This window comes from Symsagittifera roscoffensis, chromosome 3 (genome assembly GCF_963678635.1).
Source record: "Symsagittifera roscoffensis chromosome 3, txSymRosc1.1, whole genome shotgun sequence".
NCBI lineage: Eukaryota > Metazoa > Xenacoelomorpha > Acoela > Convolutidae > Symsagittifera > Symsagittifera roscoffensis.
In genome coordinates, this window is record NC_087064.1 from 62,002,345 (window position 1) to 62,074,433 (window position 72,089).

The 72,089-nt window shown below is 37.7% G+C and overlaps 2 protein-coding genes across 3 annotated transcripts; one reads left to right on the forward strand and one right to left on the reverse strand.

Annotated features, from left to right (window-relative positions):
* Window positions 1–24,888: 24,888 nt before the first annotated feature.
* LOC134842952 (uncharacterized) lies at window positions 24,889–44,281 on the reverse strand. Of its 2 annotated transcripts, XM_063859488.1 has the most exons (15): window positions 43,404–44,281; window positions 42,592–42,843; window positions 41,811–42,077; window positions 40,381–40,617; window positions 39,992–40,224; window positions 39,564–39,774; window positions 36,604–36,758; window positions 36,001–36,320; window positions 35,620–35,761; window positions 35,267–35,428; window positions 32,670–32,888; window positions 32,235–32,516; window positions 30,410–30,602; window positions 29,611–30,235; window positions 24,889–25,758 (listed from the first exon to the last, which is right to left on the reverse strand). In XM_063859488.1, the coding sequence occupies exons 2-15, from the start codon at window positions 42,782–42,784 to the stop codon at window positions 24,990–24,992; spliced, it is 4,008 nt and encodes a 1,335-aa protein (XP_063715558.1). In that variant the 5' UTR covers window positions 42,785–42,843; window positions 43,404–44,281; the 3' UTR covers window positions 24,889–24,989. The 2 variants fall into 2 exon arrangements, with proteins under 2 accessions (XP_063715558.1, XP_063715556.1); XM_063859486.1 differs by lacking the exon at window positions 43,404–44,281 and having other exon boundaries at window positions 42,592–42,944.
* A 288-nt stretch (window positions 44,282–44,569) lies between these two features.
* LOC134841627 (uncharacterized) lies at window positions 44,570–53,172 on the forward strand. The gene is made up of 2 exons (XM_063857656.1): window positions 44,570–44,797; window positions 51,632–53,172. The coding sequence occupies exons 1-2, from the start codon at window positions 44,680–44,682 to the stop codon at window positions 52,588–52,590; spliced, it is 1,077 nt and encodes a 358-aa protein (XP_063713726.1). The 5' UTR covers window positions 44,570–44,679; the 3' UTR covers window positions 52,591–53,172.
* The last annotated feature ends 18,917 nt before the right edge of the window (window positions 53,173–72,089 follow it).

Genomic DNA, 72,089 nt, shown 5'->3' on the forward strand with positions numbered 1-72,089 from the left:
TGGCTCGGATATCGCATCACTCGCACAAGTTGTTGAGAAAAATCAGAGGGACAGTACCGAAAGAATTGAGAGATGACTTGAGTGAAATCTGGGGAGAAGAACTTTTGAAGTTGGAGAGAGAGAACACAAGCGATCACGAGAGGCAAAACGTGATCGGAAAACCTGTGGGAAGTGCTCCAAACCTGGAAGATAACGACACGATGCATGAGAAAATGATGGAGCTTGAGCCTATCTTGGAAGCCTCGGGGGAGCGTAACCTCAGGAGCATTGAAATCACCCATGGAGAATGCCCATGCCACTGTTTAGCGCAAACGGTGTGGTATCCAGATCACAAGAACCTTTGCCTGGTGTGGGATATGGAAGAAATCCGGTCGATCGGACTACCGGATCACCGACAGAAGGTGACGATCTTGGTAGTGAGTACGATCTTGGCTCTGAGATGGATAGAAGAGAATATAACGAAGTATCGGGAAGCGGGGACGCCAACGGCAGAGTCAATACACGCGATAGACTACAGTAGGAGACTCGAGTTGTTTGAGACTGCGTGCAAGGTATTCGCCATACCAACGGAAGTCAGACATGTCTGGAGCCGTTTGAGGTACTTCCCATGGTTTCGGGCGACGCTGACGTCCTGGTTGTACATGACAACGAAAGATCACATGAGAAAACATCAAAAGGAGTATCGACAGTTCCAGGCCGAGATTGGGCCAGAAGCTTTCAAGAGACCCCTGTTAACCCATCGTAATGCAATCACGACAGGATGGAAGAGAGTGGGTAAGATGTCTAGAGACAATACCAAGGCGAGGGAATCGATACTAGAGGAGGACCTGGCGAAGAACGTGAGCTTGAGCCTGCACAACTCCTTTTGTTTGAACCGGGAATCTAGGGTGAAGGCACTACCCAACCAAGCAAAGAGGTTGCAAGAGCAAAGAGAATGGATGCGATCCTACGAGCAGCTGAAGGCTTGGGAGGAGATTGTGATTAGCTCCGATGATGAAGAGGAACTGTTGAGACAGTTTGCCGTATCTAGTACTTCAGGGTGCAGTACCTCCAAGGCGAAGAGTGCGAGATGAGCAGGTGGCTCGAATGGATCTTGAGTCTTGAGAGGGAAAGGGGGGCTTGAGCGTGGATCCGGGTAAAACTTGGATTCACGAAAAAGAAGTTTTAACAAAGCAAATATTGTTATTAATATACTATATTTATTATGTAAATCAAAATGCTGCATGACAATTTCCTGATTGAATAGGACAAAAGAAATTTTAAATGATTGGCTTGGAAAGCAAGAATTCAAGGGTGCAGGTGTGTGCAGATTTTGATTGCTGTTTAGCGATAGTGTGAAAATTTTACATGGCTGTGAATTTTGGGGTGTAGATAAGCTTAAGTCTGCTGCAAACTTCTGTAAATGACCACTGGCACTGTATCTTGAGTAACACTCGGTTTTCTGGGACTCACTGGCAGAAGACAGCACGCGATGAGGACATCGATCTCGAGTCCGGGGAGTATGTGCCAGTCGGTCATATTCGGAAGTTTGACCTTGAGAGAAGCAAAAAACACTTGATTTTGGAGTGAAATTTAATTTTTCAAAATTTCGAATGGAACCTGTCATGCACGATTTTCTCGCGGTAACTGAAAATCAGAAGAGAGAAGTCAGAACAATCGAGTGACAATCGCGGGAAAGTTGCTAAGTAAAACGGTGGGAAATTGCTATTCGCAATTTCTGTCACAATAGAACAAGAGTAGAGCTGTCCCATCCAAAACAGAGACGAGAGCATTCCCACGAACTGGATTGTTGTGACTGGAGTACTATTATTAACTGGACCAGAGTGAACCTTCGGTGGAAAGGTGGACAGCTAGAGTGTCCCAATGGTTCACGAGAACTTACAGTCTAGAGAAAAAACTTGTTATTATTATTAAAACTGACTAACATTAAACTCATCTTAGTTACTTTATTGATTCTTGAAGTGCTTACCGACTTATTTACTTCCTGGTTCTTGAGAGTGCTACAATGTGAGTACTAATTTAAATTTCTAGAGTGTGTTTTATGATCATTATGTTGAGGTAAGGCGAGTTTTAGGTTGATCCATCTGAAATGGATCAAAGTTCCACTGTCTAATAAAAAGTAACTTAACGGATTGTTCCAACCCGGTTTTTAACGGCGTTCATGTATTTTGGGTATCTAGAGACCTAAGTATGGGGACGTTTCTAATTCTAGAGTGGGGGGATATTTTAGTAGTAGCCTTTAAGCTGTAACGGGTCGTAGTCTCATGTCACAAACGAACCGAACTGGCTCCGACCGTTCTTGAGGTAGAAAAACACAAGAGATGGTGTCCCTGACCCTTGAGCCAGTGGTTATAGGGCCTATTTTTCTTAAGCCTCATGTGTGACTGCAGTAGACGAATGTTACACTGCTCCTCCGGTACACGCAAAAATTATTGTGCCAGTCGCTCATAATTGGAAGTTTGACCTTTGTGCCAGTCGGTCATATTTGGAAGTTTGACCTTGAGCAACTCAAAAGACATGATTTTGGGGTGAAATGGAATTTCTCAAAAATTCGAATTGAGCATGTCGTGTTCAAGTTTCTCGCGACAACTGAAAATATGAGAAAATAAGAACAGAAGATTCGAACTACAATCGCAGGAAAGTATTCAAAGATAGCTGCGGGCAATTGCTATTCGCAATTTCCGATACTTGATTCGAACGAGAGTAGAGCTGTCTTATTCGAAACAGAAAGCAGAGTGATCGCGAGTAAATAAGAGATATATTGGAAGTTGACCAGAGTGAACCTTCGGTGGAAAGTTGGACAACCGAAGTCTCCCAATGAATCAGAACCAAAACTTGTCTCTTGATTTAAAACTGACTTATTCAAAACTCCTTTAGTTAAACTTGGTTACCCTATTTATGCTAGAATTACCTATTAAATTAGTTACTGAAATCTAGAAATTGTGCTGGTATGTGAGTACCCAATTTATTTTCTTGAGTGTGTTTAATATTGTTATTTTAATTTAGGGAGAGTTTTCAGGTTGATCCATCTGCAATGGATCAAAGGTCCACTGTGTAATAAAAAGTAACTTTACGTCAGGTTCCGACCCTGTTTTTAACGGCGTTCGTGTAAATTAGGTATTTTGAGACCTGCGTATGGGGGCGTTCTTATTTTCTAGAGTGGGGGGATATTTGGTAGTGGACTTTAAGCTCTAACAAAGGTTTTAGTCTCATGTCGCAAGTGAACCGAATTGGCTCCAACCGCTTGATGTAGAAAAACACAAGATATAGTGTCCCTGACTCTTGAGCCAATGGATATGGGGCCTATTTTTCTTTAACCTCATAAGTGACTTATGTAGGCGACTGTTACATAGAAATTTTATGGCGCTCCTGGGTGGGCCATAATCAACACCAATGCCAAATGCAGAAGAACAAGAAAAGAAGACCATAGAGTTCTCACCAATCGATTTTGTAGAAGACACAACAAGCAACACGCCGGAAACGATAAAAGACGATTCTCAAACAAAAAGAACGTGGTTCACAGAGAAGATTGCAGCGATGGTCGGAATGAAACCAAGAGAGAAAGAAGAGGTGATACCAACGACCGAGAAAAGCAAATCATTTGGAACAGTTTCCGCAATAACAACAGAGGCCAAACAAGACAAAGAGCAGGTCACACATGGAGCAACGGCTAACCGAGAAAAGACAATTTTGCTTGAGCTGAGCGACTTGATAGCAAAGTTGGAGCAAATCGACAAGAAACTGATGACAGCGAGTTGGATTGCCAAGAGCTAAAAAGGCAAATACGATACCATAAGAATGAGAACCTAGACAACTAGCTCAACCTGGCTAGGGCGACGGAAGAAAAGCTACAGCAGATGTCAGACAAGGTAGACGCTGCCGACAAAGAGCGAGAGAAACATATCAGGAAGGATATGGAAGAAACGAAGCAACGGTACGACACCGTGAATGACAAGTTTTGGAATCTAGAGACCAGAATGGACACAATGAGCAAAGGCCAAGCTGAAAGTTCTTGTGCCATACAGTCCAAACTGGATGCTCTCTTGAGAAACTCCATAGCACAGGACAAACTGGTAGCAGGCAGACCACAAGGCACCAAAGTCGACTTTATAGAACCGCAACGGAATGAGCGGGAGTCTACACCGTTACCCCGGATTGCAACGAGCACAGGGGCAGAGGGGTCCAAGACCATAATGAAGGGTGGAACCTCAAACTCGACGAATGCACCAGGGGACTCCAGCACACACGCTAATGTAGCACCTCACCTGACGCCATGACATGGGCGAGCACCTGGGACATGATGAACAGGACACTTGAAGCGTTCGCGAAAAGGAACACAGACTCAAGTGACGGAGGAAGTGGTAAAAAGAAACCCAAAGGTTTCAAAGATGACTCGGATGGCTGCATTGACACATGGGTAGAAATCATGAGACTACATTTAGAACAAGACAACTTGAATGACGAAAGGTAGGTCTGCACAGCGATACTGAGCAACCTGGAGGGCACCGCGTTAAAATGCGTAGTAGCGAAGAAAGAGGAGGAGCGCGATACAGCGGACAAAATTTTCGAAATACTGTTGAACCGATTCGGATCAGGAATGAAGGGCCACCGAGCGATGATGAGATTTGAAAAAAAAGACAAAGAGACGACGAGTCAATCGATCGGTTTCTGGATGATCTTGAGAGCTTGAGAAGAAGGAGCGATCCCAAAGAATCGACGAACAGAAGAAATTTCAGCATCGCCTCGAAGTTTATCGACGGGGTGAAGAATGACGACTTGAGAACGATGTTGGCGACGTATTATAAACTATCAAAGGATAATGCACCAACCCCAGAGGAGATGAGACAAAAGTCTAGAGATTACATGTTAATGAAACCAAAGAAGTACTCATACTCAGAAGGCACGAACATGCAAGGGGGAGCCAGCCACAAAAGTCGTCATGGTACAAGCCTAGAGACGACATGGACAAACGTAGGTCTTGCGCAAATTGTGGATCAGTAGATCATCATGTGGCGGATTGCACGACGTCCAAGCAGGGCATGACGAGCTTATGATATGCACCGGAAGAAGAAGACATGAGTCAAACGGAGGAACATAAGTGTTTGCCCAAGATCTGTTACCTTCAAGTAGTGGCGAGCGAAGACCGTATTCCTTGGAATACGGAAACAAAAAGTCAGGTCAACCCAGGAACCATGGAGAAGGTTCAAAATCCCGAAGGGGAGAGGAACCAAACCCACCCAGGTATTATGTACCACAAAGAGACGACCCGAAAAGTTCTTGCCAGGACAATCAACGATGTTGCGGGTTTTCAATTACAGAGTCAAATGATCCTGCCAATTTGGCTCTGACGTTATTAGCTAGGGCAGGTGATGTGCACTCAAATCCCGGGCCGAGAGTCAAATGCCCAGTGTGCACCAAAGGTATTTATGACAAGAATCTGCTTTGGTGCAGAAGAGGGGGATACGTCCACTTGAAGTGTACTAACTTGACTAACAGCCGCCAGTGGGATAAAGATTTCGACTGCAACAAAGCAGTTGGTGCGCATTAGTAAAGAAAGGCGGGGACCCACGAAAAGAAAGAGAGAGGAAAAGAACAAGGAGAAAAAACATCAGACTCCAGAAAATGAGAAGAGAAAAACCAGAGATAAAAACAACAGACATTCTAACGTGGAACCTGCAAAAAAGGTCTATGCAAGTCAACAACAGAAGGAAGCTGCGGCATTTTGCATTCTACTGCCTCCGGAAAAGACATAACATAATACTAATGAGCGACATAAGGGCAGAAACACCAGGGGTGATCTGGTTTTGAGAGGGACGCAGCTCAGCCGCGATAATACATTCAACAAAATCCGCCATACTACTCGGAGGTGCCTGGAAACAAAGGTGGATGAATAAGGGCCAGAAAAAATGCTGGGGTGAACGGGTAACGTCAGTAACAGTCGCACACCTTCACCGAGTAGCAGGATACCTACCTCTATGGCAGTTTGGGGAAGAGACAATGGAGATATATAGAAGAGAGCTGGAGGAACAAGTGACCACATCAACTAACCAAGAATAGTTAATAATAGGAGGAGACCATACCTCACATATGGGTTTTGGAGGCCATCGGCTCTTCGCAGACGGTACTAGGGGTCCTTTCGGAATGGGGATTAGGGACTGTACAGGGGATGATTTCCTGCAATGGTGCGAGGATAACAATTTATGCTGGGCAGACTCCTTCGTATGAATGGAACACAGGGGCACGTGGTTCAACAGACTGAATGCCAAATGGTATGAATTGGATGGTTTTGTCCTGAAAAAACATCAGAGGAGCAGAATCTTGAAGGACATCAAGGTAATAAGAGAAGACTCCTTTTCTGACCATCGCACTAAACAGACCACAATAAACGTTCGAAACCCCTCCTCAAGGGAGAATCTGGTAAACCGGGAAAAAAAGGTAACACAGACAAACTAAGACTGGAGAGGCGGCAAAAACAATCCATGGAGCAGCTTTAGAAATCTGCGGCAGAACAGAAAAGAACGTTAACTTGCCATGGATGAAAGTCCGTGAACAAGAATGTGAAAATTTCCGAAAAAATATAAATCAAGCAGTCCGAAAAAACAAGATAAATTCTACAGCGAGGGCAAACGAGACAATCGACTGAGTACATGAATAATACAAGAGAAGAAGTACGGCGGCACCGGTCAGCTTTCAAAAAGCATCAGAGACAATGGGAGAACCAGTTTTGGGATACCATCATTGAAGAGGCCAAGGATGCCAGCGAGAGAAACGACTGGGGCAAAATGTACAAGACGCTCAAAAACTGGGCCTAAGAGACGATAAGAGAAGCGCCCCGAGTGAGCAGTTCTCAGCGGAAGAACTTAAAACACATTTTGAGAAAGTATCTAAAGAAAGATCAGAACACACGTCAGAAGAAATACACGGGAAGAAACATTTGATGACACGGGCAGCGTGGAGCTCTCCCAAGAAACGATAAAGAGAACGGGAGCTGACAACACTACGTTACCAACAAAGACCTGTGAAGTCCTGGACAGGAAAATAAGAGAGATGCCGATGCAAAAAGCGTCCCGAGTGTTTGATGTGCAGAAGAACAACCAGGTGAAGAACAAGTTTACAGGAGTTCCGGAAAAGGATCCTCGAGTCTGCTTTAATCGATCGACGTCGCGACCAGCAATAAACACGCAGCAACCGCCGCTCGGCACATCACATTTGATACTTGGTGACAGTTTGGTGAGAGTTCTCCAGAACCTGAGGACCTCCCGGATCACCACGGTATTGGCCTCTGGAGGTGCCACGATAGCCCATCTGCATCGAATGGTGGGGCTAATAAGCCCTGGAAGAATCCCTAACATATTAATCCTAGTAGGGACAAACAATGTGTCCAGAGGTTCAAATGAGGAAGAGGCACAGTGGGAAACGATGATGGTGTGAGTATTTACTAATCACTGGCCAAAGTTCAAGTGCGCGGTACTGACGGTCTGCACCGTACTGATGAGCACTAGAGCGCTGACATCGGGGGGAAGGAGGCATTACGAAAGGGTTATCAGGTGGAATAACATAGTGAGAAATCTGGCGAATCGTAAGGCTGGACGGATGATTCTCATTGATATCGAACACGAACTCAGAGCTATGGCTCAAGTCAGACTCACCATCGATAGAATCCACTTTGACAGTATAAAATAACAAGCCTGGATGACTCTCAGGTGTCTTATATCGATGGGTTGTGTGGCCTAATGTTCTCGTAGTGAGCGGCTCGCCGGTACTCAGTCTATAAAAACGTCCCTCCTGTTGCACCTCCGCAATCATGAAGGCCCCCTCCACTTTTTAGGAGCTTTTTCGTTCCTTTTGGTGGTATAACGTTCTGAAATACCCACGCGTAGTCTCCTACCGAGTAAGTTTTTGCACCAGCTTCTTTTTTATCGAATCTTTTCCTCTTCCCGCTTTGCCTGTGCCTGCTGAGTGTTCCGTCTACACAATTCGTTTAGTTCTCGTTGACGTCTATTCATATCCCGTACGCAGACTTGTCGTGATGTTGTCCTCACCTCATACTCTGGATAAAAGAAAGTCAAGGGCAAAGACTTCTCGTGTCTAGTTAACATCATGTGTGGACTATTCCGGTGGTGGAGTGTTGCGTGCTCTTGTAAGCTTCTATCACCTGCGGAAGATACCTGTCCCAATCTGTCATGTACCTAGAACAATATACCCTTAGCATCGACACTAACGTTCAATTTTGCCTTTTCACTAAGCCATTTTCTGGGGATGGTATGTCGTGGAGTGAACTTGAGCTACCTGGGAGCGTCTCATGAGCTCTTCAGTTAGTTCTCCTACGAAAGCTGTTCCATTGTCCGATTGAAACGTCATCGGACAACCATGTATGGCTTTTCACATAGTGATTAGATGAATGCACGTCTCTTCTGCTGAGGCAGTTATGCAGGGCACGGCCTCTGCATACTTCGTGAAGTGATCTTTTATGACCAAGACTTGATTGTAACCACTGTCTGTCATGCATATCTTTTGATGATCAATTTGCACCACCTCGTTAAATCAGATGACTCGATCGACTGCAGGGGAAATCGCAACTTTCTTGGATTCTTGGCCTTTTGGCATGACAGACATGCTATTACCCACTTCTGGCCTCCCTTTTTCATTCCAGGCCACTCAAAGCGTTTCAGAATCATCTGGATTCTCTGTTGGCCCATCTGATCATAAGACCCGAATAAAAGTTCTGTTTGATAGAGTTGCGGCAACACTATCGCATTTTATTTGTACAGGACTTGTCCACTTCTCTTCTCTTGCAGGCCACTATGACGTCCTTGTTCAGATATAACCTTCCCTCTTTCTGCATAAAGTATTGTGTCAGAATGCGATATCTGTCTTCCTCCAGATCGCCTTTGTCCGGAGCTCTATTTTCGATCCACCGTCTCAGGTTGCTCGTCATGCGGTCACTTCTCTGTGCTCATAGTAGGTCCGAGAGTCTGTATCTCGCCCTCAAGTACGTCTTCATGACCCTCATCTGACTAAACATTTCATCTGACTGATGCGTGTCATCTTCCATCTTAACGCACCAATTCTTCGCCAATGGTTGTGTTTTTTGTTCGAACGGTTGAAGATCAGTCCTGACTACCTCTTTTTGCGGCAACAAGCTTATGGAACGTGTCGATACTGCTTTTGTTTCCAGATCATCTGCTGCGTTGTCAAAGACTCTTTCACCTGGTATAAGGTAGCAATCACTGTCAGGGTCTTGATATACCTCCCTGTCCAGATCCCTTGCTCGAGTCTCCACCAGTAGTGTGCGGGTCGCTAGCTCTGACATATCCAATCCTGAGCTCGAGTTCCTGTCTGAGTAGGTGTTGATTCCTGAATTCCGGGAACTATTATCAATTGAAGAGTCTGCGATGGAGCACGTTCCCCCCTCCGGATCGGTTCCGTGTGTTCTGTTCATCCATCTGAACTCCCCGGACAAAATTTTCTCCTCCAGGTCCTGTTCCTTATCAGGAAATTTTTCTTCTAGATCAGACTCCCCGAACAATTTTTTTTGTCCCGGGTGTTGATCCTGAACTCGCCTGCTCTCCTCACTGTTCGTCTCCCCGGACAAATTTTCTTTCCCTGGGTTCTGTTCAACCTTCTCATCTTCCCTATCCTGGTCTTCAAAGGTAACGGTTTTCTTTTGCGTATCGTTCCCCTGCTCTTTTCGTTTGTATGTTGTGCTTGTCAAGACGTTTTGGGGTATCGCGGACACTAGTTGCTGAACTATAGTCCTATAATCCCTTTCATTTTCTTTGTGTTGTCGTCTTGACGGCATGATCTTCACCTTCTCCCAGACTGTCAGTGATGTCATGGCTGCTGCTCACTCTGGGTCATCTCTGTTCACTTCTCTCTCCAACAATCCACCCAGCATCCGCATCACTTGCGGTGTTACCTGAATTGTTTTATCCAATATTGAGAGGCTGTTTATGTTCATGCGAGAGAGTTCCTGCTGGACCATGTTTGAGCGCAGCAACATATTCAAAGGCACTGGCTCCTTCTTGGATAGAATCTTTATCTCGGCTGCTTTCTCTGCAGGTAACTCAGGATGTCCTGGAATTGGATGTCCAGACTTGTCCAAACATCTCGTCAAGGGAAGCGCTTTGTAAATTTCTTTGTTCAGAAACGAGAACGCCTCCTTGATTTTGCCTTGCGGCAACAAGCTTATGGAACGTGGCGATACTAGTAATACTATACCCGTCCGGTTTGTTTAACCTTCGAATTAAGGTGCTCAACTCGGAAATTCAGAGTTCGGTGAAGGGTCACTACAGTGCAGTCACTGTCGAGCCCCCCGCAGAGTAATATCTTACTTTTTGTACCAAAAGAGATACAAAACTTTTAACGATACCCAACAGTCAATTGTTGTTGTCCTTGAGCCCCTTCTTGTCGCTCCTTGAACTCCTTGCCGGATCAGTCTTCTTCACTTATTTCGAGACCCTTCCAGATTGAGCGCAAATTAGCATTAACGTGCTTAAATACTCAAATAACCCCACAGTACAAGCCTCACAAACGGGCCAAAAAATTGATCGTAACAATCCTGACTGATATAAATGCCTGTAACAACAATATATCTAACAATGACTTCAACTGATTTCTACTGATTTTATACTTTTTTTTTTTACTGTTTTTGGTTTTTTTGGTTAGTTTTTATGTTTTTTGTTTTTCTTAGGTACTACAATACTTTTTGTTTAGTTTCTTGTACATCTTTAACTGTTTTTGGTCACGCAACACTCATGAAATGACGGGACCGCAAATCCCCCCCCCCCACCCTTCCTGGTTCGTGAATTTTCCTTTTCTTTTGGTGGTCTTTCTAACATCGGGTCGACAAAAACGTTACCGCGTCTGGCTTCGGTCGAAACACTCAATTTAACTTAAATATATGCAAGAATAGTGAGCTCATGGCTGGGACTCAGTATCCCCAGACCACGAGGTCACTCCTAAAAACAGGGCTACTACTATTTATTATATTACTATTGTTTTCGTTCAGTAAATAAAAATCATCATCTCTATCGAAGATGGATCAACTCTTTCCCTCACTCCTAGCTTCTCATTCTCTGAAAATGAATCGGGATGTTTATTAAACTCGACCCAGGAAGCTAGAACTTTATATAAAACAGTTTGAGTTCTGGGCCCGAGACCCCTCTGGATTCTGGAATCCGGGGAAATAACGTCCTAATTTTTTCTAGGAAGGCTGGACACGTCGTCCCAATACCCTTCCTCGTCGTCCCAATACCCGTGTGAATTGCTCGGTAAGATTGTAGCGGCACAATCGTTACAACTCGGAGCGGTTTCTGACAATTTCCAGTTATAACTTCAATCTGTCGTTAATTTCTCGTAGTTGTTTTCACTGCAACTATTGTTGTTCTGTTTCGCCGTTTCAGTGTGTGCGAAATATGAAAAGGTTACGTGTCGTTCAAGTCCAAATCGAAACTTTAAAAATTAGCATGTCAGTTAAAACTAACCCTTCCCGATTCGTCTAATTGTTCAAATAACGTCGCTAATCCGTTAAAACCATCAATCTTCCAGGTTAGATGTTCTTTTTCTGGTCGATAAAAATTCGAATGCGAAACTGCATTTTCGTACAATCTGGTCAAAAGTTACATGGTTGACGGAACTGTCCTGCGTCCCAACACTTTTTAAACCTAGGAGAAAAAGTTTCAAATCGGGACATTGACGTGAGAAGTCGGAAAAAATGTTTTATCTTAATTCATATCCTCGAAAATGCAGTGAAAGAATTTGGAAGGGTGTTATAGTTTAGTATGATGCCATTTGTATTCTGCAGTGAGTCGATGTGGTGTGGATAGAAGTTCTGTTCGATGGCACTGTACCATTTTGATGAAGACTACGAGACTCAATGAGGAAATTGACTGGGCTGTCCGGGGATTATAAGACATTCGACCGAGAAGATTAACAGTTTTAATGAATTAGTGGTGCTAATTGGACGATTGAACGAATCAGGAATGAATAGTTTAGCCTGACATGCTAATTTTAAATTTTTGATTCGGGCATGAAAGACATGTGACGATTTTATTTTCCGCGACAACTGAAACGTCGAAAAAAGACAACACGGAATTTGTTGAGAAGAATGGTGAACGGGAATTGTGCGATACAGATCGAGATTCAAGTAGAAAACAACTATCAGAAGAGCATTCCGAGTTATAACGATTGTGCCGCTACAATCGTTAAAACATGAATCCCGAGAATCAGGAAGGGTATTGGAACGACATGTCCAACCTTCCGGGAAGAAATAAGACTTATATTTGCCCGGATTCCAGAATCTGGAGGGGTCTCGGGAGAAAACTGTAAATCTCAGTTTTTATGAGTTTTTGACTTCTGGTCATGTCCTGAAATGAATTAATAACTTTCAAACTCGTTTCCAGATTATGAGAAGCTAAGAGTTGAGGGAAAGCGTTGATCCATCTTCGATGGAGATGATGATTTTTATCTACTAAACAAAACAATAGTAATATAGTAAATAAAAATTAGTAGCCCTGTTTTTAGGAGTGACCTCGTGGTCTGGGGATACTGAGACCCAGCCATAAACTCACTAGTTTCGCATGTAATTGAGTTAATCTGAGCGTTCTGGCCGAAGCCGGAAACAGTAACCTTTTTGTCGGCCCGATATTAAAAGGACCACACAAAGAACTGGCTTTGGCAGTGACGACGAAAAGCATGTAGAGCTGTGTTTAGACGCTAGCCAGTCGTTTTACAACCTAGCTTTGTTTTACGTCGATATGTACTTCCGGGCGACTTTTACACGGATCCGTCCCGAATGTCCAAATGGAAGTTCTGTTTAGTAATAGTAGCAGTAGTAGTAGTAGTAGTAGTAGTAGTAGTAGTAGAAGGATGGCTTCTGTGTTTCCACATGGGGTCCTGGCCCCTTCATTGTATCGTCATATGTACGTCTTGCTGCGGCAATTGTTCGCCGCACAATTGCACCCAATTTTCCACGTGCACTTGTCAACTTCATTATATTCTCCAAATTTAAATTTCAACCAGAATTTCCTCAGTACTAGCTGTTTGAGACCACAATAAGCCATCACGTCTATCTTATTCGTTATATCAGTATTGACCAGTCGGCAAGTTTGATTGAAGAAATTTTGTTCAGCTTTCAGGCGTTTAGGCCGTTTCAGCTGAAACATTACACCACGAGAGGACTCGGTTAGTATGAGCACATTTAGATGCATATCGTCGTATCTTCCTAATCCGATTTTTGCAAGCAGCAAAATATTATTTATCTGTATATAGGAAGGAAGCGGTAAAATTTGCAATTGAGCAATTTTTTCTTGTAAGCCAATGTTCCAGGAAAAATCCATTTGACGACTCTTTTTTAAATAGTCTCAAGTTCATTTGTGACATAATTGCCCAAACCATAGCAGGGGATGGCGTATGTTAAAACCGGGACCACCATAGATTTGTAAAGGTTCAGTTTTGCAGTACGACTCAGATTGTTTGTATTCCGTTTTATCATAAAAAATACACGGTTCGCTTTGTTGTATGCCTTTTCTATGTGGATATTCCAGTTTAAATCACGTCGAGGTCTTTTTAAACGTCCATCTCTTTGATCTTGAGCCCGTTGAACTAAAAATCATTTGCGTTTTTTTCTAATTTTAGATACGTACATTTGTCTAAATTGAAGGTCATATTATTGTCGATGGTCCAACTAAACCCATTATTTAGGTCACTTTGGATTTGCTCTTGCGACTGACCAAAACTGATGAATTTAGCATTGTCTGCAAATAACATAGTTTTGAGATTTACACAGTAATCTGGTAGGTCGTTAACAAAAACCAGAAAAAAAAGGAGCCCTTATGCTACCCTGTGGCACTCCACTGGTTACTTTTTCTCTTGAAGACTCTTTGCCATTTATTCGAAGAATCTGGTACCTGTTGGTAAGGTAAGACTTGATCAGTTTTAAAAATTTACCCCTGACTACTGTTGAAAACAATTTTCGTAACAAAATTCCATGATCAACTCTGTCGAAAGCTTTGCTAAAGTTTGTAAAAATAACTTCAATTTCGTCTCCATTTTCGATTCCTTTATATGTTTCATTTAGAAGGTTCAGGAGATGTTGAATTGTTGACCGTTTCTTTCGAAATCCGAATTGAGATTTGTCAAAAATCTTATTGTAATGATCATATAGTCGAATGAAGACAATTCTTTCAAAAATTTTAGAGATCAGAGGTAAAAGAGAAACAGGTCTATAATTTTCTTTGTCTGCTTTACCCTTTTTAAAAACCGGACTGATTATTGCATTTTTCCACAAATCTGGAAAAATAGAAGTTTGTAGAATTTTAGAAAAGATTTGAAACAATGAATGGGAAATCGTTTTTCTACATTTCCAAAAAAGCACTGGTGGTAGTTCATTGGGCCCTTTACTTTTGTTGACCTTTAGTTTTTCGAATATGCTTTCAATTTCAGTTTCTTCGAATGTTAGCTTGCTTAGAAAACGATTCTCTGAACAATCTTGAAAAGGCTCATAAAATTCAGAAGATTGTACGTAAACAGATGCAAAAAACTTCGAAAATAGTTAGGCTTTGTCACTGTCATTTTCTGCTTTTTCATTTTTATAAAAAACAAGGCTGAGAATATTTGATTTTTTTTGAAGGCCCTGAAGTTTTTAAAAAGCTTCCCAGTTGATCTCTCGGCTGCTAGATTTTGTTCATTTTTCGGCTGCTTTTTGTATGACCTTCCATCAATAAGCACCTTACCGTGTCTTGTTCTCACGATAAGAGGCTTCGTTCTTGTTCTATTTTTCACTCTCATTTCCTCTTTGTAATTCGGTTGTTTTTCTGTTGTTGTTACGGTTGTTGTGTTGTTTAGTCTGCTTTCGGTCAAAATGGCCGTTTGGATTTCTCAAATGTTCTATTTTATATTAAAATTTTGAAATTTTTAAATTCTAGAACATTCTGAGCCTTCTTCTCATCAGAATTCCGGTACTTACGCCTTTAATGTTCTTTTTGACGTGCACCCGTAGGTTCGACTTTACCAATCCGGGGGAATGACACTTTCGTTATAATCAAGAAATGCGTCAATTGTTGAATATGAGGTTCTAAAACCATATTGGGTGTTACTCGTTCTTCATCAATAGATATTCATTTATCTGTTTGCATAAATTCTTCTTAAAATTTTTTGAGAGTGCACCTGTTAATGAGGTTAGTCTATAATTCTCAGCTATTTCTGGGTCCTTTTTTTGATATATGAAAAAAGATATACGAGGAAGCAGTAACGCATCTTGAATCGCTTCTAACTAGAATTTTGTCGTTAGGGTTTCTCAGTTTAATTGAAGGGATTTTGGTCCCGTCTCATTTTCTTAGTTTTTCAGGTACTTTCTACGCATGTTGCAGTCGCAGAATACTGCCCATTGTTTTGATACGCAATTAGCTTCTCAAAAAACTCCCAATTTAGTTGCACGATTGTTCTCTATAGTCCTGGTTTTTTCAGGAAATCAATTTTGTGTTTCATACGTTTCACCAGTCGAGAAGTCCCAAAAATAAATTTTCCGCTCACTTTCTCGGTTCGAGCTGTCCTTTAATCTTGATTGAAGATATCGTAGTATCGTCTTGGAAACTCAACCATGGAAGTTAGATGAATGTTGTCCTCTTTCCATGTATTAGTTCAGAAGTAATTCTTTCAGTTGAAGAAACCTTGCAAGGGGCAAATTATTTATCAGCCTTTGCTGTCAGGATAATAGAATTCCAAATCAGTTACCAATTTGCATAAATTGTTCTACTTTTGGCAGTTCTGTTTGTAATGTTCTTGAGATTGGTAAATCCATAGGATAATACAGGTAAAATTAGTGATTTGTATTGCCCAAGTTTTATTCACACTTTCACTATGTAATCAACGTTTCTTCGGATGCATTAAAAGCGTTTTGATTTTTCCTTATTCTGACTCATGTTCCGACCATGAAAATTCAGACAAAATACCTTTTTGTTTTTTTTAAGAAACAGTAAGGTTGGAAACTTCTTTTTTTCGTAGATTTTACTCTGGTAGCTACCTGGAACTTAGTTGTTCTGGAGCGGCCTAGGTGAAGTCTTTAAAAATGAGTAACCGTACACGGAAAAACACAAATAAATCACAGGTTGATGAGGCCTGGACGTGTGTAACCTGTAGAAAAAAACTACGGAGATCCCTTGGATCAAGTATTGGAGTGCGATAACTGTGCAAAACATTTTGTGCAAAATGTTTGAAAATGCCAACGGCAGTTTATGATTACATGTAGAAATCAGAAGGAATATGGTGCTGCGACAATTGTACCGAGGATGTAAAGAACCTAATGAAAAACGCAGTGACTCCAAAAACACATCAGGACATATCCAAAGTGAGGACCGATCTGGATAAAACTGTTGATTCCGTGAAATTTCTAATGGAGGACTTTTATTACTTCATGAATGGAACAGAAAACAAAGCACAGCCATTAATGGGATCGAATGCAAATCCCTGGAAGATAGAACCAAATGTCACTAAACCTCTGAAAGACATAATCCTTGAAGCTGGAGCTGAGCAAAAAAGAGAAGCGGAAGAAGATTTAAGAAGAAAACGAAATCTAATAATACACAAAGCACCGGAAATTAAATCAACCGAACCGAAACTGCGACAGAATGAAGACATGTCCTTAATCCGTGAGCTATGCGCAAGCATAGAAATTGAACCATCAATAGTTTAAAATTGCACTAGACTTGGCAAATTATCTGAGGACCACGAAAACGAAACGAGGCCAAGACTATTGAGAATCACACTGGAAACACAGGATGATGCTGAACACATGATGAAAAATCTGACAAAATTGAAGTATGCCAAGGATGAGCTAAAACACCTGAGAATCACTCCAGACAGGAGCATGAAAGAGAGGGAAACTGTCCGCTTCCTAGTGCAGCGAGCAAAAAGCTTAACAGCAGAGGAACCCGGCAACTTCATTCACATTGTCAGAGGGAACAAAATAATCAGAGTAAAGAAAAGGGAGATAACAATAAGGCAAAGAACAACGCCGGAAACAGAGAACATTTTGAGCACTAGTTCGGGAATGTAGATTTATTCCAAAGGGGAAATTAATTATATAATTACCGAATACACAACAAACACCGAATACGAAACGAATACAAAACATACAACAAATGTGGGATGAACCATTGAGGATTGAAAAGAGAGGGGGAATGCACTAACAGCAAAGGAACAAAGGAGCACCAGAATTGGGAAGGCAAAAACGTAATAAACTGCACAAGACTAGATGGCCCGACTGACAATCATAGTGGCGTTTCCTCTCATGAGGCACACTGAGAGGCTCTGGAGAAGGCGAACTGGGGCAACACGAGCGTCACGTGAACCAGAACGTCTGGCATCAGCGAGGATAGCAACTGACTTGAGGGTTTTGATAGCTAAAGCGGACCAACCCCCGAGCGTTTCGACTGCTAACGGGAAAAAACTGATTCCTTGTTCCTCACAGTTTTTCTCGTGTTTCGAAAATTTGCGGTCCTCAGCAACTTCCAGGGACGCCCCGGGGGTCTCCGCCGCACGAGAGAGAAGAGATAACTGCAGCGGGGATGTCACGGTGACGTCGAAAGCAGCTGGGCGACCAGCGCTCCAAGTAGGGACAAAAATATCGCCGGATTTGGACCGTTCTCCAGGGATGAGGTTCCGTTGCTCCTTGATGGGGGCTAAAGAGGCAGCCGTGGTAGCATTGAAAATAATGTCCCGTAGTCTGTCGTGACGGGAGATCAGGCCACCACTCCCCCCGCAAGCGACAGCGTGGTCCCCGAGGACGTCCAGAATGCCAGACGGAACGCGGGGCACCTACGAGCAGACGCGAACACGGGAAGACCAAGGCGGTATCTGACAGCAGCTTGGAACTCAGCAGGAAGCAGGTGCAGGCCAAGACCTTTAATGGGGACTGCGGTAAGCCAAGCGCCGGCGTAAGGCAGAGAGAGCGACTGAAGACGAGCTTGCTCGCGGGAATCGGGAAGAGACGAGAAGAAAGCGTTGTAGGTGGCCTTATCGAGTTTCTCTTGGAAAGCTTCTTGAGTAAAACCGGGAGTGTTAACGCTTCCAGACTGTTCACGGAAGTCGTTAGAGGCACGCAGGAACTCCGGCGTATCAGTGATGTCGCATTCGGTAAGAAACGAGACCAAATGAGCTGACTGACACGAAGACCCTAGGAAGGCAGGGATGTGTTGGTCGCGAGCTTGCCGGACGCCAAGTCCGCCATCTTTGATAGGCAGGGAGGACTGGGACCAGGCAAGATCAGGAACAGGTGAGCCAACTATGACAGAAAGAGCATCGCGGAGGAGTTCATCAAAAACTTGCAGGGAAGCTGCGACAGGCTGAGAGGGCGGCTGAGTGCGAAGAGAGTACGTCAGCTTGGGAGCAGCAAGGCAAGTGCGAGTGATGCCAAGTGAGAGCTGGGGGTCATCAAGAAGAGGTAACTTTTCAAGACATTTGGTGGCTTTCGAGATGCGTTTGTCCAGGACTTTAACTGAGAACTCAGTATCACCAATGGGGGCGCCAAGAAGCTCGAAGCCATTAGACGCTGCTCTCGGGATAGAAACGGGGATGGACGAGAACTCCACAGGGGCCCACAACTCACACTTACTGTGCTTGACTTTGAGGCCGAGATGCAAGCCGTTGGAAGTGATGAATTCGAGAGCCTTGAGCAAGGAGTCTTCGTCGCCGGCACAAATACCATCATCAAGGTACCAGCAGTTGAGGGTGAGACCGGGGACTTCCGACTTGAGAGATTCGACAAGAGAGTGCAGGGTGACCGCAAAAATGAGAGGCCCTAGCGGATCCCCCTGTTGAACTCCTTTCTCGCTGTTGAGAATGACATCCTCGAACAGCAGACGACTGTGGTGACCGTAGGTAAACTCAACAAAGGCGGAGAGACCGGGAAGACGGTTGCGAACTTGAAGGAGGATCTCGGTGCGGTCTAGCGTGTTGAAAGCGTTCTCAAAATCCACTGTTAAGACGCCTTGGTGACCATGTTCCGAGCACTTTTTGACTGTCATTTTAGTAGCGTGGACGATGGCTTCCGAGCCACCGCTGGTAGCGACTCCAAGCTGGTGAGGACACAGGAAATCACGAGCTTCAGCGTTGGCGGCTTTAGCAAGGCATTTAGCAGTGAGCCTTCATTTAGCCGGACACCCTAAACCCTGAAAAGTTCTTAGAGTTACAAACGCTAATACATCAAACAAACCTGTTACCGCACGTTATTGCCATTACAGAAGCTAAACCTAAGAATTCTGTAAACATATGGAACCCAATTTGGCACAAACTTGATTGCTACAACTTAAAACACAAAAACATGAATCCGAATGAAAAAGGCAGAGGCATGCTACTTTACATTCGCAAAGACATCGAATATAAAAAAATAGACGATGACTCTGGATTCGAGGAACTGCAAGTGTTTAACTTGATTTTAACGGAGGGAGAAGTTGTCATCGCCTCGACATATCAGAGCCCATCATCAACTCACGAAAACAACTCCAACTTCGACAATTTTTTAAGAAAAATAGGATCAATTCGATCTAGATACATTGTGCTGGGAGACATGAACTTCCGAGATATAGACTGGAAATATGTGAGCACGAATCACGACGAAAACAGCAAAGAACACCATTTCATTGAGGCGGTCAAAGATTCTTATCTCGACCAACATGTTGACAGACCAACACGATGAACCGTCACTCCTAGACCTCTTACTAACTGATAAAACCTTAAAACCATCTTCCATTGAATACATCTCTCCACTGGGGAAAGGTGACCACACACTGTTACAAGCAAAATTCAACCTTTGGACAACAAGGCGCTCCAAAGAGAGGCTAAATTACAATAAAGGAAGCTACGATGAACTCAGGTCTGACTTAAAAAATAATCTAATTTACGAAGATTTGCTAATCCTTGACCAAAATTGGAATAAATTCAGAAGTACTCTTGATTCTGCCACCAAGAAATTTATACCTAAAATGAAAATCCGGATAAAGCAACACAAATTGCCAATGAGCTCCGAAGTAAGAGATGTACTTCGAGATAAACATAAAACTTGGAAAGATTTCAAGAAAGAGAAGTCGCAAAGAAACTATGAAAACTACACATCGGCTCGAAACAAAGTCAGGAAATTGACACGACAATGTGTTCGAAAGCACGAAGAAGATGTATCCAAAAGCATCAAACACCAACCTAAAAAGTTCTAGAACTACGTGAATAAGAAAATTAAAACTACCGAAACAATACCGGCTCTCAAAATTGAACCAGACAAGTGGGCCATGAACGACAAAGATAAAGCTGGTACTCTTGCCAACTTTTTCAGTTCTGTATTCACGATCGAAACACCAGGCAGCTGGGAAGTAGTGGATTACCAAGAAAATCAAATATCTGATGACCTCTTTATCTCCAAAGAGACAATCCTAAATGAACTCAATGCGCTAGACACTACAAAATCAATGGGGTCAGATAACGTACACCCTCGGGTATTGCGAGAATCCCAATACAAAATAGCTGAAAGTGATGAGTGGTTTAATGCAAAGTTCTTGGGAGAAAGATGAAATACCAGAAGATTGGAAATGCGCAAATATAACAGCAATTCACAAGAAGGACGCAAAAATTGATCCTAATAATTACAGACCTATTAGCCTGACATCCATTTGTTGTAAAATTATGGAAAAAATTATCAGACGTCAACTGTTTGAATTTTTAGAAAACAACAATATCATATCAGACAAGCAATTCGGGTTTTTACCAGGGCGATCAACGACCCTACAGTTACTGAGAGCACTTGACGACTGGACAGAGGTAACGAGGTAGATATCATCTACATTGACTTCCAAAAAGCCTTTGATAGTGTACCCCACAAAAGACTACTAAACACAATTTCGAGATACGGGATCAGAGGAAAAACTCTCGAATGGATTACCTCATTCTTAACAGAAAGAAAACAAAGAGTGGTGGTCAACGAATGTTTTTTTTGAATGGGCACCCGTCATCAGTGGAGTCCCACAAGGGTCTGTACTGGGACCAATTCTGTTCTTGATATACATAAACTCGATGGGGGATGGAATCACATCCCAAATGCTCCTCTACGCAGATGATGCGAAAATCTACAGATCAGTCACAACTTTAGGTGAAGATGAAGAACTGCAAAATGATCTGAATGTAATTTCGAAATGGGCTGATGGTAGCCTTATGAAGTTCAACATGACAAAATGACATACGCTCACGTTAACGGGAAGGGTAAAACTAGCGGAACGAAATTACACCTTGGATGGGAATACATACCTTAATAATGTTCAAACCGAGAAAGACTTAGGGGTTATCGTTGACTCGAGACTACTATTCCGTGAGCACATTGCCAAGAAAACAAAGTTGGCCAACGGCTTGGTCGCGATAATACGGAAAAGCTTCATCTATCTTAACGCTGAGGTATTAACAACCCTATATAAAGCCCTAGTGAGAACGCACCTGGAATACGCAAATCAGTGTTGGAACCCATACCTGAAACAGGACAAGATCATGATTGAGAACGTTCAACGGCGGGCGACAAAAACTTAGTTACCCGGAAAGACTGAAAGCTCTGAAACTGCCAACGCTGGAGTATAGAAGAAAGCGCGGAAGAATGATAGAAGTCTTCAAAATTTCGAATGGAATGTACGATGCCGCAGCAACGGAAGGACTGTTTACGATCAATGAAAGAGACACCCGAGGAAACCCGTACAAAATTTTAACGAGGAAAACCAAAACAACGGCAAGACAAAACTTCTTCACTATCGCAGCCATTAACGACTGGAACTCATTGCCTGAAAGAATAATATCGAGCGAGAACGTCAACATATTCAAAGCAAGACTTGACAAACAATGGGCGTCCGAAATGTACGACGCATCATTTTTGGAATGACGAAATGGACAGCGACGAAAGAGCTGGTCGATAGAGGCCGAAGCCTATAGACCAGAATTGAACTTGTAAACTTGTGAATGTCATACCGGTTCCCTTTGAGTTCGAATTTTGCGCATTTGTCTAGCGCTAGATTCTAATGGTAGTTGAGCTCAAAACAAGAAAGTACACTTGAAGAAACAACAAAAAAACACGAGGGCATGAAAATTTGAGATAATTTTGTTTTTAATTTGTTTTTCTGAACTAGCTAAGCAGAGTTTTGCACTAACTGTGATAGAAAAGTTACAACAATTTTCAAATATAAGCATCAAATGTTTGTTAATGTTCTACTACTTATTTTTGGCTGCACTTATGGTGCCGCACTAGCAGCTACACGGTACATGGACCATGCATCGCATAGCTGAAAAACTTAGTGAAAAAAGGCATGAAAGCTACTGAGAAACAATAAACTATATAAAAACTAAGTTAATCTTCGCGCTGCCCAGGAGCGCTATCTTTTGTATACGGGGGTGCAGATCACTGCTTAAGACTCAATTCATAGACAATTCAATTAGTGCTATTGTAGAGGAGGGACGGTTGAAGCAAATTCCTTTAATGACAACGCATTAAATGCTGACTTGACTTAATTCCTGCAATATTGTTTAATATAATGCTGATATGGGCCCTATCCAGCTTGAGCACGACCGTACCTAAACGAAAGGGCCCTTCTTATAATTTACCCTTTTTTAAAAGTACATTAATAAACGCCGAAACTTTTCCGAGATAAAAAATTGAAACTTTTCCGAGATAATTGAAGCCACAGCAAAAGAAAAACAACAATGAAGTGAAACAAAACTACTTGATATACAGCCACGGCCTCTTCTTCTCTTAAACCGAAAGTAGACTTCTGTAGATCTTGGTCCACTTACATCGCGGACCTCGATCAACCCAACCAGATTGAACGTACAAATTACATTTGAAGAAACAAAAACACGAGGGCTCAAAAATTTGAACTTCTTAAATGTGTTTTTCCGCACAAGCGAAGCACAGCTTTGCACTCACTTTTTTTTCGGCTCGCTGATTTGTTGACCATCCTAATTTTTTGTGTTCCCATCCTAATTTGACGCTTGCAATTGTCTTTCTTGACATTTTATCATTAGAATGAACTTCATCTGAAGCAAATGCATGTAAGTTTTTGCAGATCTAGTTTTCTTCATTTTTGTTCTGTTTTTATTCTTTTAGTGGCTTTTGCCTCATTTTCTGTGGCTAACTTGCTAGATGTATCGTATGATAGGAGAAGCTCTACCTTGCCGCTGTGCTAATTTTGCTTTCTCTTAAACTTTCTCTAATACTGGAGAAATGTATTCCAGTTGAAAGCAATTACTTGTAGCAGATTTTCATAATCCGTATTTGGAGCGCGTTTAATACGTGGAAATCAATAACTCTGAAAATGATGGATATCTTATATTTTTATTAATATTGATTATTATTATGGATATTGTTTATGGATACATATATAAATGCCAGCTTCACTATCTCGCCACGTTTAAGCATTTTAAACGTATTAATTTTGCATGTTCAAAGAACGAATTTTTTCACGTTTAAGCTATATCGTATAATGCAATGCTTAAGATTTTTTTTTCATTTTCCAGTGATTAAAATGGGATGCTTTCAGGGTTCCCCTTGGAGTTGCGAATTTGGCCTCCATACCCTTGAATACCCTAAGAGATCTGAAATTGAATATTAATTTGCAAAATTTAAAATTCCCAATCCTGTAGACGGGTGTTGTCAGGGTACTCTTAGGAGTTGCAATTCTTGCGTCCAAATGCGACTGCCCAAGTGCTCTTAGTTTCCGAGATGTAACCTTTTTTTTCAAATTTTTAAAGAACTTATTTAAAATTACACAAAATTTAAAATTCCCAGCCTTATAGCGAGACAATTTTATTGCCACGGAACTCTCAGGTGTTGTAAACCTCGCCCCTAAGTATGAATGCTCAAATACGTTTTATGATTTCTTATTAGATATGACGTGTTTTATGATTTTAAAAAAAAAGTTCAAAAAACATTTTTAAAAAATTCAAAGTTTTAATTCCCATCTCTATAGTGAGGCGCCGGCAGGATATTCTCAGGCATTGTACTTCTTACCACCAAATGTGACTGCTCAAATGCCTTTAGTTTTCGATATATGACGTTTTCTAAATGAATTTTTTAAAAACTTTCAGTTAACATAGATGTACAGAATTTCAGAGTAACATTCATGAATTCAGTGATTTTGGCAATTATATTGTTAAATCTGAAACTACCAGTTGTATGCTAACGGTTTTGTTTCTGAGTTGAAAATACGATCTGAAACCCAATAGTTTTGGAGATGTAACCATTTTAGCTTTAAAAGAAATTTCGAGTTGAAATTATTTTTATTGTCCATTTTTTGAATTAAAAAGCGTTATTGGATGCCGTCTTTTGTCCGTGTCTGTACAAAACAGTCCCATTCAAAACAGTCCAATAGAAAACAGTCCGGAAAAATATGAAAATGAACGAAAAAACAGTCCGATACAAAACAGTCCGAAAAACAGTCCCAAATAATAATGGTTTTAACAAGCCGCTAGGCCGAGAATTGTCCTTTGTTCAACAAACATAAAGAACCAGTTAGTGACCGCCGCAGTCGTGCCAACGTATTGCGAGCTTGCCAACGGAGGGTGTGACTTAATACGAAGTTTAGAGCCGGTTATCACCGCCGACCTTAAACCGGACTGTTTTGTATTGACTGTTTTTTCCCTTCATTTCATGATTTTTGGGACTGTTTTGTATGGGACGGTTTTGTATATGCACCCTTTTGTCACCGTTGCATTCATTGTTTTTTTTTCATACTGTATACGCAATCTTCACATTCATCAGTCTGTTAGCAGCACCGGGGGTGCGTTACTCGCTAGTTATTCTTCGCATTTTTAATTTCTCAAGTTAAAACAACGCATTTTGATTGAATTTAATTTAATCATACTGTATTTATTTCAATTTTTAAGTTATCCGCGACAGGCGATTTCTTGTTAAATCATCTTTTAATAGAATATATAGATGTTTTGGTTCCTCCAGTTTCACATGCTGAAATTTAGAATGCTTCTGCTCTTGGCTGGATTAGAACCTCATTGATTGCAACATGCTCGGGTTGACTGACTGCGTACAAAACTGACTGTGCGACATCTTCTGGAGACAAGATTGGATACTTCCCAGCTAGCGTGCCGTCGTACTTTTCTCGTGCTGCGGAGTCGTAAGAGTTTGCAAATATCTCGGTTTCTGCGTTTCCGGGCTCGATGCATGTTACTTTGATGTGGTTTTTCGAAACCTCCTGACGAATGGCTTGAGATAGTCCTTCGATGTAAAATTTGGTTCCACTGTACACAGCTAGACCGGCGAATCCGCGCTTTCCAGCGTCTGAGCTCATGTTAACAATATGTCCCTTCTCGCGTTTGACCATTCCCGGAAGTACAACTCCTATGCAGTTATTGACACCCTTGATGTTGATATCAACAGTTTTATCCCACTCAGAATAAGCTTGTGAGGTCATTTCGGTGTAATGCATGTAGCCTGCGTTGTTGACCAGGATGTCAACCGGACCTAGTGCTAGCTCCACTTTTCGATGCATTTCCTCGACGTCTTTGAGTTTTGTGACGTCAGTCTGGACTCCTAAGCATTGTCCACCTTCCGCTGAAATAGTTTGGGAGATCTCGTTGAGTCGTTCGATGCGTCGTGCCGCCATGCCGACTTTGACCCCTTGTTTGGCTAATAAGATTGAAATGGCCTTCCCGAATCCGCTGGATGCACCAGTTACAATTGCAACTTTTCCTTTGATGTTGTCCATCCTAATAGAGCTGACAACGCTGAATAAAAAGCAAATGTAAGTCAACACAAGACATTGACTAAATTATTGAACAAAATGAAGCAAGCTAGAGCTTCAAAATAAATAAGAATATGCGTTAATCAAGGCTTAGCAATGAACTGGGAGCATCAAAACTTCATTAACATAATATGCGAAACTAACGCTAAATTTTGCGATTCACTTGTATGCACTTAAATTATATCTAGTGATGTGCAGATATAAAAAAAACATGTATGAAGGTTAATCGTATCCAGTGATGTCTATTTAAAAACAAACTATTTAAATTAATTTAAGTTTTCATTTAAATTTCAATTTATTTAAATGTGAAATTATGAGCCCACTCAATTTGAATGAAAGATTCATTAAATAAAAAAAATTAAAATTGCTCCGGCGGTATTTGATCCGACGCCAAAGTACAGAGTTTACTCATGATAATAAATTTCACAGTTCAGCGGAAAAAGCAAACAATCTAAATTTTCACGACAAATTTGATGATTTTTTGTAGCAAATAGATTTGCCCAAAAAATTGCTTTAGATTTTTTTCAAAAAATTATGAAAAGTCCCCAAAATTGGCAGAAAAACTGCTAAAAAACAGAATGACTAACAATTTAAATTTCTAAAGAAAAATTTAAATAGTTTCGGTAAAATTTAAATTGATGCCAACAATTTTTATAATTTTCTTAAACAATTTCAATTTTTCTTTTTTGAAATGGACATCACTGATCGTATCAATAAGGTCCATTTTAATTAAATGGGTTAAAGCATGCGGTTATTGATTAAATAAGTTGTGCAAACCGTGTTTTTTAACCAATTAGTTGATCCAATATTTAAACTAATGGGTATATTGAACATTCTGGCGATATCTTTTTTAAAACTATTACTTTTTTAATTGATTGTGGTTGACATCGTGATGTACGCTAGTTTCCTTTGACCTTTTAGGCACCGGTTTACATTCATAGCCATCAGATTCGGCCTCCTTTTTTAGAGGGCGTTTCCGACAATCCATTACTCTCTCGTCCAGTTCGGGGCTGCTTCTCCGTGGCGTTGTCAATTGCTTTGTTTGCGACAGACTGCCGTTGTATGAGTTATCGGCTGTTTTGCTGACATTTTGTTGACAATTTTGAGCTGATATAGAACCATTAGATTGAATCTGCTCAATTTCAACGCTTTTTGATTGACTATTCGTGGGCTCAGAACAATTAGAAGATCTGTTTGCAGATACAGCACATCCGTGAATTTCATCGTAGAACTGTGATAAACCATTGTCGCCTTTGGTCACTGTGCGTGAATCCAAGGAGTGAGCATTCCAAGAATTACTCATGTCCCAGCCAGCTTTTTCAGCTATGTCCTTCAGCAGATATGGGAACTTGTTCACTCCTATGGGTTGATCACAGTACCAGCTGTTAGGGCGTGGTCTCGGGTGGGGTTTGTTGTAGAAGTTTTGAGACAACTTAGGGATAAGAGATATGTATTTTTTCATGATTTCTACTGGGCAATAGGGTCCTCCGGTTTTTCGCATATATACCGGTGGTCGCGGTTGTCCTGGTTTCAAGTTGTAGCTGTCAATAAACTCAATATGCTCATTGTCCCCTTCACCTTTCAGGTTTATTTGTGACGAGGGGTTCCATCGAAGTTCACGATGATGTGCTCTTGCTCGGACGCCGAAGTGCTTGGAAACGAGGAAGTAAATTGTGACCAGAAGTTTTTTCGGATTCTCGGCTCCTAATAAGTTTTTGTGCCATAAATCTTTTTCCATCTCAGGTGTGATAACACCAACATTCAATGACAGTCGTTGGATGCCCAGAGCTCTGGAGGCCGCTTTTCTGTTTTCAAGTGCCACGCGGAACTTCTGATAATCCATGTCCGAGTAAACGTTGAAGCTGTTGTTGATATTTTTGATCGTCATTTGAAGAATTGATGTCATGTGGTTGAGTGTCTGAGGACTGAGTTGTTCGCCTTTTTCCGATTTGACTTCAGTTATGAACATCGTCAAGTATTCCGGAGCCAGGTGACGGAAATCGGTAATCAACATATCCAAAGTGCACGGTATGAAACAGGAAGAATCATCTTTCTCATATTTGGCCTGAGCCCATGAGTTCCACTTATTCTGCAACCATCTGATAGACTGGTAGGATTTTTCGGCTAGTTGAGAATTGCTTCCTATGACCATCCCGTTTACAGTCCGGACTCCGTTGTCATTAGGCGAAGTTGAGCTGGATTCGACAAGTGCGTGATAGTCGGTTACGTCATCCATGTGACAAGTCGGCGACATTCTTCCTTGGTCGTGGAATATCGTGAATGAATCTACCGAATCACTAAAAGGCGATTTCGTCTTCTCGAGAATTTCCTCCGGCTTCTCGGGGTCCTCCGTATTCGACTCCGCGTCCATGTTAAGGTGCCTGGGTATGCTCGGCTGTTGAAATCTTTCGGAGATGTAATTTGTTTAAATAGGTAAGTAACCGCGTGAGTTGAAGGAAAAGTGCCACTGCCTTTTATATGACTCGAAGATTAATTTACACTACTCTTTTTTGTAAAATGTGTGCAATAATTTGCGCGGTTTTTATATTATCACTTGACGTCAATTCATTAAACATGGAGATTAGCTCTATGGTGCAGGTTTCTTTTAAGCTATTGGTGAAGACGGTCAGATTTCTTTCATGCGCAAGTCAAAATGCTGCACGGGTTGTGTAAATTAGCAGACGATACCAACATTAAACTGTACAGTTCTAATGGAAACGTATGTTTTTTTTTCGAATTGAAGATGCACTAAAAGTCAGTGTTGAAGTGAGTCAAATTATGACGCACGTTCTGAATAAGTTGAGAATGGACTGAAACTGAAAAGTGTGCTGATGTTGCCTGAAGTAAGTTTGAGTTGAGAAAGTGAATTGAATTGCACAATCTAGTTAATTTCGCTGTGCAGCGTCGTATCGTAGTGGCAGAAGGAACGGAACAAAATGGCTGTTTGCGTTGCGTGGTACGATAAAGGTGGTTGGTTTGCGCTGAATTGAACTGAACTGAACCGAGTTTTGTTGGATTTGTTGTGCTATAATGAATGATGCGTTAGTTTAGCGGTGGCGTGGTGGTGGTAACGATGTTCTGTTCTGTTCGGTGCTATAGTGTATATAACCGTCTGCGTCAGCCTGAAGTTGCGATATTGAACGCTTCAGTTGCAAATGGAGCACAGAGCACTAGTATTCTAGTAGTCTTAGTACGGTATGCAAAAGTGTGCTATGTTATGTTACGCTATTTAGTAGTGCGGTGGTGATGGTGGTGGTTGTTGTTTTGCTGAACTGATGTATTTGTTAATGCATTTGCGTACTAAAAGTGTAGTGTATTAGTGTGTTTCTGTTCTCTGTCCTGTGTCTTTCTTTATGCAAAAATAATTCTTTACTTATGCATTGCATTATGCAACAACAGTGCGGTACAATAACGAGATGTGCATTAAGAACAAGTACGTAGTTCTGGGACTTGTGTTTATCTTAAATTTCAAATTTATAATTTAGCTTGCGAAGTTAACTAAAGGTGATTATGAACTGAAACTGATTTAGAGAGTGTGATGTTTGCCGTTTGCACACCCTTCGGTGTTGGTGCACTGTGAATTTGAGTTATGGTGCTCTGGGGTTATCCAAATTTAAACCGAATTTAAGACTCTTAGCCCTTTAAGAGCGAAACAAACAAAATTTTACTGCCTAAGTCCAAATCTACGAATGTTTTAAAAAAAGGTTGGACCTACGATGTTTTAAAAAAATACGGACACTTGTAGCATGGTAAACCCAGTAAAAGTATGTCCACTGACGAGATTTTATAGATCCGAGTCGGTTGCTATTTCAGTTGAAATAATTTATCAAAATACCTGATGGTTTTTGGAGGTGGTTCCAGTACGTTTCTTTGAATCTGCTTTGCGAACAAGTTTCCCAGGTATGCATTATCAGCCAACGGGTACGTCGGCATATTGAACGCCTTCAGTGCCGCGTTGGTTCCCTCAGCAGAGAACTTAGTCTTCTCCAGGTTGAACAAACTGTTGTTACTGTTCATTTCTTTTAGTAGATTTTTAACTGTAGCCTTCAGTTTAGTCGAAGCGAAATTTTGAACAGTATCAATCCATTCATTGAGAGGCTTGGGTTCCAACTTGTATCCGAAGTTGGACATCCACTGAAGCAGAGTTTTATCATCCAAAGGCTGAGGTTGGACCAAATTGAAGGTCTTCCCGTTGACGCTTCGGATATCCTGCATGCAACATACAATAAATCTGGCTATGAAATCAGCGGGAGTCTCCTCGAGAACCCAGTCTACGTTAGGGACACTGCCAGTGACAGTGATTGCCTGAAGAAGAGCTAAGTTCAGGTCCTGTGGGTTCCAGTAGCAATTGACAGAGTCACCGCCGATGTTTCCAGGACGATAGACGACAATTGGGAGACCTCGTTCTCTAGCTTTGGAGACGAGCTGCTCAGATACCCATTTGGACTGTCCGTAGCCCTCTGAAAATGAATTATTTCTTTATAGAATTATCCGATTTAATGCCAAACTTTATTAATATTCAAAGAAAGTTTTTTGTAGATTGAGCTTTTCTTGGACGGAACTTGTATCATTTGCTTGTTTTACGGAGTTTATTCTTTTTGAAATTCTAGTTAAGATACGGTAAAATGGCTCACCGACAAGATCAGAGGCATAATTATCCAGATCCTCTTCTTCTTTGTAAGTGTATCCCGGTCGTGCAGGGAACACAGCATTGGTACTTATATAGTGCAGAGGTTTGATCTTGGCTGCACCTGCCAAGTTAATCATGTTCTGGGTTCCAAACACGTTAGCTCGTCGCAAAGCAGCGTAGGGGTAGACCAAATTGACCTAAAAGCTTGACAGTGAGCTGGTCTTGCAATGTGTTTTGTTTTCCAACTTTTTTATCTCGACAAAATTTCAGCGTATTGTTTTTCGTACTTTTAATTAGAAGTCTACTTGAATCCACAAGAAAAGATATCATTGACAAAGTATTTTTGTGTAAGTCAGTGAACGTAGTAAAGACACTTATATAGTTCACGATGATTTTTTGTTGAAATTTGGGAGGAGTTTTATATTCGGGTGCGTTTTACTTTTTTTCGTTTTCCACGAAAATCAGGTACAACAAATAACATTAATATCATATTAAAGTCCTTTCAGTTGTGCTTGGAACGACAGAAAAAATATTGAAAATTTTTTATCAGTGTCGAAAAACCGGTTAGAAGTTTGTGATTTTTGGTTTAATTTTGAGCTAGTAAGGTGAGCATGCAGGCCTACATGCTCACCTTGCTTTTTTTTATAAATGTGGTCAGAACATTCTGTGCTTCTTGCACAGCAACCGGGTTTCCTTGTTCTTTTCGAATTTTGTTTTTTATGCTGCTTGTAAATTTCCATTTCCGGTTTTGTATAATTTCAGTTGTTGGTACGACCATTGAAAATGGGGAGGGACTTTGTATTCGGGTGTTGATTTTGTTTGTTTTTGCTTTCCACGCAAAATCTGATACCACAAATAATCATCGGACTGGGTTGAGTCATATATTTTATTAAAACCCTCTCCAAAAATTGATTGTCGAATACTGCTAAGCTCTAGTTTATCGTTCAGATCCTTTTATCACACCACGCAGAAAAAAACTGCAAAAAAATTGAACATTATATTTTTTGTTTTTCTAGGAATTTTTCTCCAAAAATTATTGTTCAATTTGCATTTTATACTATGATTGTCGATTATTGCTAAGCTCTAGTTTATCGTTCAGATCCTTTTATCACACCACGCAGAAAAAAAACTGCAAAAAAATTGAACATTATATTTTTTGTTTTTCTAGGAATTTTTCTCGAAAAATTATTGTTCAATTTGCATTTTTTACTATGATTGTCGATTATTGCTAAGCTCTAGTTTATCGTTCAGATCCTTTTATCACACCACGCAGAAAAAAAGACTGCAAAAAAAAATTGAACATTATATTTTTTGTTTTTCTAGGAATTTTTCTCCAAAAATTATTGTTCAATTTGCATTTTATACTATGATTGTCGATTATTGCTAAGCTCTAGTTTATCGTTCAGATCCTTTTATCACACCACGCAGAAAAAAAACAACACTAATTTGAAAAAAGTTAAGGTTTCCCAGCGAAATAAAAAAGTTATTTTTTAATTCAGTTTTCTCTAATTAGGCTAGTTTTACGAAAAAAAGTGTTGATCAGAAAATATTCTTGAAATTTGGAGACCTTCAGTGTGATGAATATAGTTTTTCGAAATCAAACATTTCAAACAGTTATATATTTTTTCTGTTTTACCAAAGTTCATTGACTTTTCAACTGTTTGTTGGCTATGTTTTTGCTTTTTTGACTGGGAAAGGTTGCCAAACCATCAGCAACGATGAACCGCCTTTTAAGTCGGTATAAATGCTACTTCAACTTGGCTACATTTTATTTTGTTCAAAGCATGATAATTTGTCAAAACGTTGCCAATCTTGAGAATAATGATTACCTGAGCGGCAGCATGTATAATTATATCCACTTCATACATCAGCATGTTATAAGTCTCCTCGTCCACTCCTAGCTGCTCAAGAGACAGATCTGCCTTAATCACAGTCACCCGTGAATCGAATGCATCCTGAATCATTTCTTGTAGTTCACTTGGTTGTTTGGTCTTGTCGGGCAGGATCATGGCTTCTTTCAGACTGTTTCTCAGTCGTGATTCAACTGAGACACCGTTGCCGGCTTCACGCACGATGCAGAACACATAGCATTGGGTCTTCAAAAGTAGCTCCTAAAAGCAAACGAAAAGTGGGGTTTTTGATGGATTGAATTCATTGTAAAATTATCCTAGTTTAAAAACCCAACACATCTAACGATGCCGTTGAAAGTAAAACGTAACTTCTGGTAATTTCTCAGAGAACTTGATTAGATTCAAAGATCATACCTGTAGAATGAATCCACCTAGAAACCCAGTGGCTCCTGTAAGCAATACATTAGCTCGTCTCCATTTGGTATCGAGGAGTGCAAATGATCTCCAGAATGCCCTGAGTTGGATGTCGAAGTTCCTCTCTGGCTGCTCGTATTTGGTCACTTCTTCCTGGAGATCTAGTTCCTCTACTAACTCGCTGTCAATCTTGGTGCCCAATTTGCGGCTCTCAATCAGCTTAAAAAGGAGTACAATTGTTATAATTTGGAAAGCAGCTCCACAATCCTTATGTGCCGGAAAAGCGCAATGGAAAGTTTGATGGACAATCATTATCACCTTACTGAACTATTGTTTCATAGCATATATGCAAGTTTTTTCGAAGTTGCTCGCAAACTTCGAATATCTCAACAGCGGCGTTGTTTTCTTAGTATTATTACATTTGGATTATTGTAATTTGGACATAGACTGGATCATTACAGGCTAACAATTGGCTAACAGACTTATTTCGTCAAATTTGACAGATTTAGAGCATATTTGGGATATATATTACAATAGGTGGAAGATTCAATTTAAATAGCTGGATCGCTCCTTGTTATGCTTCGAACAGTATTTGTGATTTATTTCAAAGTCAATTTTTTTGGCAAGGCAAAAGAAGCGTCGTCTGGCAGAGTAATGTATATTCAAAAACTATCTTAGTAGCAGTTGAAAATGACTATCTTATGCACAAGAGTTCTCAATTGTAATCCATGCACTACTCAATTATTTCTCAAAATTACCACCTATTGTAACATATCACCAGAGCATGTTGCATTTTAAATACTCATTGTTCCGAACATTAAAAATGGAGAGAAACTTTGTATTCAGGCATGTTTTAGTTTTTTGTTTTCGATGCAAAATCAGATATCACAAATAATTAGCATATTAAAGCCAGTCGTGATTCGAACGGCATTAAACAGTTTTCAAAGTTGTCCCGTGTCGAGAAAAACCGGTTTGAATATTTTGATACTTAGTGTTATTTCGAGCGAGTTAAGCGTTCTATAAGCGATATATTACACCCGCCAGCGTAGTGTATTAGAATGACTTTTTATCGAACCTGACTCGCAAATAAAAGTATCATTTGGTGGCTTTTTTGCTATAATCACGATCTGTAGCATTGGAAATTTCATAGCATCTGTTTTCTGCTTTTATTTGTGGCTAGTTTTGCTGACCGTTAAGCGTTAGTGGCCGAGAGGGATGGAGTTCGAAACGTAGCAAAACTGTAACTTATTCGAGGCTTATCTCTACTCCTTATTTATTTTTAAAGTGGTGTTTTTTGTCGTTTTCTCGCTTCCATTTTTTCCTGATTTTGTTCAGTTGCAGTTTTTATGTAGGCTTAGACTAGCCAATGAGATTTGTCATTTGATTTGATTTGGTCAGTCTTATTTTATCTGTTACTGACCTCACAAGTTTGGGCAAGATATTCATTCTTGAGTCAATTTTCTTTCAAATTCGTTCAATTTTTTTTGATTGAGAGTGGCTCTAAAAGAATGACTAAACTTTCTTCCTCTTATCTGCAATAGAATCGGATATGTATTTGTTGTCAATTTCACAGACGTAAAAAACTTGTGTTGTTTCTTATGAGTGTGACCGGAACATTCTGTGCCTCTTGCACAGCAACCGGCTGTTGTTAATTTCCATTTCCGATTAGTATGATTTCATTTGTTGTTCTGACCATTGAAAATGGGGACTAACTTTGTATTCGGGTGTTAGTTGGTTTTGTTTCTTTTTGTTTTCCACGCAAAATCAGGTACCACAAACAATCATCGGACCGGGTTGAGTGATATATCATAATAAAACCCTTTTAGTCGTGATTTGAATGACATTTAAAAACTACCAAAAAATTTTCCTAGTTTCGAGAAAAACCGGTTTGACATTTCGATTTTTCTTCTAATTTGGAGCAAATAAAGCGGGCGAGCAAGCTTACAATAGCTTATAATAGCTTAGTTTAAGCCGTAAAAACATAGTTCTACTCAAGTAAACTACTAAGATTTAGTTTTTGTTCAGATCCTTTATCACACCACGCAGAACAAAAGACACTTATTTGAAAAAAAAATTATATATATTTTTTCTAGATTATGGTCGGAACATTCTGTGCTGCTTGTAGAGTTACCGGCTATCCTATCTTTTTTTTAAGCTTACTTTGCTGTTTTCAATTGTTGGGGGCTTGAAAATTGGCGGTTGGGGGCTTGAAAATTTCAATTTTTGAAACCCCGCAAGGAATAACCCCTTTTTCCCAAAATGATCAGGAGGGTCCTCGCAACTTATGGAATACATTTTTTTTGGCTGAAGGCGTATGGTCTAGTATCGTCGGCTTAGGTCCCATTTTGTTAATGCTTTTCAATGCTTGTTTGACTCTAGCAGTTGTCTTACTGAGCTGAGCCATTTTCTCAAAATGAACTGCATTCAAGATAAACCGAGGCAAACATGAAAATTTTAGGTCTAGTTTTTTTAACATTTTTTCAACTTCGCTTTTTTTGTCTAGTTTTCTATCGGATAGCTTGCCATGCTATCTTAGGGTTTTAATGCAAGTGATGCGAAGCTCCGTCTCGGCTCTATGTTCCCAATTTTTTTTCTACCTTAGCTAGTTGCACTATGCTAGGAAACTGGAACAGCTCGTGCACTCTGAGTTCGACATTGAGTTGGTCGTACACCATCTCCAACATGTAGGTGGCTGCTAGACTGTGTCCTCCCAGGTCGAAGAAAGACTCTGTCACGTCTATCGTCTTCATATGCAACACCTAAACACAACATCTTATCAAGCGCAACATTGTTTTGGAGATGCTTTATTGCCATTAAACAATTAAAAATTTCTCCGTTCTTATGTCATTGAAAATTGTATTACTCTGATTTCATTTCGACTGTGAAGAAAATAATCGTTGTGTAATGGGATCCGGAAATAATCGTATCTAAATCTTTAAGTAAGACTCACCTTTTTCCATATCTTGTGCAGTTTCTTCTCGATTACGTTTTTGGGGAGACTTTCTGGGTCGTCTTCGAAATCCACGGAGAGGGAGAGAGAAGGAGACCTCCATTTGTGAGAAGAAGCGGCTTTTGTTGCAGCCGGAGGAAGTCTAAAAATAGTTTCCGAATTTCTTGTAGCAAACCTTGTAAATTGTTTTTTGAATAATTTTAGGCCATCAGTGTTTCTGTCTGGCCTATTATCTTCCTCTCGATACTGTAATCTCTCTAAGGGTGGCATTAAAAAGGTCATTCATATTTCAATTTATTCGTCGGCTTGGTTAACAGTGTTAGAGCTCATTATTTAAAGCTGACAAATAAGGTAGATAATTCAAGTTGATTGATCACTCACTGTTTTTTGTCCATCTTAGCCGACGATTGGAGTACTGGCAGCTTGTCCATGAACATAAAAGTTGCCGGAATCATGTAGAACGGCAACAGTGTCTTCAACTTGCTCCTGATCTCACGCTTGATATTCACATGCTGACTGCCCGCATCCCCGCCGCTCGCCTCTTCGCTGCGATAAGATGACGTCAGAATGACGTAAGCTACCAAGTACTTGTCGTCTCCCTCCTCGCCCTCGGCAAGCACGACACAGTTTTCGACCATCGGAAGTTTGCTTAGGGCGTTCTCGACAGCTTTCAACTCAATTGAGTAGCCTCTGATTTTAACCTAAAAATAATCAGTTTATCAATCTAAAATCACAGCTTTTCATGTTTTTCCTCTGTTAGTCCTTTAGTTTTCTTTTTGCTTTTTTGCGGTGAGTTTGAGATATGTTAAGAAGTGACTTTATGCAGGTAAAAAGGAACATTTTTGTTTTCAATTCGACTTGGTGATAGCTACATGCCTTTTTCTTCAAAAAACCATCCGAATTCATTGAAATGTGCCTCAATTTTAAATAACAAGATATTATTGATGAAAAAACTTGATTGACACTTGGGAACTCTTATCTTACCATGGAGTCGCATCTGCCGCATATCTCCAACTTATTGTTTGCCAGCAAGTAGCCCCAATCTCCAGTCCGGTACAGTTTCTTCCCAAAAGAGGCCGGTACATTGGGAGGTCTGTCGATAAAGCGCTGCTTCGTCAGTTCCGGTCGGTTCAAGTAGCCTAAAATTCACTCAGCGAACGTGATTGACCACCAGTTTAATGGGTGCAAGTGCTGAATAATTATTATCAAAAAAATTTTGATTTGCAAAAGCAAAGATTTTTATTTCCAGACATCAGCATTTGCCAACCGTTAGAAAACGATTTTATTGCACCACTTGCATGAATCATTTGTCGTTCCGACTAATTCTAGTAGCGCGAAGCAACGAAAACTTATTGGGGGTTTTTAGGTCGCATGATTTTAAGTACCCCGAACAAAGCTCGTACGGGGCTCAAGTTTCAAATCGTGTTGATGAGCTTAAGACATGGTTTCAGAGTTGATTTGGACGAGTATATAAATAAAGGTGCCTGTGTTTTGTTTCGGCCAATGAAAATGGGGAGGAACTTAGTCTTCTGCCGCATTTTAATTTATTTTTAATTCTCCACGCAAAAAGTTGTTTTTATTCTACACGCAAAATCAGAGACCACAAATAATCATCGGAATGCCTCGAGTAATAAAGCCTTTTCAAACGTGATTCAAACGACATTTAAAAATTTCCGAAGAGTTTTTCAGTGTCAAGAAAACAGAATTATTTTGCAAAATTTTTAACTATAGCCAACAGACAGATGAAAGGATCAATGAACGCAATAAAGCAGAAAAATTTTGACTTGTTTTTTGAAAAATTCATAACCTTCGAATTTCAAGAAAAAATAGATGGCTTTCAAGTTTTTCGAATGTCTAGAACAATTAGCGATTGACTCTTTTTTTCGATAAAGTTACTCAATTTGAAGAAACTGGATGGATTCATAAGGAAAATTTTCATTTCGCTGTGAAATCTGAAAATAAAATTCCACTTCCGAAACTACACGTCGATGATCTTTTTTTTTGGCTTTTATACTTTTGCTGTTTGATTGTGAAGTTTGCCTCCACATTAATAAAAGAAATTTACTGGACTGGAAAAAGAAATCAAACGTCTAACCGCGAAAAAGCAAATTAGAGAGTGAACAAATTTTAGACTTTTCCCGAAAAAAAATCACGGCCTATATAAGAGTCTGAACTACGCTCATCGACTCTTGAAAAATGGTTTGTAGTTTTTTTGAAGACAACTATTGTTGATTATGCCTAATTCACTAAAAAACTAAATGTCTACGCGTTCGACTAGTTCTCTCATCACAACACGCATTTAATTAACGACTTCCATTTGATTATTTTTATTAATGATCGGAACTTTCTGTGCTACTTGCACAGAAACCGGCTATCATTTTCTTTTTTGGATTTGCTGTGAAAACGACTGAACTTTAGTGTTCTTTTGATAGTGCGCTCTTTAATTAGAGTACAGCTTCAAAAATTTTTGGTAAAAAAGTTACAATAATGTTAAAGCTATTTTTTTATTCGCCAATATTCAATATAAAGTAGTTAAACTTAAAACTTGAGTCGTATATGGATTCAATTTGACCAACTAGCTGGCCTCATTTCAGTTTGTAAGAGTTTTGATTGACGTTAAGCTTTCGGTATCATATATAAAATGTTAAAAGTGCGCACATGTCAGTCCAGAACATTGCCAATTTTCAAACCTCTAGAACATTATTATCAAAAAGGCTTGCAGGTGAAACAGCTTTTTACATTTGAGCTCAAAAAAATGATAAGGTGATATAAGAGCGCCCCAAGCATATATGTATTCTTTACTTTCTTCGAAAATCGGAACAGTAATTTTGATATATATTTTTCAGTTTAGAACAATATTCATCGCTTTAATGCTCTTTGACATAGAAGATTCTTTGACAACTTTATAAAACTTAAATGTTCGAGAAAACTGGATCAAACGCTGGGCTTTCTATAATAAAAAATTTTTGAATCAAAAGTTTCAAACACCATTTTTGCACTCTCCGCGTTTTTTGCTTTCCATCTGGAAAAGGAATTTGAAAGCTAGCTTTAAAATAAATTTTCATCAAAATATAAAACTTCTAACTATGAAAAAACAGCCCAAGTAAGTGATCTCAGATTCTGCCAATTTCTTTCAGTTGTAAGCTTTTCTTGAAAAAAAAAGTATGGCCCAGATCAAGGGCGGATCTAGGATTTTCTCGAGGGGGCGGCGGATTTTCAAAAATTTTGTCGATCTTTTTTTTTAGGTCGACCGAATGGATTTTCCGAGCTCTCACAACGCACAAAAAAGACCTCTGTTTTGGTCAAATTTTCAACGCCGCAGACAAAATTTTGAAAATGAGGCCAAAAGACGCATTTTTAGGCACTTTTTGAAAATTGTAACAAAATTGCGTTTTTTTTTGCGCGCGCTCCCCCCTCAAAGTAGGTATATATTGACCTTAGAAAATTTTTAGGGTCCGTCACCAAATATGGATATCCCAAAATAGTACAAAGGGGGACCCTTTGGGTCGGCAGGGGGTCGAATACCTGGCCCGAAATCCGCCCCTGGCCCAGATCTCAGATCCCATTGTCTAAGAATGATTCTGTTTATTTCCTGCTTTCTGATTTTTTTTGTTCATTCAATATTTCAAGATGTTGTATCCCTTTTCAAGCCGTCCATGTGCCATGGCAATATATCAATTATGAGTTGCAAAAGTCCAAGCAGGCTTTAAAGTAGTCAAGTTCTTGCTCTGGCTGTATTTCAAAACCATTTTGATTTACCAATCTTTCCTTGATGCCCTAGCTGCCTTTGGTAAAGTTAATCCAAAGAGCTTTTTACAATTCCTCCTTATATCTTCTACCAAGTCAGGGTATTATATCCCTGCTTTGAGCTGTCAATCGTAATGTTTAGTAAAAAAAAGTTACCTTATCGTAGTTGTAATGAAGGACTGTATAAAGAGTCTAACCGACGGCCAATGTGGGACCCCCCACAAATATCTCGCCCGCCACTCCCACCGGCTGCAACTGCATGTTGTCGTCCAGGATGGCGATGGAGACCCCGTCGAATATCCTCCCCACTGGACAGTACTTTCTCTCTTCGTCAGTTGACCACTTGCTCAAATTCTCCATACATACGTCGTGACATTCAGACACACTGTACAGGTTCACAATGGTCGCCTGATTGTGGGAACAAATTAGATTTATAGGATAAGATTAAAGATGTTTTCTCGTTTTTTTTGTTGTTTTGGGTAAATTGGAAACGCGTTTAATTAAAGTTTTGATCTCAATCAGGATTTGTTCTTGCCAGCTTTTGTACATATTTTTCAATTGACCGTCAGTCTGACTAAGAACATCTATGAGCATTATTTAATCACCATAAGATGAAGTTACCGACCTTCGGAATCTGTGCCACAGTCCTCTCAAGTAGTTTAGTCGTGACCACCTCTCCGCACAACACAATATGAGTCAAGGACAGTGAGTGGAGAGGGGGCAGGTTGCGGGCACTGATAACCACTTCAAGTAGAGATGGAGTGACGAGTACTCGAGTGATCTTGTGCTTGATGAAGTAGAGCAGCAGTTGTTTGGGATCATAGATTGTTGTCTCTGGGATAATGTACAGTGTCCTTCCTTAAACGGAATCACTATGTTTTCACATAAAATTAGAATATTATTTTTTTTGTTTATTTCGCAACAGATCGCTGAATATTGTTTTATCATGTATTTTGAAGACATCACTGTGCTTAAGAATGATTTCATTGTTTATGTGCATTGGCAGTAAGAAACCTTTGAGAAGTGGTCGCAACATTTCCCAGACAAAGAACACATTACACGCCACCCTCTCTTCAATGCTGTCGTCATAAGGGTAGTCGAGATGTCTCCTGTTGTAGCTGAACACAGCACCCCTGTGGGGGTTGAGGATGCCTTTGGGTTTTCCGGTTGTCCCACTTGAGTAGACGGCGAAAGCGAGGTCATCCAAAGTCATCTTAGGAGGTGTCCATTTATATGTTGCAGATGCATCGTCTGGAAAAGTGTCAAAAATAAACTGAATAATTGGGAAATGTTTTTTATTTTTTTTTTGTAATTTCACATTATTCCTTTCAAATGACCAAATATTGGACTTCTCGCTTAGCTTTGGAGTACCATTTTTTCCGGGATTTTCTCATCTTTACTAAATTTTTCAATTCGAGTGAAGATGTACAGTCACGGGACATAGAAGCTGCAAATTTTTGATTTGAACGAGAAAATGAATGAACTTTTCTTCACGTTTTGTTCGTTTTCTCGGCAGTTCTTTTAGATATAGTTGAAATTTTGAAACATGCTAGATTAAGCTATTTAGAAGGATTTAGCCGGGCCCAATTTTGAGAAATCTTGTTTCGAAGGCCTAAATTAGCCAGTATCTCAAAACTAGTTTTATATGTGTTCTTGCTGTGGAAACATCCTCGCAAACATTATAAGGAATTTGAATTAATGGGCTCAAATTAGTTCTTTGAGAAACTGATGAGCTTGACTTACACCCTATGCCGCCGAATAACGACAAATAACAGAGTTGAAAGAGTTACTTGGCCCGGCTTTAAAAAACGGCATACATTTATGACTAATTTTGCGCTGAGTATCAAAATAGTTCAACAAAAAACTATTCCATCAAATATTTTGAAAAAATACTGCTCCAATACGTGCAAGGATTCTCAGTAGCAGTTATTGTGTGTGTAATTTTCTCAACTTTCTAGTATAATCTCCAAAAAACAGATTTGACAGTTTTTCGACGCCGGGCCAAGTAACTCTTTTAATTCTGTTATTTGTCGTTATCTAGCAGCATTTACGCTTTCGAAACAAGATTTCCCAAGTTTTGGACCGGCTAAGTTCATCCAGATAGTTTAATCTAGCATATGTCGAAGTTTGAACTCTACATGTTAAAGAACTACTGAGAAAAGACAAAAACGTGAAAAAAAAACTTCCGTTCAGTTGCAATCAAAAAGTTTATTCGAGAAAGAGTTCACTTCGATTAAAAACTTAGTGCAGATGATGAACACAGGCAAAATTTCAAAGAAGATAAGCGTAGATCAATTGCTATGGATCCGTGTAAAAATTTAATTTAGAGTCTCAGAGATTGTTGTCGAAAGTATCCTAGAAAACAGGCATTTTAGAAAGAAAAACCCAAATTTGCTCTCAATTTTGTCCACTAGTGTAGTTAACCGAAAAGGTTTGATAGTCACCGTTGTTATCCAGTTCATCCCTCCAGAACCCATCATCGTCAATTATGAACAACTTGCTGTTGCTTCCACTCTCTTCTAGAATCTTCTTCATCTTCTCCTGGGCTAGACTGACAGTGGTGATTATACACTTGGGAGTGGCGTCTTCTAGCACTGACATAAGGAGTGCGTCTGGGTTGCTGATGTCCAGGGGGAGGTACCCACCCCCTGCCTTCATGATGCCAATGTAGCAGGTGGGGAAGGAGAGACACTTAGGAAGGTAGATCACAACTGTTAATGAAAAAGATATCGCATTAACTTTCCTGCTATAGTTGAAACATAGCCAATTTTTAGTGTATAGGAAAAATGGATCAATACGTAAAACTTTTATTTCGCTGGGAAATCTGATAATAATTTCCATTTTTGGAATCTGAAGTCAATCCCGTTTTTTTGTGACCTTTACACTTTTGCTGTTCGATAGTGGAGTTTGCCTTCCTTTTAACAATGGAAATGCACTGAACTTAAAAAGAAATCACAAGTCAAACCGCGAAAAATTAAAATCGAGAAAATTTTTTAAAAATCAGCAAGACCTATCTATATAAGAGTACTCACTACGTTCATTTCTCTTAAAAGAGTATTGTCAATTTGGATTCTTAAAGAACTCTCTAGATTGTGTCATCTGTTTTTATTTTTCCCACATTAGTTTTGATAAAAAATCTTCGCTTTATTAGCGGAAGGGAGCCCAATATTAAAGGACTTCATTTCGACTTAAAATAAAGGTGAATCTCTGCGTTAAAAAACTTACCCAAATCTCCAACTTTTATGTTTGCCTCTTGTTGAAGCCATGCCGCAAGCAGTGTCGAATTGTGATCCAACTCCCTGTAGGTTTGGGATTTCTCTTCGAAATACACTGCTGTCTTCTCATAATAATTCGGACATTCGCGCGAGAACCATTCGTGCAGACAGCCGAGTGATTGATAGTCGGTTTCGGAGCTCATTTTTTGTACTTCGATATAGTTTGCAGTGATAAAGTTACGAGACGCTATCTGAGATTCCTCTGTAAATTGCTTATTGATTCAGTTTAATTTGATCACATAGTTTAATTATCGGTAATACAGATTCTTTCATGATATGATGAGGTCTTATCTCTGTTTGAAGGGTATATTACTCAGCTAAATAAATTAGAAATATCTTAAAATAACCTGGGTTTTCAAATCATGTGATTTTTTCTGAATACACTACTACTTTGGTGTGGCAGTGGCAAATGCTGTTTAGGGAATTCAAAAACATGCATGACGGGGTCGCGATGTGGGGGAGCAGGGATGGGTTCGCGGAGCTTCGTTTTTTGCTGAGTTGTGCAATTTTGAAGCGAGCCAATTTCTCATTTTTATTTTTTCCATAATAGAATTTTTAAAATTAATTTTTGAGCACTTTGAATGAATGTTCTTGGCCAATTCCCCCTCTTAAAACCGGTTATTTTCAGTTTTAGCTCTCAAAATTTGTCTTTTTACTTTGAGAAAATCCGACCTGCCTCTGATACTACATTGAAATGAAGCTAACAGCATGTTATGATTCTGAATGAGTATCAGATCTACAGTTGAAAATTAGTTAACTTACTTGATTTTTTTATCAGGAACAACACCGGTGGTTTAAAACGAAAATAATACCTGTTGAAATTAAGCAAAATTGCTTTTGTTTATATTGTGTGGGCTCGTTTCCTCTTTCATTAATTTTTGCCGATAAAAAGTAGCCCTTTTGCTTTTTTGAAAATTCACTGAATAAAAGAATGCAGCTAAGTCAATGGGTAAAACAATGCGGGGAAGCAATCTGATTTAGAGTGTTATAAAGGAGCCAAATGGGAATAGCTAGATGAGCTCCACTGGTTAGAAAGCGAGCTAAATAAGAACTTGCTGGGAGGATTTCTGGCCCGATCTAGTAAGAAATTGGAAATCATTAACTTCTGGCCTTAGGCCCAGAAGTGCTGCAAAGTCAAAAGCCTTGTAGATGAATTGCCCACGTAATTGCATTAAGCGCCTCCAATCTCCTTCCCTCTAACTTCCTTTGTTTGAACCGCCTCAGTTAGTCGGGTCATTTTTTCAAGATTCATAAATGTCTTGGTTAGTATAAAAAAGGAGAACCCTATTTTTTCTCATATTTATAATTACAATATTTTTGCCGATAAAATCAGTGCCCTGTATCCAGAGGTTGACTAGAATATAAAAATGGTTTTGTGTTTTTTTTTTCGCTAAGAAGGGACATCATTACGGATCATTGCCATTTATGGTCATCATTTTAACTGAACTTCCCTTCAGGTGATTGGTGACTTTAACGTCAGGAGCTGTCAATGGTTTGGCGTTGTATTAAGTGCCATTGAATAGAAGGGATGCTTACTTTCTTCTTTCTTTTATTTGCTTCTTAAGTAGAGTTAATCAGATGAATTGCAACGAATTTTGACTGCTTACCTTTTTTGTCCTTGACCAATTTCACTAACTTATTGAGAAGATGATTTGAAAATTTGACGAATGAGTTTCTTGAAATTATTTATTGTTCACGCATGCTAAGTAAACGATTTTTGTGAGTTTGATATTTAGTGTAGCAAAATTTGAATAAACATTTATATTGGCGGTTTCACAAGCATTAAATTGCAAAAACGCTGTGTAATATTTTGATTCGTATATTCAATTTTTTTTTCAAGTTAGCCTTTCCTTTTATTTCTCTTCGGTCTTTTTTTTTTCTGGTTTTTATACAATTTGAAATAATAATTATTGAACTATTTCAGAATTAAATGAACATTGCACGTTGCCGTGTATGAAACTCCTCTTTTTCTTCAAGTCTGGAGTTGAATCTACTTATCGCGTATGCTTTAAAAAGATTGCTCATTAACTTCACCAGCATGAGTTTTTCAGAGGATTCCAAATCTGAAGATATAGAACAGGATGGCTTTGAAATGAAGAACAACTTCGAAAACAAAAACGATGATTTGACAAAAATCACTGCAGCGGAGTCTAAAGGTAAACAAAATTTCCGTGTCTGTACAAAACAGTCACATACAAAACAGTCCAATACAAAACAGTCCGGAAAAGTATGAAAATGAACAAAAAAACAATCCGATACAATACAGTTCGAAAATAGTCCCAATTAAGAATTGTTTTAACAAGCCGGCTGGCCGAGAATTGTCCTTTGTTTAACAAGCATAATGAACAAAATAGTGACCGCCGCAGTCGCGCCAACGTGTTGCGAGCTTGCCAACAGAGGGTAGGACTTTATACGAAATTTAGAGCCGGTTATCGCCGCGAAGCGCGCGCACATCGGCGACCTCAAACCGGACTGTTTTGTATTGGACTGTTTTTTTCCTCCATTACTTGATTTTTGGGACTATTTTGTATTGAACTGTTTTGTATGTGACTGTTTTGTATATGTACCAAAATTTCCATTCTTCATATTGCAGCACTCTACATAGTCATAAAGCAAAAATATTTGTTCGGCGAGCTTCTAGGGGTTAGTTAGTTCAACAGTGCCGAAGTAGAACAAAACCGAAAAGAAAATATTGTTCAATAGTGCCGAAAACTGTTTTTGATGTCTGTTTCTACTCATCCCAAAATCACGGAAAAGGTATTTCAATTCAAATTGATGGAATGTTAAAAGACAAAGTTGGCCATTTTAATTAATGCTCCAAGTTAAACTGTCACACAACCTATTTAATTTTCTTCACACAACTAATTTAGCTTTCTAGTGAACAGTCGGTTGTTTTAATGCTTTATTTTTAATTTTTTCTTTTTATCTCCAACTTGTTTGACCTCGAAACTTTAACGAACAACTGAAATATGAGATTTATAAAAACGCCATGAAAATATAATTTATTTCAAGAAAATTATCAAAACCTATCGACATTAACCAAGGAAGGAGAAAAAGTAAAAAAAAATTCGAGCTGGAAAAATTTTAAAAAATATATGGGTAATTCGAAAAATCCAGAAAACAACGACGAAATTTAAAGAGAATGTAACAAAGGAAACGTAACTAATACCAGAAAATATCAATTTAACCCACCAGACGAAACCAATGAACGCAACCAAGAAATGAATGACCTAGATCGCGAAAAGGTCAAACAAAGAAAACACCTGTTTTTACCAAGAGAGGGCGAAAGCTACGGATTTTTGCAGGGGGACTCAGTAGTGAACAGAATAAATCGAGAACAAATATCAGAAAATGTTTAAGCGAGAAGATTTGTATCTGCTTCCACCCTTCAATTTTCAGCACATAAAAGTAGAGCAATGCTTTGATGTACTTCGAGAATAAAATGTCAAAAAGCCTCAGGGACCTTCTACCGTACTTGCTTGAGATATAGTTGACGGCCAATCAATAATTGTGACCCACCTTACTTTTGTCATTAATGCCTGCATCGATTAGAAAGTTTTTCCATCTGAACTAAAGAAAGCAAATGTCACGCCCTTCAAAAACGATGACCCGTTGGATCCAATCAGTTACTGCCCTATTTGATTAACATGTGCTTTTTCCAAAATCTTTGAAAAACTTCTTCATGCTCAAAAAACAGAACATTTGAACAAAGAACAAATAAGGACGCCATTTGAGTTTGGATTTCGCAAAAAGTTCTCAAGACAAGGTTCATTAATCTACGTTACAGAAAGTATCTGAAAAGAAATTGTTCATGCAGCTTCATTGGATCTTTCAAAGGCTTTTGACTCTAATACACATAATAATTTAGAAAAAAATTACACTGTATGGGATCTTCAATGGAAGCAAAAGCATTATTAAAAGATTTCCTCATTGAACGCTTTAAAAGGGTAAATGTGAATGGAGTTTGTTTTCACTGGATTGAATTTAAAAGAGGTGTGCCGCAAGCCACGGTACTAGATCCTTCTATATCAATGATATACAAAAACTATTATCTCATGAATGTACTTTGGTGCAATATCCAGACGACCGTATGATATATGCATCATCCCTAACTTCAAATGATGCGTTGAACCAGTTTCAAAATTCCTTGCTCGAATTCACTTAATTTTCTGTAGAAAATCAGCTGTATTTGAATGCATCAAAATCAGAAATTTTTGTCAAAAAAATGATAAACAGAATGTGGAAACTGACCGACCTATTATAAATGACCAACACATAGCGATGAAAACTAAATGCAAATTTTTAGGTCTAATTCTTGATTCTAGTTTTTCATTTCAATCTCAAAAAATATTGCAAAAATGGCACAAGGAATCAAAACGATAGATACTATTAGACACCAACTTCCCACATTGTCTTTGATTGCTTTGCTTCCTTGTTTAGTCTTAAGTCATTTAGATGATGCAGGAATAGTTTTGGAGCAAATTATTGCAACTTCAATGATGTTCTTAGAAAAGCAGTTGAACTGGGCTTTGAAACGCACATTTTTCAGATCTAAATTTAAATCATCTGCCGCACTACGGAAAAGTAAATCATTTACCGGAATTGAGAAAAGGATTGAATTAAAATGTGACATATCTATATCAGTATCTTACTAACAAACGTCAAGTTTTTACAAGTGCATTGAGACTACCGACAGCGAATTTTAGAATAAATCAACAAGCAAAGCAAATAATATTTGATAACCACTCCACTGTTCAACTGCTTCTCTACCAAAAAGTTTTTATCTGACATCAAAAAAATGGAATTCGTTGCCCAGTAAATTGCGAAATTTGGCGTTACCACATCAACGTTCAAGAAAAAATTTAAAGAGTTCTTCACTACTGAAATGAAATCTAATCCTATATGTACGCATCCTAACTCATGGTGCGATATCCGTTTTCATTAGTTGATTTGCAATTATATGTTCAGTTTTGACAATGTTTCAATAATTTTATGTTGAATACAATTTTCACCGATGCACAAATATTTTCTAACTTACATTTTCATTCTTAAATTGATGATTTTATTGATGTAATAATTACATCTCATTGTATTCAAACTTGAGTAACTAATCTGGTTTTGTAACTAATATTAACTTTACACTCTTACTATACTAATACATCGACTAATCTGTATAGTAATTGAAGTGTTTTTCTTCTTCTACAAAAAGTCGCCAAGCGCAGTGTCATAAGCTTTGCTGAACCGAAAATTAACTCTGCAATTTTCAAACTTATTTCGGTTTTGCTTCGACAAGTATTTACGCAAAATTGTAAAAAAATTTCAAAACGGAATTCAAAACTTTCAAATAACAGCAACTTTCAGTTCTGTTGAACACATGTCCAGTTTCGGCACTTTTGTCTTTTAGCACTGTTGGATTCGCTTCTTTCTAAACTCGAAGGCTTGTTAGGTTTTACGCGAATTAAGTAGGAGACAAAATGTCAAATTATAGAAGTAACTTGAAATTTTCACCACAATTTTTATGGCGGATTTTGGGTCGAAATTCATTTAGGTGTCATAATAAGTCTGCTGGATCGATTTTCTGGCGGTGTATTGTCTAGCATTAAAATTGGAACATAAAATTGAAAAATTCCCAAATCTATAATCATTATACACTAAAACACAAAAAAAACTTAATCAAGCATTTCACAATTTGTGCGGCACGCAGTCTTACGTATTTTACAGTATGTGCGGCACTCATTGTTCGGTTAAGCCATTACAAGTCGGGGTATGATTGATTTCATTTTTAGTGTGAAGAAACTTTATTTGCTTGCTGGTTGCACAATTTTTCAGTTTTCTACATCTCAGAAATGCAAGTTGCGATTGGGAAGGATTATGATTGTTGGTTTGTATTTCTGAGAAATAAAGCTATCTTAATTAAGCTAGCCGATACATTGTCGTGTTTTCCAACTTTTATGCTAGTCGAGCTTTATGCTAATGGAGAGGTCGCCAATTTTTCATTTAATCGTTAGCATATTTAAGAATAGTTGTTTGTTACTGGTTGATTTGAAAAAACTTTTTTTTGTCAGTTCTCATTTCACTTTTAATTAAATTTTTGATGCCATTCATTTGCAATAGGCAGCGAAAATTGGCCAAATCGGAATGATAAATTTCATTTAAATTTTGTCTAACGAATCTTAAGCATTTGACGTATACGAGTTTCAAACATTCAGTAAATCACATTCGGACATAGTGAAAATTGTTGCGAAGCTTCAAAGAACTTATATCACAGTCAGATTTTGTCTCAACGCTACCCATTTTGTATGATTTTGTCTCAACGCTACCCAGCTCCCTTAAAACGCAAGAAATTTTTCGAGCTCGATATTTGCTGTACGAATGTTTTTACTGGGCGAGACAGAAAAAGCAAAGTTAAAAATCTTTGTTTCAATGCATTTTGACTTTTCAGCTTTGTTTTCCATTTTCGGTATGATTGGTTTTGCTGTTATCTAGGAAGCAATTTCGGTCAATTAGTTTGATTTTGGTATACCATGAAAAGTTACGTATCACAAAGAAATGGGTTGGAGTGAATTTTTTCATTAAAGCCCTTTCACTCGTGAATACACCAGTATTAAAATATTTATACTTTTTGCCGTGGAAAAACGTTGGTCTGAATATATATTTTTTACTGATTGAGTAGCCGAATTGTGGCAAGTAAAATAGTGTAGAGCGAACTCATTGAACGTAAGATCGTAAGTCTGCTTAAATTTTTTCGGCTTAGGTGCCACATCACATTTTTTATTTTGCTTGGCATGTTTTCCTAGACACCCTGTTTAGATAAAAAACTGATATGGTTATGTATGGAATTGGATTTTTAATTTCTTTATGTTTTCAAAGCTTTTAATTTTTGTTTCACTTTTTGCGACAATTCCAGTTTTTCTGAAAATCTACCTTAACGATATTGACAGAATGCATAATCTCTTTGTCTCTTTACTTTACCCGATTGTCTACAGCCTTCGAAAAAGTTTGTTGGGGAATATTTGACCTATATTTTGGATTTTTCTCGTTTTCCTCTAAAACCATCCCAAATATAAGATTTTGGGCTCAATGGATAGAACCTTTTGGGGGAAGCTCCCTTGTGTGAGAGGCTACGCCTAATATTCGTTACACTAAAATTAATGGACCTCGGAAAAGTCAAAGTTTTGGGCAAAGGCAAGTTTTTGAAATTTTGAAATAACCTGTTTCATCCCGCATCAGTATTTGAAATGAAAAAAAAGTACATATCAAACAGGTACTCCCATCCCAGCTTTAGCTGGACACCTAGTTCTCTTTTATCGAGACATACGAAAATTTTGGTTCGAGTTGTTTTTCATCGTTTTTCACTTTTTTCGACTTCTATTGCATTTATGCTTGTGTTGCTTCGCAAGTGGTGCAAAGCTCCGTCTCTCTGTAAGATTTTGTCTAGACCTTTCATTACACCAAGCACAAAAATGACACAAATTTGAAAATGAAAGAAAAAAATACGTTTTTTAAGTGATTCATTAATGTGTTAAGAAATTATGCGCTACTCGCACAGCACTACTCTTGTTCCGGTTTTGTTTTTGAATTTTGTTATCTGGAAATTAATTTACGGGAATGCAGAACGTAGCTAGGTAGCCTCTCAAGTAATGATAGACAATAAGCACAAGTTCTACTTCAGATCAATAATTTACTGATTTAAAGCATAGACTGCAGGTCTATAAATTAGAGGTTTCAAATAAAATCTAATGATCAAGTTTAATGTAGTATCTCATGTTCGTACCAAACTTGTTATGCTTAGTAAATTTAGGCTTTAATGATGACAGAAGTGTCAATTTAATCAGCAGCGGATGGGGGGTCGAACGCCCCCTCCCTCAGGGATTCGACCCCAACATTTTCCAAAAAGTGCCTAAAAATTGCCTTTTTTGGCCTGTTTTTTTTCCAAAATTTGCCTGCGGAGCAGAAAATTGGGTCTTTATAGTAATTCGAGAGAGCTCAGAAAATCAATTTGTTCCACCTGAAAAAAAAGTCGATAAATTTTCGAAATTTTTTGTGAAAATTCCCCACCTCGCGACATTTAATCACTGTTTTTTTTGCCGCCATTGAAGCATGAATAGATCCAAAAATTACCAGCTTAGGATAAAAACAAAAATACATTCTCGAATCTCAAATCTTATTTCAATTCTTTGAAACGAGTCTCGAAAAAATAGCTGCTTACCCATGTTTGAATTTTAGCCTCTGAGAAAGTGATATCCTTGTTTATCAGATCAGGATCCAGGACCGGTGATTTTTTTTCGACGACTGCAAGTGGGGAAAATTTTTGTCCTCAGGCGTGTTTTATTTCTTTTTGGTTTTCTTTTTTTTTCAATCAGGTACCATAAATAATCATCAGAATAGATCAAGTGATAAGTGATATTGGTAGCGATAATTTTTTTCTCGGGTAAGCTGGTTTTGGAAGCTTCATTCAGTTTTTCACAGAAGCGTTATTGGTCATATTTTTGCTTGTGTATGCAAAGTGCAACTTCGCCTCTGTGTCAAAAAATTACACTCAAAATGAATGTGTTGCTAGAGAAGGTGAAATCAGCTACAGGTTGAATTTCATAGTTTCAGTCGAAATAAATTACAAAAAGATACAAATGCTTGTAATTATTAGCGCATTTTTAACAGTGTTTGTTAATCAGTTTGATTTTTCCTAAATTGATTTACATGCAATTGTCATATGGGCTATGACTAGCCAAACAGATATGTTCAATTATATTGCTTTGATTAGTTTTATCGAATTTGTTGCTGACTTTACATTTTTCGGCAACATATTCACTTTGAGCCAAAATTTTTGGAGTTGATTCAAAATTTCGGAATGGGGGTGGATCGAACAAATTATTTTCAATTTTTCATTCCCTTGTTTGTGTTAGAATTGACAATGTATCTGCTGTCATTTGCACAGATGTTTTCATTTCTGTGAAAGCTCATCTTTGATTAAGTCTGTTGGTATTGTTCAGACAAATCCAAAGGTGGACGAAGTCAGTCGCTGCCACGAGAAGTTCGGGTACGAGAAGGTACCAGAAATAGAACTTCGGGCGCAGAAAGAACTGGTGATGGCCACAGTATTACGGAGACCAGTTCTAATTCGGATTATTCATCAAACGAAAGGCCTTGCGATGAAAAACATCAAGCTCAACAACCAAAATCCTCTCCAAAACCAACAGCATCTGTCGATTATACACAGTATAAAAGAGTCGAAAGAGAAACGGCGAGCAAGCCTACGCCAGACAGAAATTTATCAAATATCTTAATGGCTGGCGTGGCTTTCGCTGTAATTTTGCTTTTACTGCACTGCTATCCACACATAATTCAGCTGCTCCCAAGTCCAGAGCCACCGAAACGTCTGAGTGAAATAAAAAGTCTATATCCGATTGAGAATGATGATCACTATTTCAAGCAATTGACAGGCCTCAAACGAGATTATCTTTACACAGGTGACATTTTGGTGCTAACTTTTGCCGGCTTCATATCGGGAAAATCGGAAGAGCAGAATATCACGCAGTGGAAATTTCGTAAATTCAAATCGGAAATTATCAAATCATTCTTGAACGCAACATCGGAACCAAGATCTATTCTAGCTAATGGAGACATGAGCTCCAAGGAATTTGATGGAAAAATCAAAATTGCTCGAGGATTCGAAAATAATCTTATTTGGGTGGAAGATTTTCTAAAATTGCAAGCTATGCCTCTTCAATTATTGAGGAAATACACTGACGCTCATGCTTTGAATGCAGAGAAAGACACGCTGGTCGTTCTATCTTTTGAAGTGGAAAATGAAAATGGTAATTGGGAGTTAGAAGTCAGTGATTACATGCGCAAAGACTTTGGTCAGAAATTCATTCGTGATGAAGTGGAGCCGTACTTAGCAAGGGTTGCACTCAATATTATTGAGTATCGCCCGCGTCCTGGTGATTAGATGAACATGCATGAATATGCTTGTACTTCGCTTGATAATTCCGTCTGCTGAATCGATTGTTGTTTTGTGATATATTCGTCTGAAAACGCACACTTGATTGTACAAACTATTTGGGATGTTATAACTATTTTCCCCCTTGTAACAAGCGGAGATTATAAGGTTCAAAATTCGCATAAGCTTAGCCCCTGAATGAGTTATTTTCAGAGTGAAAACTCTTTATATGTACTTTGGGGGCTGTTAACATGATATACCGTTTGTCCCTGCCACAGGTGGAGTGAATACGAGCAAATAGTTTTTGAGGCGATTCATTTAGGATTCATTAGGCTAAATCAAGTTCCTTTTAATATCCCTGAAATTGCTCTGAATATATCCTGCTTGATGCGTGACCCAATTATTATATTTATACAATACCGTCTTGTTTTTCTATCCGTTCGTTTCGCTCCAGGGGTGGATCTAGGATTTTCTCGAAGGTTGCAATGACGGATTTTTGAACAGTTTTCAACTATTGACATTTGTACAGGTCGACCAAATTTTTGTTACAACCTTTGAACACTATAACGACCCTGTTTTGACAAATTTTTCTAGACACTTTTTGCAAGGTTTTGACGTCGCGTTTTTTCGGCGCACGATCCGTTTTCAAATTTCCATATATTAGCGCTTAATGCTCCCATAGAAAAATTTGAGTCATAAAGTAGCTCTGAAGGGTGGGTTCTTTAAGTCGTAAGAGGTTTAAATCCCTGAAGGGGAGGGGACTCGCGCGTCCTAAATCCGCCCTTGCTTTGCTGTTAGTTATCTTATTTCTTTTTGAAATTATTTTCATTTTCATCATTTTGGTGCTATAGAGAAGTGCTTCAAAACCACTAACTTTTACTAGTTACATGTGACATTTTTTGCTACTGCTAAAGATACCTGACTTATGAAGGGTTTTCTATTTATTGTTCGAATTTAGTTTTTAGAAGAATTTATTTCTTCAGTGAACATAATATGATACATCAAAATAAATGACACTAAATTAAATCGACATATCTTTTTCATTATGTTCAATCATAATCAGCAGAGCAACATGGAGAGGATACGATTAAGGCACACTAAGGTCCTCATTTAATGCCTACTCTTAAATTTATTTTAGTTCCAAAAAAAAACTATCCAAAAAGAACTATTTTTGTTCTAAATAATCATAGTTTTTTTCTTGTTTTCCCTAATTTTTTTCAAGGTATTAAATGCTCATTGCAACACAATGGTCACAAACTACAATTTTTTTTTCCAATTCTGTGCTTCCTAAGATTAAAGGGGATTATTTTTCCAAGTATTTTTTTGCGTTAGAAAATTCAGAAAAACCGTGAAAACATCGATATCTCAACTAGATGGAGTAAAAAGTCCATGTTTTTAGTTTAGATTCGCAACCCCAATTGAAATACCCGGCAACATCCAAATTCTTGTAAAAAATTAAGTAAAATTATTTATTAAATATAAAGCGGTTAAGTTCTGAGTTTCCTACAATGTAATTGTTTTTTAATTAGTGCACAAAAACAAAAAAGTTGCTGACTGTTAAATTGCTAAAATTATCTGGTGTTAAACGATTTTTGCATAAAGCGTTGAGAAGCTTTGCTCCTTGGTTCTGCAGCGATCCAGGTTTGGTTTTCTTCAAGTATGCAGATATTGAAGGGATTGAAACTACGGGTATTATAAGCTAATTCATTTTCTGCAAAAATTTGATTCTACAAGTTAGTTGCATGCAATTAGTTAACTAATTGACGACAAAATTTTCGTAGATCGTTCGATATATTTAGTAGATCGATCGATTTTAGCAGTTCGAAAGTAATCAACGTGGTTTTAATGGTATTTAAAGATAATTTATTCGAGATTAACCTAGCATTTGTATTCAACACATCGGAATGAAACTCAATAAGATTTGAACTACACGCAATCAAATTGGTGTTATCCGGCAAAGAAACGAGTTCGTACGTTTCAGTTGCATTCGGCATATCATTAACCTATTTGAGGAAAAGGAGCGGACCCAACAGAGCCTTGCGAAACACCCAGATTAATCGACAGTCAGTAACATTTTTTATTCTTTATCTTAGAACATTGGCATCTATCCGATAGATAGCTATTAAACCATTCAAGAGAAATACCCCGGATTCCGTATAGTTCTAATTTTTTCAGCAAGATTTTATGATCCAGAGAATCAAACGGTTTACTTTTGTCAACAAAAAATTGCTTAGCAATGTTTTACCATAAACGAATCTTAGTTTTTCTGTTAATTCGGCTAGCCCGTCGATACTTGCTTACTTTTCGCAAAAATTGAATTGCTTATTATAAAAAAGGCGAAATTTCGCTAAATAATTGTAAGTTCGCGAACACCTTTTTTTCGAAAATTTGGCTATATTTGATTAGCAGAGAAGTACATCGGTAATTATTTACAACAGCTTTACCATCAGCTTCATGAAGTGGTATTACTTTGGCGTATTTAAGTTGAGAGCGAACAGAACTAGTTTGAATTGAGAAGTTGATTATAAATGTCAATTAAGAAGCTATAACATAGAAAAATACTCATAAGAGTTGATTGCTGTTATTGTCAACTTCAGCTGATTTTTCGGCTTAAGGCTGTTTTCCATCTTCATAACTTCATGAAACGTACACGAACACAGATACAATGTTTGCAAAGCACTCGCAATTGTTACTATTGGCTCAGATATTTGTATTTGATCAGCCAGATTTGATCCTAATGAAATAAAGTATTTATTGAACGCGTTTGAATTGGTTGATGAACATTTGAACCATTAATACACAAGTTTGTGACCGTTGCCGACTTCTCATTTCCATCTGTTATTTATTTTAGAACTTGAACATTTTCCGCGAGTCTCTAAAGCGATTATTAAATTTTTTGTGCTAAAAGTCTTTGCTAATCTAGTTAACTGTAAACTTGATCACATTTTCTGTTCTTGAATCAAGTTTGCGTTTTTTATGGCATCTGTTTTGTCAAATTTTCATGCTTTATTTACATATTTTTCATACAAATAGTACTTTCAATTGCTTAAGTAAGCCAATATCTGCATTTGGTTTACGGAATCATTTCAGTGGTTGCCGAGGCGCAAATTTTTCTAAAGCAAGCATTATACTACTTTGAAATTGTCGATATGCGCTATCTATCAATATCTTTAAGTCTTATTAGCTTCGATTTCTCTAATCTTCCCTTCAAATTAGGAAGAAAAAGGCTATTTTGTTTTGATTATCTAGGAAATTTAGGGAGACAGAGTAATAAGCAGAATGGTTCAAGGGCAGAATGGGTCCAAGTGCATAAAAACTAAAAAATGTCGACTTTTATTGGTTTTTAAGGGCTAACTGATAAAAAAAATTATTATAATCGTAAAAAAAAACACAAAAATGAGTAAGTTCAATGCATTAATTGAATAATTTTATTGTTTTTGCGTGAGTGTTTTTTTTAAAATCTTGTTAAATAACACAAGTTATGCTTATAATATTCGTTTCTTTAGTAGTATTGTCAATTCTTATACTTAATTGTATCCCTTTGCTAACAGTTGAGTTGAATTTAGGATCTAAAATAACGGGGTACTGATCAGAGATACATTCCTCATTGAGAATAGATATATCAGCATTGGATAAATTGCGAGTTAAAACTTGATCAGGGCAGAGATTCTCGCGTATCAGAAACCCTTGTTGGTTGACAATTGAAGGTTTCAACCATTTTCAATCAATTTTTTCTATAATGTTTTTTAGTCAAAAATTTGTTCAATGTTTTTTAAGAGTCACGAACAAAATGAATACTCTTACACAGTTTTTGGTGATTTTTTTGTTTTTTTTTTCAGGAAAAAGTCTTTAAGTTTGTCTCGCTTAGATTTAATTTTTTGCGGTTTGAACTTTTATTTCTTTATTCTTTTCAAATTCAGTTCGTTTCTTTTGTTAAAAGGAAGACAAATGCCACAATCGAACAGTGAAAGTGTAAAAGTTTTTATAAAACTTGATCGACTTCTAATTTCGAAAATGCAATTTAATTATCAGATTTCGCTGCGAAATAAATTTTTTTTACTGCTTCCGTTTTTTCAAGTTAGGTTAATTTTATCAAGAAAGTGTCAATCATAATATCTAAGGGAAAGCTCTAAGGCCATTTATTCTTTTCTTTGAAATTTGAAGTTTTTCAAAAAGCAATTCGTTTTTCTACTTCTTGCGTTCTTAATTTTTTTTCTTAGTCATAGTTACAGTGCTTGATTGAATTTTCAGACATATCATCATGGACATAGAAAGTGCAATATATGACCCGAAGTTATTAGATAAATGTATAGAACATGTTGAGGGGTTTGAAGGCTTGTCAAAAAATTTCCAAATCAGACCGCTGGAATTGGACGATTTCTCAAAAGGCTACTGCGATTTACTTTCTCGATTGACCCAAGTTGGAGATGTAAGCATGGAACAATTTCAAAGCCAGTTCAACGCTATGAAAAATTGTAAAAATACTTATTTCATCACAGTTGTGGAAGATTTGGCAGAAAACAAAATAGTAGCGACTACCACTGTGGTCAAAGAGTTGAAGTTTATTCACGAAACGGGTACGAGATGGCGCATTGAAGACGTTGTTGTTCACGAGTCGTGTAGAGGAAAAGGACTTGCAAAACTTCTAATTAAGGTCGGTGTTAAAATAGCAGAGCATGTCGGAGGTTATAAGGTGTCGCTAGAATGCACTGAAGATTTGATTCCATTTTACTCCAAGTGTGGTCTGAAAACGAACAAGAATCAATATTTGGAACTGCGTTTTTGAAGGGGCAGTTTAGAAACATCTCTTGGTTAATAGATCATTAAGTGAGCGCCGAGCGCGAATCAGCAGGTGGATGGGGACATATTCCAATAACTTCAGAGAGCCTTCAAGGCCAAGCAAAGCGAATAGTTTTTTCAGGGGCACTGAAGTATTTACTCTAAAACACTGGTCAAAGGGGACTATTCAACTGAACTTATTTCCTCCATATTCATGTCAAATATTCTGTAAATTTTATTTCATAGTCATTATTTGTAAAACAAGAAAATATCGGCGTTACATTTCTGAAAAGCACTATTATGAAATACCCATCAACAGCGTCAAAGGACGAGAGCGTCAAGGTATGCCAAGGTCTCAATGAAGAGCGACATGAGCTGCTGAATACATAAGAGTTAAAGACAATACTTAGAAAACATACTTGATAAATAAACTAAAACTAACAACAACGATTTTTTCAAACAAGTCTATAGACGGCAGCGAGTAGTGTCAGTTGAATTCGAACAATGGACTGTAACCCAAAACAATGATGGGCTTGAAGAATTCTGAAATCATTTAACTTCGAAGAGAATGTCTCTGTACGAAAATTCAATTGAAAGCTGATAGTAGTGGCGTGCACAGAAATTTTTCTAGAGGCGGGAGGTTCAAAATGTTAGTATATTTTGCTCCCCGCCCTCAAATTTATTGTGGATATTCGTCAACCCAAAATTTTGAGGATGGTCAAGTAAAAGTGGGTGTCGGAAAATAGTTCCGAAGACCCCTTGGGAAAGTTTTGGAATCAATTGAAGAAGAGCGCCCGCTCTCGGCACGCTTCTGGCTGATGCGAACTTGGTTGAAAGTTACTCTTTTTCTACTCGCAAGTAAGAGAGTAAGACTCAAGTTTTTGGACAATCTAAGTTGTGCCTTCGATAGAAGTCGATCATATTCTTTGTTTCACGTCAGCAAAAAGCTTTATTTCAGAGAAGCCATTTACTTCAAGTTACACTGACTGACTTGCTCTAAAAACAATATTTCTATCTATACTTAATTGTCCGATCACTTCACGGAGTGGGAAGAAACTATGGCGTAACTTTTTTTCATTCCAATTTTGTCTGCCTCAGAAAGATTTTAAGAGGTCAAATGTGTTAGCATCTTAAAGGCTTATCAGCCGTGATTCCGAATCTGAAAAAATTCGTTTATAATGACTGAGTTTGATCTCCCAAGTCAATGGATCTGTCATTTTAATTACTCCATTTGTTTTTGCTAAGTGTCAATGAACGTAGTGAAGATTTTTTCATGTCTCAATTTTTCAATGAAAAAATATTCAAATTTGCTCGAGATTAGATTTTAATGCTAAGATTTCTCAGCTGAATAAAAAAATTACCCATTGATGCAATTATCTCTGATAAAATTATTTTGAAAAGGCTGCTAAAAATAGAGCGTTGAATATCAGAGAATTCTTTTTTGATATAACTTCTCAAAAAATCGAGGGTTGAAAACTGTTTGAAAATATGAGTTATGATCGATGGGTATAACTCATAGAGTAATTTCGGATAGGGTACACCGTCTGCTCGTCACGCTATCTTATTTTCGGCCGGATAGATTCGTGCAACTTCTTAGTCTAATACCGATCCTAATCTTACTCTTATACTATCTAGTCTCAGGTTGTTTAACTAGTCTCTGCTAGGCTCAATAGATCTAGGGTATACTGGTTTATTGCGGCTGCTGAAGTACTCGGGAGAGTTCAACTAATTTCTAAGTTAAATTCAAATCTCTCTGGTGCTGAAATTACAAGTAATTTCAGCACTTACAAATAAGTGGATTGTTAGTTAGATGGATCATGATTGGTTAATATTAAATACTTTACATTGGTAAAATATCTAATTTATCCAATCATAAAATGTAGTTTAGATCAGGTTCCACCCATCCGGGTTTTACAGAGTTTTTTAGAATAGTTTTTCTGCAATTCGAAAGATGGATGATGGACGTTGGTATTTGGCGAACATCTTATTTCTTCTGGGTTTTCTTATTAGAGAAGTCCCAGATTCAATCATTGTGTCTTCTCAAGACAACGACTGGGTTTTCGCAACAAACTCAAATCTGATTTCAGAATGGTTGGCTATGTCAGGTTTTTCTGTTTCATTGGTGAGAACTTCTTTGTGTTTGACCTTGTCTGGGAATGGCGTGGAGATTGTGCGTGGAGGGGATGCCTGGTTACTCGGATCTGTACGTATACTTGAACATCGAGGTGGTCATTGGTCTAGTTCAATGAAGTCCTTTTCTGCGAAGTCAAGTCGTACTCTAAATCCTTTGAGTTGTGATTGTGGGCGGCATATTGATTGTAGTTGGCCATTCTTTCTCGAGTGTAGTAGGGTCGTTTTGTCTTTGGATGTTCGTCCTTGGTGTTGTATTCTGATCTATGTATTGCATAATGTAATTTACATTTTATAAAACTTTTATTAGTTTAATATTTTTTAATTATGATTTTAGTTAGTTGTTTTCACAAAAGCTTTTTGTTTTAGTTCAGTTATTTTGAAGAGTTACTCACCCTTGAGTAGCTCTTATTAATAATAGGAGTGTGGTCACAAAGCGTGGATGTAGCACGGTGGGTTAGGCCGGCTATAGAGCATGCTCAGGACGTCCTTCCTGGTGGGTTAGGCCAGGAGTGGGAGTATGATTGCATGCGGTTTTTGTGAGAGGTCCTGTTATGTGACAACGTTTTATGTTGGGTTTGTTGTGGTTTTTCTTATGTTTTGTTGGTTGTGTCCTTTTTTCAAAAATCAAATTGTTTGTGGTATGGGTTTGTCTTTCGAATTTTTTGTGTTTTATTATTTCTTTCTTAGACTTTATAATAGTCTTCAAAAGAATAAATTATCCAGTTTTAAACTGGGTTAATCCGGTTTGGGTACCGTTGGTTTCCTTTTCTTAGTCATGCTGTTATGCTATGTGTTGTGGTGTTTAGTAAGCTGCATTGGTTAGTTTTGTTTAGTATATAATTCCTTTCCAACCGGGTTAAAGTAAAGTTTGAAACATGTTATCTTGTGTTAGAGTTATCGAGTGTGAAAGCTTGGAACTGAAATTCATTACTTTAAACAATTCTTCGTGGGCGAGCTGTGCGAGTTTGGATAGAATTTTTATGCGAGTGAATGAAAATATCAAAAGGTTAGTACTGCTTTTGCTTCTTATGAATTTACTACATAGAATTTTAATTTTACTGCTAGTTGTTGGGGGAAATTAAGTTACAAATTTTCATCATTATTAGATTTACTGCTGGTGGGGGAAAAATTTATAAATTAATTTACTGCATTGGTATTATATTTATGTAATTGTTGGTGCAAAAATTTAATAGGGTCTTAAACAGTTTTGAATAAGTTTGCTATTTTTTATTTTTCTTTTGTGAATTTTTTCAGATGATCTAGGATGAAGGCTAAAATTCTAAAGAAAACATGGATAAAGAATGGTGAGTTTCTAATGTTTGAATTAATTAGTAATATGTATAATTCATACTTACCTGTTAGTCGTCGGGGAAGAAACCGTGGGGGAAAATGTCGTGAATGAGATCTGAAGTTGTTAGTAGTTTGGCTAATATGCGGATGATATTTTTAGTTTGAAGCAGTGGCCAAAGCAATTGAAGTGCCTTAAAGGTGGTTAGTTCTTCAGTGCCAACTGCAAATTCATAAGGTGTGTTTTGGATTAGATTATATAATTTGTGGTTGAATTTAGTGTTATGGATGAATTCTAAAATGGGGATTTCTATAGGTTGTACAAACTCGTGTGGGATGAGGAAGGGTCGGGATTCTTCTGCGTTGAAGGTCTTGGTGATGGGACAAAAGATATACATTTGGGTTATGGGATCATAATTTCGAAGAATACCATGAAGGTTAGTATCTTTAATGCAATATGTGAAGTTAAGAAAGAATGGTGAGGTGTATTTGGAATTGATGAATTGAAAACGATGGTGTGGTTGTCTGGAGGGAGTGTGTAGGTCAAAGTGATTTTGGATGAAACGATAATAAGTATATGTGTGTGTTTGTTTAGTGCGCAACATAATATCGTGTGAGCAGTGCAAATCTCTTTCATGTGGTGCAAGGAAACGAAAGGTTAGTGAAAATATTTGGAAGCGTTCTTTAAAACTTTCGTAGGCTTGCGTGTCTGTTAGTGCTTCTGAGATAATGTGGTCAAACTTGCGATCGAAGATATTTAGTGTATATACATATGGTGTTTTAATGAAAAATTTCTCGGTGATTTGTGGGTTAGCGAAGCGATCGTCGTCTAAGAATTGATCTTGGTTAGTTCTGATGATGTTATGATCGTAATATTCTAGTGTATATTCATTAGCTCGGGGTGCAGTGTGTGTTTTTAGTGATTTTTTGTATCCAATGTAAGTAAATTGTCTAGGTGTTAGTGATGTAGTGAGTCGATATAGCATGTCCTTATTTCGTTCTATATCGATATGAGTGTTAGATAAAGGTAAGCAAAGGGGATTTGTAAAATGATAATATGAGGTCCAAGGAAGGGTAGGCATTAAAACGTATTCGTCTACAAAGTTACGTGTCTCGTTAGTGTCATGAGGGGTGTTTAAGGTGTATTGTGGAAATGAGGGTAAGGTGATAGCTAAAAATTCTTTTGTGTTAGTGTGTTGTGGATGGTTGATATATTCACGGGCTGTTCCTGGTTTTGCTGGGAAAGGATGGTTGGGGAACTTCCTTTTAAAAGTGCGGTAAGCTCTATTAGTGCTGAGTGAAGATACAGTAGTTGTGGATGATGGTGCTAATGAATCAGTATAAATTGAAGAGGGTGTAGGGGTAGGAGGGTTGGATGAATCTATTGTGGATGAGATTTGGTTTATGGTTGGGGTGTCAAGGTGATAGGATTGTTGTTGTAGGGTAATGAAATTATCTAGTTCTGGGGAGATTCGGGGGGTGTCTGAAGAATGAGATGATTGGTTTGAGTGAAGTGAGGAGTAGGTTGGAGTGACTTGGGAAGCATAAGAGGGTGTAGAATTGGTTGGGTCAGGGTTATTTGGTAGTATGGGTTGAAAAGGGGGTTGGGAAAAATTTAAGGGATTGGTGTGAAAATTATTTGATGGAGATGGTTCAGAGTCGGCAAATTCATCGGGGGTTTCAATATTCGGGTTATTGAGTTGTGAGATGGAGTATAAAACTGAGATGTGTGAATTAGTATCGGAATTCATGCCGGATGTTACATTACTGGATGGGAAATCGGGTGGCGGAAAAGCAAAAAGTGGTATTATTGGGATTGGAGTGGTGAGGTTGGTTGGGTGGGAATTTGATCGGTGTAGGGATCCAAGTTGTCGGCTCATCGTGGGCTAAAAAAATTATTATTTTGAGACTGAAAAGCGGTGGTATGGGGTTGTTCTATAATTTGTTCATAAGTATTTTCATCTTGTGAGTGGTGTGGCATTATATGTTGGATGGGACTTTGTGATATGGTTGGTCTAAAATTATTATGTGTTATGGCTAAATTTCGAAAATTACGTGGGACTAGGGATAATGGATGGTTATGTGGTAGGGGTGGTAACTGTGGTGCTGTTGGTGTTGTGTCTGCATTGTTATGTTCTTCGTCGTATGTGTTGTCTTGTTGCTATTTTTGTGTTATATTCTTTTATTTGTGCGTCTAAAAGAATTTTGTTTATAGATGTAGAAAATATTCCAAAAAATCCTGCAAATAGTATGCGTGCTACACTTGCTTGTCTATTGACTTGTGTGTGTATAGCACATGTGTTATAGATTCCTTTTAAGAGTGAAAAAAGAAATCCAATAAAGTTTAACATTGCGTATGAAATAGTTAGTTTTTCTAAGATGTAGTAGGGCCATCCTAGAAAATCAAGAATTTCATTCTTGAGTGTAACAAAGCTAAAAATAGTGATAGGTGATATATCTTGGGGACGGTATTTTTCACCGTTTAGATATATATAATCTTTAATGTCTTTAAAATATCCGCTATAGTCTTGCGTATAGATGTCTGCAAATCCTGCGGTTTCGGCAAGTTTGCGTAAGTTTTGGTCAATTGATTGTCTTTGTATTGTGTCCATTTGTGTTAATAATTCCTGGAATTGTTGTGTTCTAATGTGATGTTGAATATCTGATTTTGAGTATATTTCTATTGATTGTAAGTCTATATTTGGGTTTCGAGCGATAGCGCGAATGCTTTCTGGTGAAAATTTTTTGAGTGATTGCATTAATGTGGGATATGGGGTGAGAAGGTAATATTTATCTTCATCAGGGTTTAGTTGTACTACGTTGTGGCTATTTTCTGATCCACATGGAACTGCGGTATCCCAGAAATAGGTTCTTCGTGAAAGTGTGTCAACGAAATGTACTTTATTCTTATAAAAGATAGGGATTCTTTTATAACATCGTTTATCTTCAAAAACGTATAGTGGTGATACTTTTTTAGTACAAGTATAAAACCATAAGATGTTTCCTTCATAGTCTAAAAAATTTGATCTATTTCCTGATAGTAAATATCCTGCGTAGGGTATTTTTAATACTGCTAGTGCAAGTGATTGTAATATTTGTGTTCTTTCTAATTCGCATAGTTGGTGTAATGTTTCTAATTCGGAGAGTGACATTTCTTGAAAAATTCGGCTAATCGTGTAGTCTAGTTTCATATCTAAGTGAATATCATAGTGGATATTACCAAAATATGTACTATTCATTAGTGATAGTTCTTGTAAACGTGTGCTTTGATCGTTTTGGGGTTTTAAATGTCCACCAGGTTGACCTGTATTCTTTTGAAAATTAACTGGTATATATGATGTTCCTTCGTTTAGGGGATGACTTGTGGCGTATGGGTCGACTTTTATTTTTCCAGTGGTCATGTCGAATCCATTTTCGTATTCAACTAATATTTCAGAGTATTGTGTTTTGTGAAGTGGGTTTCTGTATTTACATGCAAGTTCTGTTTCTTGATATATTTGAAAACGTGTTAATTTATTTTCTATATTATGAATGTTTCGAAAATTAGAACTTATTTTTCGTAATGGATTTACTTGTTCATATGGTATTGATTGTATAAAATATTTTTCGTGAAATTTTATCATACGAGCGTGTATTTTTGCTACTTGAAATGTTGTACATGTGTCTTCGGGGAACCAAACAATTGTTGCGTGTGTTCTGGTTGTAGGGTCGCAATAACCTTGGTCGTTTTTACAAGGTAATCTAATTCCTTGATAAATCATTGTGTTGTCTGATAAATCTCGTGTGAGTTGTATTTTTTCGAGTTGTATTTTCCAATCGAAAAACATTATTTCTTGGTATCCTTTATTTTTTGTGTCTGCTTTGCAGTTTGATGGGTCATTTATACCAATGTGTGGTATCCAGTGTTTATCGTGCATGTCATAGGTTAATCGTCCGTGTGCGCCGTTGTATGGGTATTTTTCATCTAATTTTATATGTCCTTGATATCTTTCAAGTTCTGCTTGATGTACAGAATCTGAAAAAACTTGGAAATATACTAAATTTCTATCTGTGTTTTTATTTTTTGTGATGTTTAGTCGGAGTAACTCGTTTTTACAATCTTCGGGATTGAGATGTAAAAGTCGTTCTATATTACTCTGGTAGAATGATTCATGGTCAAGTCGGTTTTTATTTCCGTTTGAGACTTGTGAACAATGTACTTTCTTTTCAGAAAATGTTGCTGTGAATTTATATCCTATAACTGTAGTTGCTCGGGCTTTTGAATAAAGTGTTGCTATGACATTTGTAGTTTCTATGGCTTGGGGTTCTGTTTCGCACTGTGATACTTGATTTATTGCATACTTGTGTAGTGTTTTTTGTTCGTTTTCTTCACAATCGTAATGTGTTACTAATAAATCTTGGGTCCTGTGCGGGGAGAAGGGTTTATGTTTTGATTTGAGATTACTAGAAAAAGGAGTTGGAGAAAAATTAATAATTTTAGAATATACATGTGTATGATAATCCTGAGTATGGGTTATAAAATGTGATGTAACCAATTGTTTTTTTGGTATATCTGTCGTATTTATATATTATTTCAGTGGTTATAAATGGTGGTGGTAGTGATTGAGCTGTTATGTTTGGTGGGTTTAATGGGTAGGGATGTTGAGTAATGTTGTTTAATTTAACTGTGATTTCAAACTTTAATTGTAAACTGTTTTGTTGGAGTATTTGGATATTGTGATCACGGATATCGTCGTGAATGTCTTGTCGGTATTGTAATCTATTAAGTGCCCAGTTGTGGAGGCGATTACTTTCTAGATGTTGTCCAAATAATGGTGGAGGGGCTGTAAATGTATTCCAATCTAGTCTTAAAGGGATATTTGTTGATGATTGTTCTCGATATCTGGCGTCGAGATTATTTGGAAAATTTAAGTTAAAAGGTGGTGGTGAAATCTGGCTTATTGATGGTGTTGATGGTAGTGATAATGTTTCTGGTAGTGATGAGGATGTTGTTGTATCCGTAGAAATATCTATTGGATCATTGACTAAATTTAATTCACCTTGTGTAAATGAATGTGTTGTCCAATATGGTAGTCGTGATGCCTGGTTTGGGGGGTTAAAGGGATTTTCACGTATTTGTTCAGATGTTGGTGTTGAACCTAAGTAATCTGATGGTAGGCTTGAGGTGCTACGTTGTGAAAGAAGCGTAGGGGTTTCTGGTAATATACCAATGGGGTTTTCTGGAGTGTTTTGTGATGGGGATTGAGGTATATCAAAATGAACTCGGGGAGTTAGAAAATTTCTGTTCCGTCGAGGATGTATAATTTGTCTATTTATTTCGACTGTATTTTGGTTTTGATTCTTAATTCTTGTGGTAGTGTTGGGTATAAGTTATATGTTGGTTCGCTTAGAGGTGCTTGTCGTTGAACTGGTTCTAGTGGTTCTGATAAACGAGCGTGTCGTTCTTCAAAAGTGTATGGGTTATCTTGAAAGGAAATTCGTGTAGATGTTTGAGGATTATTGGTAGTTGAAGGTGTTGTTGGGTTATCTTGGGATGATGTCGGTGAAGACTGACTTGGTGACTTTTGGGTAGCAATTTTTGATAGCTTTTTGGTCTATTCTTTTAGTGAAAAAGTTAATGTTTATTAAAGTATTCTTCTAAGAAAAGAATTAGGAGGATTGTTGCTAGAGCGAATGTGATGATTGCTTTCTTTATACATTTGCATATAGTCAAAATGAGGGATGATAGAAATGTTATGAAAATTACAAATAGTAGAAAAATATCAGTTCTACTGAAAATAGTTCGTATCATTTAGACAATTTTATAAATCGTACCTGTGGATATAATCAAGGGTTTTTGAAAGTTGGAGAAATAGTTCGAATATAGTGTAGAAAATTAAAAAAAATATTACAAAAAATGATTAAGAGTATTAGAAAAGATTCAAGGATATCAAAAAGAAATATTATGAAAGTTTCAAGTATCGTAAAAAATTGTTTGAGGTTTGTGATAATTTTAGTGACTGTTTGATAGAAGAGCATTTAAGAAATGGCTTCGTGATCGAATATTTTTTGTTGTTTGGGGCAATTTTCAAGTGTGGTCGGATTATTTATTAGTTTTTTGACAAGTGGGTTGAGTTTTGTAAAAAAATTGTTGGGGGCAATTTTTATGGTGATCGGGAGGTCTTCTTTGTCTTTATTTTCATTTGTCAAATGATCTGGGGTATTTTTGAGATTTTTATACTTTAGGCTAAATAAAATGGTCGTTCTTTTACTTTGGGCTAATTTAACATATTTGTTTGGGGGGTATTTGAGGGCTGAGTTGGGGAAATATTGTTGATCTTTGGTTTATTAGATAAGGGAGGGTTATGATATTATGGTGATATTTATTTTAGTTGTCAAGTTGGAGTGGTTTGCTTATTTTTGACCTGGAGGTCGTAGAGTTATAGTTATAGATATGCCTGGAGTTTAATATTTTTCGTCTAGTTGGTTTGTGTTAAAGTTATAGAAGGTGACGGATTGGATGAATCCTATTGGCTAATTTTGAACTAGAATCGCTGCGTGTTTATCAGCATGTTATCTTGAAAAATGAAAGTGTGAAATGTTTCAGAGGTGCAAAGATTTTTAAATGTAGAATTTAAGGTTGTTTTTGAAATTCAACTTTCTTTAATATTTTAGATTGTGGGATGAATACTTTATAATTTTTACGTGGTTGATTTCTAAGTCGTGAAGACTCTCTATGTTCTGATTTGTCGATTTGTTTTTGGGGTATTATTTGTTCTGTCATTTTTCTATTTTTTCGTTCTTTTTGAGATGTATTTTGATCGAGATTTTTTGTATTGTTTTTTGTGGTGTTTGATTTTGTATTTTGATTTCCGAGGTGAATATCATTTTGTTCCTTTGTTATGTTGTCCGTATGTGGGTTATTTTGAATAACTTTTAAACCTGTAAAAGAATATAATTGAGTTAGTTCGCGGAGTGCGTATTCTTTTGGATAATAAGGTAATAGGTTATTTCGGTGTTGAACGATTTCTTTTTTATCTGAGTCGGTGATTTTATATGTGACATTAGTGGGTTTTGCAATTATTTGGTATGGTCCTTTACGAAGGGGTTGTAACTTTTTTGAAATTCCTTTTTGAGTATTAAAATTGGGTATTAAAACAAATGTTCCAATTTTTAAATCGGAGGCTGGTGTAAAGCGTGAATTTATTTGTTCATTAATATTTTGCCTTTGTAACAACTTTTTTGTTACCTTTTGGTAAATTTCATTGTGTTTTTTATCTCTGTTTAGAATCCATTCGGTGTGTGTACCGGAGGCTAATTTAAGAATTTGTGGGTGATGAAAATGATCTTCATCGTGTGTATGTAATGGTAGGTTATAACAAATTGAGTCTTTATTTGGTTGACAATAACCTTGTGCGTTTTTATGAGAGTTTGCTGTAAACATTATTGGTTTGCGTGGCTTTTGGTTAAAAACCATTTCATATGGTGACATTCCTAAACTTGTCGTGATTTGTGAATTATATGCTAAGGGAAATAGTTTTACATCTGCTGACCATTCGGTATATCTTGAATCATTTCCATTGATGGTACATCTGAGATATTCTTGTAATGAACGGTTCATACCTTCGACTAAGCCGTTTGTCCAAGGTGCGTGAGATGTACGTGGTTTGTGTTTAATGTTATATAAATGACATAGTGTGATGATTTCATTATTTATGAATTCTGTACCGTTGTCTGTAACTAAAATTTCTGGTAGTCCGAATTTTGCTATCCAGTGTTCATAGAGTGTTGTGTAAGCGTAATAAGCGTTACAATGTGGTACTGGGTTAAGTGCTACATAATGTGTAAATGCGTCAACAATTACCATAATGTAGGAGTTTCCTTCGGATGAGGGTGAAATTGGTCCTTTGGTATCAAATGAGATACGATGATTAAAGTACAAACTTTGTCCTTTAAAATCTTGTTTTTGTGCTATTTGTTTTTGATTTGGGTAAGGTTTATTTAGTTGACATACTATACAGTCATTGCATAGTACTTTTATCCAAATTGGTGCATTTGGGAAATAAAAGTTTTGTATAAAATTTGAATATGTTTTTTCTGATCCAGAGTGTCCTTTAATATTTTGTGTATGTGAAATATTAAAAGCTATAAGAATCATACTTAAAGGGAGACAGGGAGCTGTAGATTCATTTAGTTTGTATTCTAGAAGGTCTGTGTTTTCGTTAATTGTTGTATTGTTGAATTTTCGAAAATATCGGAGGAGTGTTTTGTTTCCTAGAATAGTTGAATCTGCTTTGATAGGTTTAGTTTTATATTTGTGCCATGATTTCAGTTGTCGAATTACTGGGTCAAGGTTTTGATATTGTTTCAGTGTTGAAATTGTAATTGTTTCTGTTGGGGGGAGAAAAATGTTTTCGATTTCTAATTTAGATAAGGGTATTGTGTCAAGTGGGTCATGGAGGTCAAAAACTTGATTTATTGTGTATTTTGAATCGTTTGTTTGTGGTCCTGATAAGTTTATTTTATCAGTCAGATTTTCTTTTTCAATTAGTGGAAAATGGTCTTTTTTAGGCGGGTATTGTTTTATTCTTTTTTGTTGGGTGTTGTTTTTTATCCATTGTGAATATGGGATTGGTTTAAAAGTTGATGTTCCAAGTAGATCAACTTCATAGTGATTATTTTGACAATCTAAATAAAGTGGGAAATGTTGTAAATTATTTATTTGTGATTGTTCAACGTCAGTTTTTACTGCATATTTGCATTCCAATCGGGGTGATGTTTCATTTTCTGCAAGGTAGAATTTTATGTTTTTGGGTATTTCAACTGTGGTTTTTCGTGTAAGTAATTCAGGTGGCGTATTTCGACTTAAGGTGTCTGGTAATGCAAGATTTTTTCCTGCGGTCCAAACTATATGTAAGTTTGGGAATTTCCTTAAAATGAGTTGAAATCTATAAACTCGGTGGTTTGGATTAGACTTTTGTGTAAAAAGAAAGATGATTGGTTTATGGTCTGTGAATAGAACTGTGGGATGTTTTGATCCAAGTATCAGAAATTCATATTCTGTTAGTGTATATATTATGGCTGTACATTCTCTCATTAGAGTTGAGAGTCTTAGTTCTGCTTGAGTGAATAAGCGAGAATTTACTGATATGAGGTTCATTTTATTTGTACTATTATGTGATTGTAATAATGCTGCGCCGATGCCAAAGTTCGAAGCATCGCACATTGCATAAAATGGTTGATTTGAATCTGGAATTGTGTTTGAAATTTGTTCAGTTAGAAGTTTTTTAATTTCTTCAAATCGTGCTTGATGTTCTATATTCCATTCAAAATTATTTTGTTGTCTAAGTATGTTATAGAATGGTCGTAGATATAATTGCATTTTATAAACATATTTGCTTAAAAAGTTTAACATTCCAAGGAATTCTTGGATTTTCTTTTTATTTGTTGGTGGTTGGAGTTTTTGAATAGCGTCTATACGTGATTTCAATGGAGTGATTGTTTTTCTTTCTATATTATGCCCTAAGAATTTAACTTTTGTCAAAAAGAAGTGTGATTTATCGGGGGCGGCCTTCAGATTTTCGTTCTGAAGTATTTGGTGATATTGTTCTAAAACATTGAACATTTCCTCTTTTGTTTGTGATTGCATAAAAACATCGTCTAAATAGGTGATTGCGTTTTTCTTGAGTATTAGTGGTCGAAAAATTTTGTTCATAAAAGCTGAAAATGCTGCTGGTCCTATGGATATTCCATAGAATAAGCGGTTGAATTCGTATTGTTGATTTCCAATAACAAATTGTGTTAAGCGTCGTGATTGTTCATCTAATGGCATTTGATTATATGCACTATTCATATCGGCGGTGGTAAAGTATTTTCCGTTTATTTTTGTTAAAATAACTTGTATTGGTTCAATGGGCCAATTACACTTTGATTCATCTATGAGTGAGTTGAGGTATCTAGCATCGAGAACAATTTTTAATGATTCTCCTTTGGCTAGAATGATAACAGGGTTGATAAATGTGTTGCCTTTTGGTTGTTCCTCTTTGTTTACTGGTGATATAATGTTGTATTGTTCTAAAATGTCGAGTAATCTGTTCACTTTATCGTGTAAGTGAATTGGTACTTTACTTGCTCTTTGTTTTTTGAAAACTGCGTCTGGTTTTAATGGGAGATGTAGTGATGAGCTGATTTTGCCAACATCAAATTTGGATGTTGCATAGACTGATGAATATTTAATTAGCTGTTTTGCTAGTTTTTCAAATTCGTCTTGTGTTATTTGTGAATGTTGGAAATTAAACATTGTTAAAAATTTCTGTTGATTCTCTGTGTAGTTACTTATGTTGAATGTAGGTTTGAAATATGGGGTTTTTGTGAAATAATCCGTATTTCTGTTTTCGTTACTTATTATATTATTTATAGATAATTCTTCATTAAGGATTGTGGATTGGCAAATATCTAGTAATTGGAGTATATTTTTTACACGATATGCTTTTTCGTGTATTGGTAATATTGTAGCGTTGGTTTCGCAATAGCCTAAAAGTCCTAAAGGTAATGTTACTTGGTAAGGTGTATTGTTGTATACATGTAAGGAAATAATATCTGAATTCGAGTTTTTCAAATATTTTATTGATGAGATTGTGATTTTGAAAAACTTATGAATAGGTTTGAATTCAAAATCTGACATATAAAATTTTTGTTTGTTTTGTTTTTTATCATATTGGTGAACTTGTTTGATTGAAAAATTATAGATGTTTCCTGATAGTGGTTTCAAGTGTTTTCTTTGTTGGTTATATATTGGGTAAAATTTTGAAAAAAATGGTGGTTGTTTATTTAATCTTTGAAAAAATGTTAGGGATGTGTCTTTTGTTTTTGTATATTTATCTTTGATTAATATTTTACTATTCAAGATGTTGATTGTTGGTATATATTTAGAGATAAATGGTATTCCAATGATATTATGTTTAATATCAGTGATATGGAATATTTGTTTAAATGGTTTGGTTAAAATTTTGTTTTGCTCCATTGTTCTTGTGGGGAGAAGAAATAATTGAATTTTTCCGTAGTTTATTAATGTTGATCCTTGTGCTGTTGCTAGTTTGCTGGAGGTTTCAAGAGGTGTTAGCTTTGGGTGTAAGGTTTTTATTTCATTCCATGTGGGAATGTTTATTATATTTGATTCTGCTCCTGAATCAATTAAAAAATCAATTTCAAGATCTGGTGGTTGAAATTCTTTGCTTTTTGGACTTTCCAAAAGAAATGGTATTGTCCAAATTTTTTCTTTGGGTTGTTCTTTTTGTATGTTTTGATAGATGTGATTTGTATTCAAGCAT

Bases quoted from the DNA above. Each gene is read 5' to 3' on its own strand.
- LOC134842952 (XM_063859488.1), bottom strand. From the start codon at position 42,784: ATGAGCTCCGAAACCGACTATCAATCACTCGGCTGTCTGCACGAATGG. The intron at 35,429-35,619 runs GTGAGTCTTACT...TGTTGTGTTTAG, and splicing joins TGCACAAGATATGGAAAAAG to GTGTTGCATATGAAGACGAT. The intron at 25,759-29,610 runs GTATTTTGATAA...CTTTTTATTCAG, and splicing joins CCACCTCCAAAAACCATCAG to CGTTGTCAGCTCTATTAGGA.
- LOC134841627 (XM_063857656.1), top strand. From the start codon at position 44,680: ATGAGTTTTTCAGAGGATTCCAAATCTGAAGATATAGAACAGGATGGC. The intron at 44,798-51,631 runs GTAAACAAAATT...GGTATTGTTCAG, and splicing joins CACTGCAGCGGAGTCTAAAG to ACAAATCCAAAGGTGGACGA.